Raw genomic sequence first — 72,089 nt, forward strand, 5'->3', positions numbered from 1 at the left:
TTGTAGGGTTTTAAAGGGAATTAAATAAGATAATGCCACCAAATTTACAAAGTAAGCTCACATAAACATGAGCTTTTAAAAAATCATATAGGTTGGAATCTTCTTCCTTTTAGATGATAGATGTCAAATGTTTAGACAAGATCATGGAAAGAGGAAGTGAAGAGAGACTAGGGCTGAGATAAAGCCTTAAGGAGCAGAAATCCACTCAAATTAGGTTATAAAAAGAGCAACAAATTATGAAGTGATTGTATAAGTCTCACAGAATCCAGTTGAAGAAGTACATTTGAGACTCAGGAATAGAGTTAAATTATAAAGCTTCAACTGAGAATAAACAGGTGATAACTACCAAGAAAATTTAGAAAAAAAATGAGTGATAACTTTACTGCATTTATTAAGATGTGTTATAAAGCTCAGATCAAGTGTTAGATGGATATAATAATAGACCAACAATTTAATGGACAACATATATACACACACTGTATTTGGTATTTGATAAAGATGGTCCTTTCAGATCAGTGGGAAAAGACTGGAACATTGAAAAATGATGCTGAACTACTAGGTTGATTATTTTTGGGAAAAATACATTGAGACCTACCTCATAAGTACCAATACTTCTATCAAAATGCCACCACACACAAAGATAATCTACAAACAAGGGAAAATACTTGGCATCCTAATTATGACAAAGGGTTAGGTTAATATCCTTACTATGAAATAAAAGCAAGGTGAGTATTCCATGAGTACACTTAGGACATGAATAAATCATGACAGAAGAAATACAAATGGATAAGTGATTTCAAAAAATACTCCATCTTTCTATGTAAGCAAAGAAATGCAAATCAAACTAAGATCTTTCAAACTGGTTAAGATTTTTTAAATGATTATATTTACTATTAGGTTTTCTTCTTGTAGCTCAGCTGGTAAAGAATCCACCTGCAATGCAGGAGACCCATTGGGAAGATGGAGAAGGGATGGGCTACCCACTCCAGTACTCTTGGGCTTCTCTGGTGGCTCAGCTGGTAAAGAATCTACCTGCAATGTGGGAGACCTGGGTTTGATCCCTGGGTTGGGAAGATCCCCTGGAGAAGGGAAAGGCTACCCACCCCAGTATTCTGATCTGGAGAACTGCAGGAACGGTATAGTCCATGGGCTCGCAAAGAGTCGGACATGACTGACTTTCACATTCATATTTATTCTTGGGCATGGTACAGAAGACTCTGCACACTAATATTGTTGAGAGTGAAGTGAAAATTTGAAAACAATCTAAATGCCCAGTGAGAACTCCTTAAGTACAATAAATTGAAACACTGACATGACAGCATTTTACATGACCATTTAAAGTTACATTCTCAAATAATTCAGATATGAGACAGTGTACCCTACTGCTAAGTGAGAAACAGATGCAGGAAAGGAATATGTACTGAGTTAATCTGTTTTGGTAAATCTCTATGTAATCTGTAACTGCTCTGCCACCCAAAAAGTACTTCTCTCAATTCCTATACCTTCTTGCATATGGGGTGCAGAGCCCACCATAGAAAGGATCCAAATTTGAGTCACTACTTTTACAGTTGAGGAGGCTTCAAAAAAATATGTACCATACTGTGTCTTGGTGTATATAAATATGTGGTTCTATATATACCTAAGTGTGTGTATGTAAAGTAAATACATTATAAACAGTAGTTACCTCCAGGTTTGGGGATTGTACATGGTTTCAATTGCTTTTCCTGCTTCTGTTTTGGTGAATCCAGTTTCCTTTGATAGTCAGAAAGGGCCTCAGGAAAATAATTTCCCAAGAGAGTGAGTTATGAATCTCCTTGGTTCTCTCTTGCATCTTGCTCATAAATAAGGGTTGACTCGGTGAGAGGACAAAGCCTCCACTCCTGCCAGGTATCAGGGCTCTGCCCTCATTTGAAACTTGTTTTTATTAGAGAAAACTTGAACATTGCTCACTAGTCTGGCTAGCTGGCATTTGCCATGCACTGGGCACAGCTCTCACCTGCAGAGGGATGCAGCACACCTATCACGGAGCAGTCTTCTGTTGCCTCCTGTGACACCTGATGGAGAAGGCAATGCACCCACTCCAGTGCTCTTGCCTGGAAAATCCCATGGATGGAGGAGCCTGGTGGGCTGCAGTCCGTGGGGTTGCTAAGAGGCGGACACGACTGAGCGACTTCACTTTCACTTTTCATGAATTGGAGAAGGAAATGGCAACTCAATCCAGTGTTCTTGCCTGGAGAATCCCAGGGACAGGGGAGCCTGGTGGGCTGCCGTCTATGCGGTCACACAGAGTCGGACACGACTGAAGTGACTTAGCAGCAGCAGCAGCAGCAACACCTGAGTGGGGCTTCTCCCCATCCCTACACTTACCACTCGCTGCCTGCAGAGGCCCCCAGAGGAAGGGTCAGCTTGGAGCCACTACTTCTGCAGCTGTATGAGACAGAAGTGTTCATGGCAAGGGGCTCTATGGAGGTGGGGCGGGGAGCGTAGCAGCCACCCTATGCTGCTCCGCTTTCTGCACCGCTCTCCCTGTAACTTTCAGCAGGCTGACACCCCTAGAAGCCATGTCCACACTCCTTCCAGCACCTTCTTTTGTAGCATCAACACTCCACAACAACCAACCCTGACTCTTTGGCCACCTCCACTCACTTCCCTCTCCACCAGACTGGCTCTATGATTCAGAGTCCTTCCATTATAGTCAGGTACATCCAGCAAGCTATTGACAGACCCTGTTAACTGCTAGTAACTGGTAAGGGTACAAGGTTGAGGTTCTGATATAGCAGAAAGGGCATGGAGTTCAGTGCCAGGCAACTTGGGTTAGAACCCACACTTCACCAACTCCCAACTAAATGACTTTGGGTAACTTACTGAGTTGCCACATTTGTTAAAATGGGAGTAAAACATCCTCCTTGAAGCACTATTAATAGAGGCATCTATTATACCTATACTTGACAGAGCTGTCACCAATGAGGATAATAGCCATACAGTGTCACATGGTGGCCACTCTGTGGTATGAGAAGTCACACCATGGGCACCCTTTATACCCATTACCCCAGCATCACAGAGATCCTAATGGTGGGGGAAGGCAGCCGACACTTTTTGGGGATCAGAGAAATTCAGTAGCTTGTTTTAGGTTACACAGCTAGTAATTGGTAGAGCAGGTGTATGAGCCCAGTCACTCAGGATCTTAAACAAATTACTGCCTTTACCTGCGTGTGTCCAGCTTGGGCACAGCCAACCTTAATGATTCTGGCCAAAGATTCATGCAGGTTGCTATGAAAAAAAGTCACCCCTGAAACATTAGGTGATTATATTGAGCTACAGAAGAGTTGTACCTGGAGAGTCTGGTTTCTTACAGTTCTACAGACATTCCAATGGACATCAGAGTGTGTTGTGGAGCCTTAAGTGAGCCAGCCATGATGGGATCCAGGGTGATTTGTTCCCATTACACTCTGGGTACAAACAAAGGTTCTCAAACTTTAGTAAGCACCAGAAACACCTGTTAGACCCTTACCCCCCACAACTTCTGGAGTCAGGAGGTCTGAGGTAGAGCTTGAGGATTTGCATTTGTGATTAAGTTCCCAGTTGATCCTGATGCTGCTGGTTCAAAAGCCATGCATTGAGAACCACCAGATTAAAATGTACTATAATATTCCCATCTCATCTGTGTCCTGTCCTCCCAGAATTCCAGGGAGTAATCAGCATACACAAGTGTATCACAGAACCAGCCTCCAACCCAGAAAGCTTAGCTTTATGTTGATGTCCCTGACCGTCCCCTTCCTCCCCAGCACCCTCCCAAATAACCAAGGCCCCCCAGTAATCAGGACCCTGGGAGCGAGGATGCTGGCGGGGCAGCTTCATGTCTGTTCTCTGCCCCATGTGTCTCTACACCAAGCAGGGAGCCAGACTCTACCCCTTTTGCCTCTGGAAACATTTGCCACATTAGCCAACTGGCTAAGCCTGGCTCTTCTCCAGAATCCTGAGCACCTTGACGGGACTGTGCATAGGAAGGAGGGGAGAGAGCCCTGCAGGGCAGAAATTTCTGCTCAAGGCACTTCTGGGAGACAGGGCCTCAGGGAAATGGCTTCTTGGTGCAGATAGGGAGGCTGGACACATCCCAGCCTAGGCAGAAGCCCCCTCCTCACCTCACCTCTCCTCTCCTCTCCTGCCCCACGGGCCCAGGACTAGCAGAGAAGCGCACCTTCAAGGACACAGACAGTGAGGGGAGCAGGCACAATCACAATGGACTGAAGACCCCACGGAAGTCCCTCCCCCCAGTTCTTGAGTAACTCACAGGAAGAGGAGGGGCCCTTCCATAGTGAATGAGATGGAATTCTCTAGTCACCTCAGTGGGATGGAGGGAAGAGGCAGGTTTAAAACACCACTTCTGAGCAAACCTGCCCCTCGGTACACACAGCACAGAAGACACAGCAGGTAAGTGAACACTCTATTACTAGTTAGAAGCAGAAAACCTCTGACAAATGCTGAGCCTGGTGAGCTGGAATCTCTTGGAGGAACTTGAGGACGCCTCTTGTTCAGACTGGAGCCTGAACTGACCTCCAGCCCCTGGGTGGACCCTGGCTCCCCCTGGCTTGCAGCAGCTGCCTCAGGGAAGCAGAGCACCTGAAGACACCAAGTGGAAGAGAAGGACCCAGGGGCATCCCAGTCCAGTTCTATTTTTAATTTAGTTCAAGAAAGCACAGTTCATAGCACAATGCCTGTCCTAGAAAATACATGTTATTCTTCATCTACTCTTGACTGAAAAAGGGCTTGGGATGGGAGCAGCCTGAGGCTGAGGGCTTAAGTGTGTAGCAAGACAACCCAGTGGTCTTTTAGAAAACCAGGAAAAGTTGCCCTTCTCAGGGGGGAATCAGCAGGAGTATGAGAAAAGTACTGCTTGTACTTTTGTGAGGCTACATTCCCCATATATGCCCCTGCTCATTTATTTCCACTGGGATTAATGTGATGAGCAGTTCAGTCATTCCAATTCTTCCATGAAAGTCTGATTTTGCTCCCAGAATTGTAGAAATGAATCTTGACTTTATTTCAATTGGATTTACTTAAAGGCCACACTATATGTAAGGCAAAGAAGTCATACCTGATATAATTGATATGCCAAATTAGGCTCTCTCCTGTCATGTAGCCTCTTGCATCCAATTGAGTTAAAATGTGTGCACCAGATAACAACATACAGTAGTAATTACTAGTACATGCTAGGCAATAACTGCTTGTTCAATGAATTAATGAATGCAATTTGACAAACCTGCTAAATCCCTAAAATCTACTACTACACTCCCACCCCTCTTTGAAACTTTGTCATTCATTAAGCTTAACAAAATCTTGTCTGCCCTCCCTTGCTACAAGATGTGTGTCAGAATGTCTTCTTTCCTCTGATTCTTCATTCTTTTTTTCTGCTCCAGCCAGCTGAGATCTCACTGAGGCGAAGGCTGCTGAGAGCTGGAAGGGCATTTCGTGGTGATTCACACATAGGGAGCTGGACTTCCTTCAGCCTCAGATGAAGATCCTGGAGTTTAGAGACACAAAGAACAGGCCCAAACCAATGAATGTTATAAAAACAAATCAAGGAACAAATATGAACGTGGCTGCAGTATACAGCATAACGATAGTATTCTCAAGGAAAAGCAGTGTTCCTAGAATAAAACGTATCTTATGTTCTAAAAGCACAGTTATTCTCAGCCAAAGACCTGGTATCATGGGAGAGAGGGGCTAAGAAGAATATAGGAAGGAGAAAACGAATGTTTAATCACATCAGCCCATATACCTTAAGGTGTCAACCAATCGGTAGCAGCCATCAAGTCTACCACCTGTGAATTTAAATGCCATTGGAGAAATTTTCCTTTAAAAATTAACATATTCATTAGAATCTCATCTTTCTTTGAAACAATACACATGTATACATGTATAATATGAAAGTAGGGGAAGAGATCCATATGGAGAAACATATTGTTGTGTTAAAATGGTTATGGGTCATTGGTAGGATAATGAAAATTTTTGTTTTATGGATTTTCAAATTTTCTATGATGTAAATAAAATTTTTTGATCAGAAGGGGACCTCCAGAAATTGATTTCTCTTTAGAATATGTCTCCATTCTTTTTCTACATCCCTGAATCCAGTGAGGAGCTTCTTTGGGGCAAGACTTCCCACCTCAGTTAGTATCTAGAGTTTTTGCATTCATCGCAAGCCAAACATCAGGAAAAGTTAATCCCATTCTGTACCTTAGGCAGTCCCAATCCCTCCTCCTGAGGATCCCTCTTCCTAGGGTTCAAAGGCTTTCTTACCATCTGGAGTCCTGGGCATCCGATCCTGAGACTGTTGATACATTGGGTCAACTTGGAAGTGCCCCTCGGGGTTTCCGAAGTGGGGACCTTCCCCTCGGCCTTCGACCCTCTGGTACCACGGCAGGGCTACCTCTTCCTGGGACACAACTACAGGCCACATAGCAGGTGCACACATCACCGGAGCAGGCATCTGGGGGGCCGCGCATGCTGCTGCTGTGGCGGCGGCTCCTTCGGCTTCTGAGAGTACCCTAGGTGGGGGAGGTGGTGGGTATGGGAATGGCATGGGGTATGGCGTGTGCCTGGGGCATGGCATGGGAGCTGGGGGTTGAGCAACCTGGGCCCAGGGACCCTGGGCCCCCTGCACGTACTGCACACCGCCTGCCAAAGCATACTGCGCCTCCTCCCTCTGGGCCTCCAGCCGCCTTCGCTGCGAGGTCGCGACCAGCAACTTGTTGCGCTCCTCAGCGGTCACGGGCCACGTGTCAGCCCGGAGCTGCGGGGATCGAGAGCTGACTGCTCTCTGGGCCTGCAGCAGCTGCCCGCGCAGGGCCTCGCGCTCGCTCAGCGCCTGTTGCAGGTCTTGGCGCGTGCGGCGCAACTGCATGACCACCTGCTTACGCTCCTCGCGCAGACGCTGCAGCTGCGAGGCCAGGGCCCAGGTGGCCGTCTCGCGCTCCTCCACCTGCTCCTGCAGCCGCTGGACGCGGCGGGCCTGCTGCTCTCGCTGCCTCGTGGCCACCCGCACGCTCAAGGCCAGCGCGCTCCAGGCACAGGCCCTCTTGAGGTTGAGAGGTACATGTATGTCGGCCAAGACGGACTGCAGCTCGTCCTCGATCTCATTCCAGGGCCGCGAGCGGTAGGTCATGTAGAAATCTGGGCCGCCGCCGTTACCGAGTACTTCTTGGTTGATGAATGTAACTACGTCTCTGTGGCGAAAACCGCTCCTGGGATCTTCGCCGTCCAAGGCCATGACCTCCGCGGCCTAGTCTGCGGAGATGCAGCAGCTCTGGTGAGAGATGGCCGCTAAACCGATCCGCCTCTCGGCTCCTCACTCAGTCCTCCTTCAGCCCTAGCTCAGTCCTGGCCTCTTTCGCCTCCTTCCCCTCACACCCACGAGTCCCCTAACGAAGAGTGGTGTGAGGCCTCACACCGCGTGACGCATCAAAACTGTGGGCTTCGAGTGAGGCTGCAAGGCATGGTGGGAACCCTCGTCCTCGGCATGGCGCCTCCTGTAGGACGGGAAGTGGGGCGCCTGTTCCTGGATCCACCGCCGATGCACCTGCCTTGGCACACTGCCCCCTACAGCGCGGGCTGGCTGGTGACTGCAGTGTCCCGCACAGTGAATTCGCGTTCCCAAGAGATTCTAAAGCACCTGGATACTAAAGAATTTCGAATCTGGGAGTCATTTCAGTGGGCCGGGCGCGGGGGTCGGCGGTTGGGGTGGGGTCTTTTGGTTCAGCGCCCTCTCGCTTTACGTCAGCCGTTATCTCACATTTTCTACAAGGTTTCAAGCTGTCTATACTCTTCCCTAATCCTAAAGCAGACAGCCTTGGACTTCGGCTAGTCAAAATCAAGTGGTTGAGCCATGAAGCCCCTTGGTTTTCCTTGCTGAACCCTATCTTCAAGCTCTAGATCCCAGTTCCTCCTATTCCTTTTTTTCAGGGACTTCACTACGTCTTCCCACCCCTCCCCCCACCCCCCGTATTTCCTGCATCTCAGCCGGGCTGCACCACCCCTGTGCTACTGGGTATTTTTCTCCCAGACAGTAAGCCTGTTCAGGTTCCCTATGTGCTTGGAATAATTTCCTCCCTCTAACCTGCGTCCTGGACTTTCTTTCTTCTCATTAGAATAGTCCATCCTAGGTCCACTTCGCGATGCTCCCTTTACCGTTCAACCTGCTGCACTTTGGTTTTCACCCTACAAAAACTTTAGTGAAAAATCTCTGATAAGGTCACCAATAGTCACTATCTCACTACAAAAGCAAGTGGATACTTTGATAGTTTTTATGTGATTTTTTTCAGTAGGCTTTGAGTCTTTTGACCATTCCCTCCTTGGCACTCACTCTATCCTATCTTGCTTTCTGTGACATCAAATTCTTCTGATGCTCCTCCTGTCCCTCTGGCTTATCTTTCTGTTTCTTTCAACTGTTTGTTCTTCTCTGCCCACGGCTCCAAAGTTAGTATTTTCCCAGTTTTGTCTTCAGACCCCTCCTCTTCATTCTATATGTTCTCCTTGAATGGGCTTATTCACTCCTATACTGTTATTTTATTTTCTCTGGACTTCAACCCCATCAGCTGTAAAATGGGAATATAGGTAGGATCTACCTTATAAGGTTGTGAAGATGAAAATGTTTAGAATATGTTCATTCTTATTGCATAGCAGCAGCAGCAGCAGGATAAGAAACTCACTACCATATAAGTTAATTTATGTTATGTCTATGAATTAAGTCATCTTTATACTATCATAATAGTGGTAATGGTGGGGTGATAGTTTTAACAGTCTATGCCCAGTTGCAGCCCCAGATCCTGTCTGGTTATATATATGCACATATATGTAGAGAGAGAGTTGATTTATAATATGATATTAGTTTCAGGTATATAACATAGTCCTTCAACATTTTTATAGATTATATTCCATTTATGGTTATCAAATATTGGCTATGTTCCCTGTGCTGGACAATAAATATATCCTTGTAGCTTATTTATTTTATACATAATAATTGGTACGTCTTAATCCCCTACTCCTATCTTGCCTTTCCCCCTTCCCTCTCACCACTGGTAATCACTAGTTTGTTGTCTGTATCTGTGAATCTATTTCTTTTTTTTACATTGACTATCTTGTCTTAGTTTTCAGGTTTTTTAGATATAAATGACAATATACAGTATTTTACTTTCTCTGACTGATTTTACTAAGCATACTGTCCTCCAGGTCCACCTACGTTGTTGCAGATGACAGAATTTCATTCTTTCTTCTGGCTGTGTAGTATTCCATTGTGTGTGTGTGTGTGTGTGTGTGTGTGTGTGTAGCTCAGATCTTCTTTATCAGTTTGTCTGTTGATGGACACTTAGGTTGCTTCCATATCTTGGCTATTGTAAATAATTGTAGGTAATGCTGCTATGAACATTGAGGTGCATGTCAATTTTTGAATTAGTGTTTTCATTTTCTTTGGATATATACCAAGAAATGGAATTGCTGGATCGTTTGGTAGTTCTATTTTTAGTTTTTGGAGAAACATCCATACTATTTTCCATAGTAGCTGCACCAATTTACATTCCCACTAACAATGTACCCCAGTTCCCTTTCCTCCACATTCTTATTTGTGGCCTTTTTGACAATGGCCATTCTGACAGGTGTGAGGTGGTAGCTCATGGTTTTGATTTACATTTCTCTGATGATGAGCACTGTTGAGCATCCTTTCATGTGTCTGTTTGCCACCTATATGTCATCTCTGGAGAAACTATTTAGGTCTTATGCCTATTTTTTGAATGGGTTGTTTTTTGATGTTGAGTTGTATGAGCTATTTATATATTTTGGATATTAACCCCTTATTGATCATATCATTTGCAAATATTTTCTCCCATTCAGTAGCCTGTCTTTTCATTTTGTCAATGATTTCCTTTGCTGTGCAAAAGTTTTTAAATTTAATTAGGTCCCATTTGGAGAAGGCAGTGGCACCCCACTCCAGTACTCTTGCCTGGAGAATCCCGCGGATGGAGGAGCCTGGTGGGCTGCAGTCCATGGGGTCGCTAAGAGTCGGACACGACTGAGCGACTTCCCTTTCACTTTTCACTTTAATTCTTTGGAGAAGGAAATGGCAACCCACCCCAGTGTTCTTGCCTGGAGAATCCCAGGGACGGGGGAGCCTGGTGGGCTTCCATCTATGGGGTCGCACAGAGCCGGACACGACTGAAGCGACTTAGCAGCAGCAGCAGCAGCAGGTCCCATTTGTTTACTAGCCAGATCTAGTGCCAGTCTGTTGGTAGGTAAAGCCAGGTCCTGGGATCTGTCTACAGGGCCTTGGCTGGGGGGGGAGGGAGTGGGGGGATGGGGGGGGAGTTGGGGGGGTGGGGGGGGTCCCAGAATTGGTTCCTGACACAGCTGGCAGCAAGACCCAGAGTGTCTTGAAGCTTATATTGACCTGCTTGTGGGTGGGACCAGGGCCCAGTCGATTCTAGTGCTGGTTGTGTCCTGATGGTGATTGATCTGGGTCTGTAGGCTTCAGGACTATGGTTTTCCTGGGGCTGGTGTTCACCTGTGAGGGGTGAGGCTTGTCTTGAGGCTAGAGGAGGCTTGCTGGTGGGCAGGGCCTGGGCCCATCTAGTACTAGGGCTGGAGCTGGCCTGCTGGTGTGTGACTTGGGTACATAGGTTGGGGGGCTGTGATTTTCACGGAGCTAGTGTCCGCATGCTGGAGGGAAAGTCTAGAACAGGCTTGCTGCTGGGCAGGGCCTGGGATTCTGGGGCTGGTGTCTGCCCACTGTTGGGTAGAGCTGTGTCCCACTATCTTTGGCCACAGGAACCTGATGGTCCCTGATCTATTACATGTGCACTGGTGTGTGGGGCCTGTTTCTGGGCCCTCTCATGGACAGGGCCTAGTCTAAGGGTAGCTGTGGGCTCAGAGGATCTTAAGGCAACCTGTCTGCTAGTGCATAGGGCTGTGCCCCCTCACAGTTAGTTGCTTGGCCAGAGGTATCCCAGTACTGGTGCCTATGGGCTGTTGGGCATGAGTGGGGCTGGGTCCTGAAGCTAATAAGCTAGAGGGAGGATTCCAAAATGGTGCTTGCCAGCACCAGCGTCCACATGGTAGAAAGAGCTCTCGGAAATGGCTGCCACCAGTGTCTGTGTCCCCAGGGTGAGATATAGTTGCCTCTTGTCTCTCCAGGAGATTATCCAGATCAGCAGGTAGGTCTGACCAAGGCTTCTTTCAAATTAGTGCTTCTGCCCTGGGTCCCGGAGCATATAAGATTTGGGTGCACACTTTAAGAGTGGAGTCTATTTCCTCCAGTCCTCTTTGTCTTTGGAAATTGAGCGCAGCTGGCCTTCAAAGCCAAACCTTCTAGGGAATCATCTTTCCCCATGCAGGACCCCTGGACTGGGGTGTCCAATGTTGGGCTCAGACCTCTCACTCCTTGGGGAGAACCTTTGCAGTTATAATTATTCTCCCTTTTGTGGGTCACCACTTAGGGGGATGAGACTTGACTATATTGGACTTCACCCTTCATACCCCTCTTGTTGTGATTTCTTATTTATATCTTTAGTTGTAGATTATCTTTTCTTGTAGGTTCTGGGCTTTTTCATTGATAGGTGTTCTGTTAAATCATTGTAATTTTGATGTGCCTGTGAGAGGAGATGAGCTCAGGGTCTTTCTACTCTGCCATCTTGGCCCAATTGCACAATTTTATTTTTTCTAATTTATTTTATTTTATTGTTATTTTTGGCCACACTGTGGGGCATATGGGATCTTATGTGGGATCTTAGTTCTCTGACCAGAGATCAAATCCACATCACCTGCAGTGGAAGTGCACAGTCTTAACCACGGGACCACCAGGGAATCCTCTCTATACTTTAAAATACTACTTGCATCCACCACAAGTCGAAGTATTCCCAACCTAGACATCTCTCTTAAACTTAAGATCCATACATTTTCCTTCCCTTAACTTGTAGCTATTGAACGCATATAGAGTCACTTTTTGAAAGTAAAATTGAGAGATATTATAGATTGTTTGGATGGGGGTTGTAAAGATTAAGAGGAAAAAAAGGAGACAAGGATGACCCCTAGTTTTTAAGTTTGAGCAGTTGTTTCAGAGATGTGGTTTGTGATGTCTTTTAGTGACCAGACTAGAGATATCAAGCAGGCCTTCTGGGATATACAGGTTTGGAGCGCAGGGAAGAAATCGATGGTACTTAATAACCAAGGACTTGAATGAGATCTCCTAGGAAGAGAGGAGAATAGAAAATAGAGGACTGAGTCTCAGGGCACTCCAATTTATAAATACACAGTTATAGTATAGTCAGTTATTAAAAGCACAAAAATGCTTCTGTGTTAATTCCTATTTAACCTTTCAGTTCAGTTCAGTTCAGTTGCTCAGTCATGTTTGACTCTTTGCAACAACCAGGTAATTATGATGTATGCCATTTCAACCATAGAAAAATATGAAAAACTCCCCCAGATCATTTTGTATAGCCATTATTATATAATATCTGATGACAAAAATATAGTACCAAAAAGATTACTATTGACCCATCTCATTTATAAATATAGCTGCAAAGAGATTGGACCAACATTTATATGTTACTTTTGGTTCATATCCAAGAACAATTCCTTGTTGTGAGATTCTTGTATTATATATGAAGGAGTATAATAACTCTTAAAAGTATATTAAAGATGCATATTGTAAGTTAAAGATATATATTCCACACCATAGAAAAACATGGGCAGCTCCCCAGTTCATTTTGTGAAGCTGATAAAGCTAATAGCCAATCAGAAAAATAGTGTGCAAGTTAATATTGTATAAATATACTGACCCATTTGCAAAAATCCTACATATCTGAAAATGGACAGTGTCAACATTCCTAGGACAGCAAACCCTACTTTCTTCCTTGCTAACAGAACCTCTACATTGCTTATTCAGTGGCGTATGAACCCTGGGCAGGGTCTTGTGATTGACTTAGGGGTGGACATGTAACCCTGTGCTAGTCAGTGAGATATATCAGGAAATTTGCTGGGAGTTTCAGGGAAAGATTTTCCTTTGTGATTAGATAGAGGACCAATAAAGTGAAAACCTTTTTCCACGAGCCCTCATCCTTAGGATGCCAGGATGGGGTTGTGTTGTTTGCAGCTGCAGCAGTTACTTTGAGACCAGGAGGGGAGACATGGCAGACATATGTTGTGACCATCATGTAGGGTGAGCCTCCATCCCAAATTTGGTCCAGATGTCCAGACTGATGACATCACATGCACAGTAAGAGGGTTTGAAAATGTTTATTCCATTAAGGAGCTTTCTGGGGAGAACAGCCAGACTTCCCGAGTTGGTCCAAAAATGGCTTGAGAGAGCAAAGCAAGACTGGCTGGGGATTTTAGTTGTAGTTAGAGTTGGGGCTGTGGTGACAGTTCCTGCATGCAGGTGGGGGCTTGTGGTTTGAAACTCTTGCCATCACCAAGGGAGAAAGCACTGAGGCTTTCTTCTTAGCTTTCCCAGATGAGGGGGTACAAGGGGAGAGGGAGGGTTGAGGCCTAAAAGCTGTCCGCAAACATAAAAAAGCGAAGTCAGACTCTTCATGATAATTCACCCCAATGTTTGAGTGATGACAAAAGTGTATGACACTTCATTTAACTGAAGTTGATTATGGCACTCTTTGTGGCCTGAGGGCTTCCCAGGTGGCTCAGCAGTAAAGAATCCATCTGCCAAGCAGGAGACACGGGTTTGATCCCTGGGTAGGGAAGATGCCCTGGAAAAAGAAATGGCAAACCACTCCAGTATTCCTGTCTGGGAAATCCCATGGACAGAGGAGCCAGGAGGCATGAGAGAAGGTTGCTAAAGCTTCTCTTTGTGAAAGGAGTCTAGCCAAGGGGCGCTAATGAGAGTGGCTGTTGTATTGCAATTTTGACAGAATCTAGAGCCTTTGTTGGAAGGGGCTCCATTCAAGGTGGGCTGATTTGCAAATAATTGCATAAATGGGCTAAAGGAAAAATTGTAAATAAGGAGTACGTAACCGCCAGAACCCAAAAGGCCTAAAAGATACTGGGCTTGTTTTAACACTGGAAGTTGAGAATTCGTAACTATTTCTTGACAGTGTCAGGTATGGAGGGGTCCTCCGTTTACCAAATAATTTTCAGGAATTTACAGAGGTAGTGGGGTCTTGCACTGTTTGTGAGGCAATGGCCTAGCCCCCTTTTTGAGCTCCCTATGTGATTGTGTTCATCCTGAATAAATGTGCCTAGTGAACAGCCTCGGAGAAGGCAATGGTACCCCACTCCAGTACTCTTGCCTGGGAAATCCCATGGATGGAGGAGCCTGGTAGGCTGCAGTCCATGGGGTTGCTAAGAGTCAGGCACGACTGAGCAACTTCACTTTCACTTTTCACTTTCATTCATTGGAGAAGGAAATGGCAACCTACTCTAGTATTCTTGCCTGGAGAATCCCAGGGACAGAGGAGCCTAGTGGGCTTCCATCTATGGGGTCGCACAGAGTCGGACATGACTGAAGCGACTTAGCAACAGCAGCAGCAGCAGCAGCAGTGAGTAGCCTCAGAAGAGGATGTCAGGAGTATAAAGCCATATCTGTGCCCCTGGAGAAAGCTGGATGCAGTTAAGATCATTTTGCAAAGATTGTGTGCGATGGCAAGACTGTTGATGTGCTCCATAGATAACCAGGTAAAGTGTATCATGTACCTTAGGAGGTGAAGGCAAACTACAGTTGAGAGACTTTTGAAATAGAGACTGAACAGAATGTATTAGTCAAATCTGTTACAGAAAAATATCTACCATTTGCTTGGACAGAGTCAGTAGTTTCAAGAATTTTGAGTACGGAAACCTTAATGGGCGGGACCACAGCACTGAGGCTACAAAAATCTACTGTGGGGCATCATTCATTCTTTTTTCACTTGAAAGTTTTTAATAGTTAATACTAAAAGTTAAACATTTTTCTTTATTCACTTAAGACTTATATAACATATTTTTTTCCCTTGGTGGATAATTGCTTTACAGTATTGTGTTGGTCTCTGCCATACACTGACGTGAACCAGTCTTAATTATTGTTGTTGTTCAGTCGCTAAGTCATGTCTAACTCTTTGCAATCTCTTGGACTGCAGCATTCCAGGCTTCCCTGTCCTTCACTATCACCCGGAGTTTGCTCAAACTCATGTCCATTGAGTCGGTGATGCCATCCAACCATCTTATCCTCTGTCATTCCCTTCTTCTCCTGCCTTCAATCTTTCCCAGCATCAGGGTCTTTTCCAATGAATCAGTTCTTCTCATTATGTGGCCAAAGTATTGGAGTTTCAGCTTCAGCATCAGTCCTTCCAATGAATATTCAGGGTTGATTTCCTTTAGGATTAAATAGTTTGATCTCCTTGCTGTCCAAGGAACTCTCAAGAGTCTTCTCCATCACCATAGTTCAAAAGCATCAATTCTTTGGCGCTCAGTCTTCTTTATGATTCAACTCTCACATCCGTACATGACTACTGGAAAACCATAGCTTTTTGACTATATGGACCTTTGTCAGCAAAGTGATGTCTCTGCTTTTGAATATGCTGTCTAGGTTTGTCATAGCTTCTCTTCCATGGAACAAGCATCTTTTAATTTCGTGGCTGCAGTCACCATCTGCAGTGGTTTTGGAGCCCAAGAAAATAAAGTCTGTCACTGCTATCACTTTTTCCCCTTCTATTTGCCATGAAGTGATGTGACTGGATGCCATGATCTTAGGTTTTTGAATGTTGAGTTTTAAGCCAGCTTTTTCACTCTCCTCTTTCACCCTCATCAACAGGCTCTTTAGTTCCTCTTTGCTTTCTTCCATTAGAGTGGTATCATCTGCATATCTGAGGTTATTGATATTTCTTCCTTGTGCTTCATCCAGCCCAGCATTCGCATGATGTACTCTGCATATAGGTTAAATAAGCAGGGTGACAATATACAGCCTTGACGTACTCCTTTCCCTATTTGGAACCAGTCCGTTGTTCCATGTCCCGTTCTGTTGCTTCTTGACCTGAATACAGGTGTCTCAGGAGGCAGGTAAGGTGGTTTGGCATTCCCATCTCTTTAAAAATTTTCTACAGTTTGTTGTGATCCACACAGTCAAAGGCTTTAGCATAGTAAATAAAACAGATGTTTTTCTGGAACCCTCTTGCTTTTTCTATGATCCAACAAATGTCGGCAATGTGATCTCTGGTTCCTTGCCTTTTCTATATCTACCTTATACATCTGGAAGTTCTTAGTTCATGTACTGTTGAAGCCTAGCTTGAAGGATTTTGAACATTACCTTGCTAGCATGTGAAATGAGAGCAATTGTACAGTGGTTTGAACATTCTTTGGCATTGCCTTTCTTTGGAATTGAAATGAAAACTGACCTTTTCCAGTCCTGTAGTCACTGTTGAGTTTTCCAAATTTGCTGATATATTGAGTGCAGCACTTTAACAGCATCTTCTTTTAGGATTTGAAATAGCTCAGCTGGAAGGAATTCCATTACCTTCACTAGCTTTGTTCATAGTAATGCTTCCTAAGGCCCACATGAGTTCACACTTCAGGATGTCTGGCTCTAAGTGAGTGACTGCACCGTCGTGGATATCTGGGTCATTAAGATCTTTTTTGTATAGTTCTTCTTTGTATTCTTGCCACCTCTTTTTAATCTGTTCTGCTTCTGTTAGGACCTTGCTGTTTGTGTCCTTTATTGTGTCCATCTTTGCATAAAATGTTCCCTTGGTATCTCCAGTTTTCCTAAAGAGATCTCTAATCTTACCCATTCTATGTTTTTTGCTATTTCTTTGCATTGTTCACTTAAGAAGGCTTTCTTATTTCTCCTTGCTGTTCTTTGGAACTCTGCATTCAGCTGTGTATATCTTTCCCTTTTTCCTTTGCCTTTCGCTTCTCTTCTTTTATAATTATATAATTTTATAATTATAATTATGACTGATTCACATTGATGTATGATTTTATATATATGGCTTCTCTGGGTAAGGAAGAGCCCCTGGAGAAGGAAGTGACAACCCATTCCAGTATTCTTGCCTGGGAAATCCCATGGACAGAGGAACCTGGTGGGCTACAGTTCATGGGGTCGCAGAGTCAAACACAACTTAGCAACTCAACAACAGCATTAGTCACAGCTTAGGCTGGAATCAAGACAGATGATTCATTCTAAGACACACAGATAGGTCTGGGCCAAGACACACAACCCAGGGTCATTCACTTTAAAGAGGGCTCTGATCCCATACTTCTAAATGCCAATTAATTATTAAAACTTCTGACTTAGTTAAATCTATAACACAGCTCTGTAGGACTCAGCCAATGTAACACAAAGGAGCACAACTCAAAGGGCAAGCTAGCCAGCAGGCATCAGAGTCAGTTAGCAAGCTAGAGCAAGAGAAGACACACCCCTGGTGGTGGTGATCATTGTCTCAGCATTCTGCTCACAGTACTGACTGTGGACACCCTACAGAGACAGCATGGACCCCCACCCCAAATTTGGTTTTGATGTCAACACTGAAATTGCTTACATAATGAGGCTTTCTGGGGCAACCAGGGCAGGCATCTCAAACTGATCTGAAATGATATGAGAGAGGAAGGAAAGAAAGACTGGCTTGGGGTTTTTTCTTTCTTTTCTTTTCTTAATACTGGAGTGGGTTGCCATTTCCTTCTCCAGGGGACCTTCATGACCCAGGGATCAAACCAGCATCTCCTGCGTTGGCCAGCAGATTCTTTACCACTAGTGCCACCTGGGAAGCCCTGGCTGGGGATTTTTATGGTTGTCTGGGGAGAGGTGGGCTGGAGTGAAGGTTTTTGTCCATGAGTTGGGGCCCAGGGGTTTGAATCTATGGCTGGTGCCAAACAAAGGAGAACCCAGGCTTTCTTACCAACTTACCAAGATGCGAGGCACAAAGGGAAGAGGGAGGGTGAAGCTTAAAAGCTGTCAGCAGTCAAACATTGAAAAAGGGATTTGACTTTATTAGAGCACACTTCTAATGGCAGTATGGAAAAGTGAGAGCGCTGGGTCCTTGATGAGTTTATTCAGCCTCTCAAAGGCCTTGGAAACACCTGCTCCAGACTTCCACTGTTGCTGAATAATTCAGTGTCTTTATGGTTAACAGGCTATTTTTAATTAGGCTTTCTGTTAGTTGCAGTTAATTCTGAACTGATTTAGTGTTGAAAATATTGTATAATCCATTATTATCATTTTAGATATATTCAAGGAATACAAAGGTGGTTCAGTATAAATAAACCTGTACTCGTAATTCGTAACAAAGTGAATTAAAGAAAAACATCATGGGTCATATTAGTAATATACTTTAATTGCTTTCATAAAATCCAGTAACTATCCCTAATAAAAACACAAGGTAAAAGAGGAATAGAAAGACCTACCTAAAGGCTCCTTACTAAAAACAAACAACAAATATCATTCTGAAGAATGAAACACTAAAAACATTTCCAAGATAACCAAGAATTACACAGGAATGCTATTATAATTATTCTTCCACATATTCTTATTCTAATCAATGCAATAAAGGAATAAAATGATTTAGTACAATAAATATTGAAAAAAATCATAACTTTTTCTGGTGTGAGTGTATACCCAGAAAATCCAAGAGACACTAATAAATACTAATACGATTGATGACATCATCAAGGTTTCTGGATAAATATTTATTCACTCATTTGTTTATTTATTTTAAAATATCTATTTATTTATTTGGCTGTGCCAGGTCTTATTTGCAGCATGCAGGATCTTTACTTGTGACATGCCAATTCTTTAGTTGTACCATGTGACCTCTTAGCTGTGGCATGTGGGATCTATTTCCCCTACCAGGGATCAAACCTGGGCCCCCTGCACTGGGAGCACAGAGTCTTAGCCACTGGACCACCAGAGAAGTCCCCAAAGTAAATATTTAAAAGTTAAATTTTCTTTGTATTAGGAACAAATGAGGATAACTAGAAAGGGAGAAAATACTTCATTCACTGAAATGACTTAAATTATAAAATACTTCATAGTAGATTGGTAATGGGTTAATTTGTTCAGGTTCAGCTACATTTCCCAGAATTCCTTTTCCTTTATGTTCCCAGCTAGGGTGGGACACAGGAGAGATTATTGTGCGGGACTTGGAGGACTGAAGGGAAACAGTAGCCATTTTGTAGCTTGAACACATTGTTTTTTTTTCTGCTGACTGACTTCAGTGGCGCAAGACAGCAACTGGGTTTGAAACTGTCCGACCTTCCCCTCAATTCTCCTTTCACTTTTCTGAGTCCTGGGTCAGGTGTGAGAGTTTAGTTTTGTGACAGTGTCTTGGCCTCTACAAGATACACATTCCATTAAGGTCAGAGGAAACAAGAACTGACGTGACACAAGTTTCAGTTCATCCTTGGGAATGCTAGCTCCTGCTCGTGAGGTCCACTTTGTTTCTGTTCTTTCCCGTACTTCATATCTACCTCCATCTTGCCTTCCTGACTATCTGCACTGTGGACTTCAAGTTCCAGCATCAGATGTGAAGATAGGAGCCTTACAGAGACTTCTTAACTAGTTCTCATAATTGTGTAAGGTAAAATCTCTATAACGAATGCCTTAAAAACACACATACACTCACATGCACACTCACATGTGTGCACATGTACACATACACGCAGAGTAGTCCTACTACTTTAATGGAAGCCTGACTGAAATACTTTGAAATAAAATTTAACAAAAAAGGAGATAGATTTTTGCTACCGGCCAAGATGGTACAGTAGAGACTGGATTTACTCTCTTATTACAAAAAGATTACTACATTTTTACAAATGGACACCAGATATGAAATAACAGTTTTCAAGTCACTGGACCTTAAGTAATGAAGGACAGTGATTCCTCAGAAATGGGAAACAAATGAGGTGATCCCTATGTTTGCTCAGCATACTGTCTGGAAAGAGTTTCCAGGACATACTATGAGGAGAGAGAATCAGGTAGAAGCAGAAAAACTCCATGAGTTGAGGAGAGGGAGTGAAGAATCTGGGGGACACTAAGGCAGCCAGTATTTGCAAGACAGAGTAAGACTGCTGCTGCTGCTGCTGCTGCTGCTAAGTCATTTCAGTCATGTCCTATTCTGTGCAACCCCATAGACGGCAGCCCACCAGGCTCCCCCCTCCCTGGGATTCTCCAGGCAAGAACACTGGAGTGGGTTGCCATGTCTTTATCCAATGCATGAAAGTGAAGTCGCTCAGTCGTGTCCAACTCTTAGCAACTGCATGGACTGCAGCCCACCAGGCTCCTCCATCCATGGGATTTTCCAGGCAAGAGCAAGACTATATACATATATATATGTATATAACTTCAGAGACCTTCAGAGAGTCCTCTCAAGTATTGATGTGCTCACATGTGAAAAAACTACTCAAAGCTAAGGAATTAATCACAAAAAAGGATTAGAACACAAATAGACATGGAAATAGTGCCTGTTCCCTTAGCCAGACTGGTAGTAATCTCACAATTCATGCAACATTGGGTAGAATACTGAGGTTGTGGCCTAGGTGGTGGAGGATATTTAGACTCAAACTGAACACTGCTCTCAACCCACCTAAAATATCATAAAAGCAAGCTCCTAAAGGATTTAACTGTTTCCATGTAATGACTTAAGTGTCTCTGAGGAAAAAGCTTCAATAATTGTAGGATTACAGAGACAACTAGTACTCACCAAGTTAAAATTCTCAGTGTTGGTTATCTAATAAAAAATGGCTAGGCATGCAAAGAAGCAGGAAAACTTAAGTCATAATGAGATGAAAAAAAAAATTCAACCCATCAAAAGCAGCCCCAAAACAACTGAGATGTTGGAATTAGCAGACAAGGGCATTAAAACAGTTGTTATAGCTACTAAAATTGTTATCACTATAACTCTGTATGTTCAAAAGTCGTGAAGACATGTATAATATAAAAAGAAATAAAATCTGTGAAATTGAGAACTATGCAATTTGAAATAAAAATATACTGAATGGGACTAACAGTAAATTAGACATTGAAGAAGAAAAAAATAGTAAACTTGAAAATATAGCAATGGAAACTATCCAAAATGACACACTCAGAAGAAAAAGCATCCAAAAAAATGAACAAAGCATCACTGAGCTATGGTAAAACTGTATTTGTGTAATTGGAGTTCTCAAAGGGAGTACAGAAAATGGTGAAAAACTTTCCAAAAGTTCATGAAAGCTATGAACCCACAGATCCAAGAAGCTCAAAGAACCTCAAGCACACAAAATATTAAAGAACACTACACCAAGGCATATATGATTAAATTTGTTCATGAGTGAGAGAGAAAATCTTTTTTTTTTTCATCCCACTTTGCAGCTCGCAGGAAGGATCTTAGTTCCCTGACCATGGTTTCAACCGGAGTGTTGTCACAACAGTGAAAGTACTGAGCTGTAACCACTGGACCACTAGGGAATTCCCTGAGAAAATCTTAAAAGCAACCAGAACAAGGCATGTTACATAAAAGGATGATAGTAAATTTCATATCAGAAATCATGTAAGATGACAGAGGAGCAAAACCTTTAAAGTCTTGAAATTAAAAAATGATTGTCAACCTAGAATTTTGCCCAGTGAAAATATTGTTAAAAAACAATTTTTACTCAGTAAAAATTAAAGATCTTATTGGCTTTATTCAGTGATCCATGAATCGGAGAGCATCCCATCTAGTAGAAAGGCATTTCCAGGAACTGTACAAAATGAAAGATTTTTATAGGCAAAAGGGAACAAGAGCAAGGAAATTATGCTAGAAGATTCACTGTGGCAAGGTCACTCCTTTAGGGGATAGCAGGGGTCTATCAGAGAAATTGCCTTACTAGTAGTGATCAGGTAATTCCTGACTGATTGGTTTCAGATTCCATTTTTGGGAAAGCTGAAACTGTAGTTAAGTTTTGTTTGGTGATGTGAGACTTAGCATAAGTGACTCCATTTGTGACCCGTTGTCTTATTTTTAACAATATCAAGAAAGAAAGTGAAATACTTATTCAGATATACAAAACTGAAATAAGGCATTATTAGCTGACTCATACTGTAAGTGTTAAAGGGATTTCTTCAGGCAGAAGGAAAATGATAAGATGGAAATGTAGATTTCTACAAAGGAATAAAGAACACTAGAAATTATTACAATGAGATATACATATATATGATTTTTTCTTATTATTTAAATCCTTAAGATAAAATTGACTTAAAATAATATTAACAATCTAGTGTAGATAAAGCAACCCTAAAATAACAATAGAGAGCAAATGCTGATAAAACCAACAAAGGCAAGAGGAGAAAAAGAATACACGGGGCACATACGCCACTGAAGTTGTGCCCCAGTTAAGTCAGAGGTTCTCAAGAGAGTGGACTTAAAACCAAGGCCCAATTAGAACTTGCCTGCAAGAAACACACTTTAAATATAAAAACGCAAATAATTTAAAAGTAAAAGAATGGATTTAGCAATGATTTCTTGGATTTGCCACCAAAAAATGCAGGCATCAAATTTTTAAACATATATAAATTGCACTATGTCAAAATTTAAAACATCTTTGCATTAAAGGGCACAATCTTTGCATTAAAGGACACATTAAAAACACAGATTGAAAAGGAATCCTCATGGAAAGGGAGAAATATTTATAAATCTGATAAGGGGTTAGTATGCAGAATATATAATGAACTTCTACAACTGAATGATTTAGAAAACCTGATTTAAAATACGGGCAAAGGTAACAAGATGGTGGACTAGGAAGTTACAGACCCTCCTTTCCCCACAGAGACACTGAGTTACACTGAGTTAACAGTAATACACAGACCAGAATACCTCTGTGAAAACTCTAGAGACCAGCGGAGAAGCTACAGCAACTAGGCCCTTATAAAACCAAGAGGGATTCCAGTGAAAGAGTAGGAAAATTCATGCATTTTGGTTACTCGTTCATGTCACTCCCTCTGTGTAGCATAGTACAGAGTAACCTGGAGGAAAACCTCCAAACCAGAGCACCTCCCCCCAGAAGGAATAAAAAAGGAACATATGTCCAACATTCTGACTTGTTTGGGACTGCCAGAGGGACTAGTGTCTGTCTTGTCTCATTCAGAACACTGATGGGACCAGCACCACGCTTTGGAAGCCACTGAGAGCAGGTTTGGGCTTCTCAGGTGGAGCTAGTGGTAAAGAACCTGCCTGCAAATGCAGGAGACATAAAAGATGTGGGTTTGATCCCTGGACTGGGAAGATTCCCTGGAGGTGGCATGGCAACCCACCTAAGTATTCTTGTGCAGAGAATCACATAGACAGGGGAGCCTGGAGGCCAAAGTCCATAGGGTCGCAAAGAGTCAGACAGGAATGCATGAAAATAGATTTGAAAGTCACTGAGAATAAAGACAGAGAAGTCAATGGCACCCCACTCCAGTACTCTTGCTTGGCAAATCCCATGGACGGAGGAACCTGGTGGGCTGCAGTCCATGGGGTCGCTAAGAGTTGGACACGACTGAGCGACTTCACTTTCACGTTTCACTTTCATGCACTGGAGAATTAAATGGCAACCCACTCCAGTGTTCTTGCCTGGAGAATCCAAGGGACGGGAGAGCCTGGTGGGCTGCCGTCTCGGGTCGCATAGAGTCGGACACGACTGAAGTGACAGCAGCAGGAGTATAGAATTAAGAGCATGTTAGGACTGTAGTTCTGCAAGCAGACACCAGGGAGAGCAAGAGATCGGAAAAGGTTTGAGAGGTTTCAGAACTTTGAGCAGCGAAGCTTGGAGAACGTCTTCCCTTGCAAGAAGCTAGCGCTTAAAAATTGGGAGAAGTGGTTGTTTTTCAAATGCCCAAAGCCCAGCAAAAAATTACAAGAAACAGAGAAACATGGCCCAATCAACGGAACAAAATAAAACTCTAGGCATCAACCCTAATGAAACACAGATCTATGAGCTGCCTCACACTCATTAGCATGGCTACTATCACAAAACATAAAATAACATGATGATAAGGGCGTGGAGAAATTGGAACCTTTGTGTACTGTTGAAGGGGCTGTAAAATGGTGCAACTGCTATGGAAAATTATACGGATGTTCCTTTAAAAATTAAAAGTAGAACTACCATATGATCCAACAGTCCCACTTCTGGGTGTGCACCCCAAAGAATTGAAAGCAGAGTCTTGATATTTGTTCACCCATGTTCATAGGAGCATTATCCATAATGGCCAAAAGGTAGAAACAGCCCAAATATTCATCAACATATGAATGGGTTAACAAAACGTGGAATATGCATACAATGGAATATTCAGTTCAGTTCAGTCGCTCAGTCATGTCCGACTCTTTGCGACCCCGTGAATCACAGCATGCCAGGCCTCCCTGTCCATCACCAACTCCTGGAGTTCACTCAGACTTACATCCATCGAGTCGGTGATGCCATCCAGCCATCTCATCCTCTGTCATCCCCTTCTCCTCCTGCCCCTAATCCCTCCCAGCATCAGAGTGTCTTTTGCAATGAGTCAACTCTTCGCATGAGCTGGCCAAAGTACTGGAGTTTCAGCTTTAGCATCATTCCTTTCAAAGAACACCCAGGGCTGATCTCCTTCAGAATGGACTGGTTGGATCTCTTTGCAGTCCAAGACACTCTCAAGAGTCTTCTCCAACACCACAGTTCAAAAGCATCAATTCTTTGGCACTCAGCCTTCTTCACACTTCAACTCTCACATCCATACATGACCACTGGAAAAACCATAGCCTTGACTAGACGGAGCTTTGTTGGCAAAGTAATGTCTCTGCTTTTGAATATGCTATCTAGGTTGGTCATAACTTTCCTTCCAAGGAGTAAGCGTCTTTTAATTTCATGGCTGCAGTCACCATCTGCAGTGATTTTGGAGCCCCCCAAAAATAAAGTCTGACACTGTTTCCCCATCTATTATTATTCAGCCTTAAAAGGGAGGAAATTCTGTCATATGTTACAACATGGATGAACCTTGAGGACACTATGCTAGGTGAAATAAGCCGGCCACATGAAGACAAATACTGTATAATTCCACTTATATGAGGTATCTAAATTCATAGAGACAAAGTAGAATGTTTGTTAACCAGAGGCTGGGAGGAAGGGGAAAAGAAGAGTTGCTGTTTAATGGGTACAAAGTTTCAGATTTGTAAGATTAAAAAGTTTTGGAGATCTGTTTCACAAAAATGTGAATTCACTGAACAGTACTGGACTCTACACTTAAAAATAGTTAAGATGGCAAATTTTATGTTGTGTATATATTTTTTTTGGCCACAAAAAGTATCCTAAAGGAATAATCAGAACTGCGCAAAGGGATTTTAGCACAAGAATGTTCATTGATATTTATAATTTTTAATATCAAGGAAAAATAAGTAACAACCTTAATGCACAATTTGGAATTGATTAAATAAATTTTGATGCATCCATACTCTGGATAGTACATAATGCTATTTAGCTATTAAAAGTCATGTTAAGAACAAAAAAATGATACATGTTAAAGCAAACTAATAGTTATAACAATGAAGTGTGGTGTTTATAACATACATAGAAGAAAAATGTATGATAAATAGCACAAAGATGAAATGGAAGTTAATTGCTGTAAAGTTCCTATACTATACATGAATTGGTATAATATGACTTGAAGGTAGAGAGTGATAAATTAAGGATTTCTACAATGAAACCCTAAAGCAATGTCTAAAAACACACACACAAGAAATAAATGAAGCAATAATAGCTAATAAGTCAATAAAGTAGAATCATTTTAAAAACAATTAATTCCAATGGAAGACAGAAAAACAAGAAAGGGAGAACAATAAACAGATGGGACCAACAGAAAACAAATGGCAAGATAGTAGATTTAAATACAACCAAATTAATAATCACATAGTATATAAATGGTCTAAACAACTCAAATGGTAGAGGTTGTCAGTATAAAATATATGATAACTACATAATTAAATATATAATAATTTTTTTCTTATTACTGAAATCTCTTTAAAAATAGTTTACTGTTTAAATAAAATAATAACAATGTGTTGAGCAGCTTATGATATATGAATCAGTAAAATGTATGATAACAATAGCAGAAAAACCCACAGGGGAGAAGCTAAACATATGGTTCTGTGGTAAGGTTCATATACAATATGTAAAGTGGTATGATATAACTTAAAGGTAGATAATGATGTTAAAGATATATACTCTAAACCAGTGGTTCTCAATCAGGGGTGATTTTGACCCCTGGAAGACATTTTGGAATGTCTGGAGACATTTTTGGTTTCCGCAACTGAAGAGGGTACTACTGATGTACACTGGGTAGAGGCCAGCGATGCTGCCAAACATTCCAAATGCACAGGATGGTCCCTGAAATGAAGAATTACGTGGACCAAAAATTCAACAATTTTGAGATTGAGAAAACCTGCTATAAACTCTAAAGCAACCATTGAAATAGAATCTTTCTTGCAGAAATTGACAGGCAGGTCAAAAAATTTACATGGAAATTAAAGGTATGCAGAAAAGCTAAAAAAAAAAAAATTTTTTTAAAGAAGAACAAAGTTGGAAGACTCACACTTCCTGAGTTCACAACTTGCTCCAAAGATTTTGGCAAATCTTGTATTTGATAAAGGTGTATAAATAATCCTAACAAATGGAGAGTAGAAAGACAACCAAACTAAAAATGAGCACAGGATCTAAATAGACACCTCTCCAAAGAAAATATACAAATGGCCAATGAGCAGAAGAAAAAAAATGCTCTCTGTCCTTAGTCATCAGGGAAATGCAAAATACAAATCAAAACCACGATAAGGGGACTTCTCTGGTGGTTCAGTGGCTAAGACTTCGAGCTCCTAATGCAGGGGGCCTGGGTTCGATTCCTGGAGAGGAAACTAGATCCCACATTCTGCAACTAAGACCCAGAGCAGCTGAAGAAATATATATTTTAAAAAAACATGATAAGATGCCACTGCACTCCCAGTGGGATGGCTATAATAAGAAAAAAATAATAAAAGTGTTGGCAAGGATATAAAGAAGTTGGAACCCTCATACTTTGCTGGTGGGACTGTAAAATGGTGCAACTGCTTTGGAAAACAGTCTGACAGTTCCTCAAAAAGTTAAACATAAAATTACCATATGACCCAGAAATTTCTCTTCCTCTATATATAGATGGATAAATGGATAGATAGATAGATAGATAAGTGATATGTGGATAGATATTCTCATCCCTATTAAAAGACGCTCTCCATTCCCCTTCCTTCCAGCCCTTGGCAACCACAGATGTATTGTATCTTTATGGATTTGCCTATTCTGGATACATCATATAAATGGAATCAAGCATGTGACCTTTTGTTTGGCTCTTTTAGCATAATGTTTTGAGATTCATCCATGCTGTGGCATGGATCAGTATTTCATTCCTTTTATGCCTGAATAATATTCCACTGTATAGATACGTTATATTTTGTTTATCCATTCATTAGTTGGTGGACATTGGGGTTATTTCCATTATATATTATTCCAACAATATTATGTAGTTTTCAGTGTGTAAGTCTTACACTTGTTTTGTTAATCTGTTCCTAAATATTTTATTCTTTTTTATTCTATTATAAATGGAATTGTTATGTCAATTTCATTTTTAAATTGTTCACCACTAGTGCAGAGAAAGACAATCAATTTTTTTGTGCTGATATTTTATCTCACAATCCTAGTGAACTTATTCTCTAGCTGTCATAGTCTTTTAATAGATTCCTTGGATTTTCTATATACAAGATGATGTCATCAGTCAGAGGATTGGAGGGGAGGGAAAGGATGTTACCCTCATCCTGCATGTTACTTGTGAACAAATTTGTTCTGATGCAAGTCAAATACTTTTATGATTCAAGTTATTAATAACTATTTTATGAAGATTGTATCAGTCTATTCTGAGAAGAAAACGTTTTATGGAAGCCAGACTTTGAATGCAGATTTAAATTATGGAATTCTCTTTGGTAAAGACAAAGTAGAATAAATCAAGACGGTTTCTTTCTCTTTCCACCTTGTTTTTTTTCCAAGCCAAAGGTGTTGACAAAATGCCAGAGTAGAGTGAAAGGACTGTCTTTGGAGACCTTAATGTTAAAATTTTGAAAAGATTTTAGTTTGAAAGTACAAGAACAACCATAAGTAGATGTAGGATTTGACAGGACACTGACAAAATGCAGTGGACAGCTATTCTATCTTCCACTCGTTCACCTTTCTTTGGTAAAATCACTTCAGTTTTCCTCAGGAGGATCACCTCTCCCTGACTTTCATTCCAGGCAAGCTGAGTGGTATTGACATCATCCCAAGCTCCAGGGCTGGGCATGTGACTCAAACCTGGCCAACTAAAGAAGTTTCTCCTTGTGGCCACAGAGGTAGGTTCAGGGATGGACACAGAATCCAATTCAAGCCAATGAGAGACTCAGAATTTTTATTTGAACTATCAGGGAAGAGAACCGACCTTTTCAAAGGGAAAGTGAAAGTGATAAGTTGCTCAGTTGTGCCAGACTCTTTGCGACCCCATGGACTGTATAGCCCGCCAAGCTCCTCTGTCCATGGGATTCCCCAGGCAAAAATACTGGAGTGGGTAGCCATGCCCTTCTCCAGGGGATCTTCCCCACCCAGGGATCGAACTTGGGTCTCCCAAATTGTGGGCAGATTCTTCACCGTTTGAGCCACCAGGGAAGCCTTTCGAAGGAAAATTAGCCTTTGAGAACATAGGCCTGATAGTGCTGGCAGCCATTGTACATATCTTGATTTGTGGAGCCTGGAAATGAAGCCAACGTGATGGAAAGCAGTATAGAGAGATGGAGAAAGACTGGTTCTTAATGACATAGAGTTCCAAGACTTGGCTATGCCTCAAACCAAAGTAACCAGAACCTGGACTTTTTAGTTATATGATTCAGTAAATTTCTTTTTATCCTCAAGTCTATTTGAGATCGTTTTTATTCATTTGTTTTGTGACTTACAAGCAAAAGAGTTTTAAATGACATACTAAAGGATACCAGATTAGGAAAGTATGAAGGAGGAAATTGGAAAAGGGAATGAATATTAAAGAACAGAGAAAAGAGTTTCTATCATGGGAAAGCCTACTGCCTCTGACCCCAAAGCTGTGGAGCAGAGTATGCATGAAGACAAAATGCCCTGGTCACTGGAGTCGGTTCAGTAGATGGTTCTAGCACTCTACCAGACTCCCAGGAGTCTGTGCTCAGAATCTCAAAATCTTGGTGTCTGCACTAGATGTTTTGTGTTTGACGCTCCAAAAGTAGTCCCCCCTCCCCTTTCCACCCTGCCTTCTTCCTTGGGAGACTGACCTGTATGGACCACACCAGAGGGCTTACTTGCCCTCTGATTTTGGTTGGGTTTGGGCAATGAGAATTACCAGCAGGAGATCAGAAGGAGGGAGGAAGATCAAGTCAAGGTATTTATTCTCCTGTTTCCCTACCTACTAGGTCACCTTGAGATAGCTTAGTTCTCCAGCAAGGTCACCACTTCTCTCAAGGTGGTCAGCTGTACCCTACTCAGTCCTTCTGGGTTTTGGAAACCACTTCCTAACCCCATCCCTTAGGGCCTAGGGAAGGTTAAGAGTTTAGCTTGAACTAGCCTGGGTTATTGTGCTATTCTTTATGGTTCCCTACATTGACACATTTATAATTAATCTCTTTGTAAATAAATCCTCTACCAATTATTCTATTTTGTCAACATGCTGTCTATTTCTTATTGGAATCCTAACTGATGCTACAGCTAATCAGGGGCCTGCAGAGAAGTATATCTTGAATACAGGGCTGTCAGATTGAGAGCCTACCACATCCTTCTTAAAGCTTTTCGATCCCTCTATCAGCTTTTCTTCTTTCCTAGCCTACAACTAAAGAACTGTGTGAAGTAGGCAGGGCTGTTCTGCATTTCAACTCCATTTTCCTTGCCCTTTGCCTCCATCTATCCTAGCCCCCCTCAAACCCCTCAGTACATACACAGACACCCAAAATTATTTTCTACCTGGATAAAATCACACTGTAAATCACACTTCTGCATGATTTGGTTAAACTGCTTTATCATGTTTGAAGTTAGTAAGGAAACAGGACTCTAACACAGAACCTAGATGGGGGAAATACATTGGGATCATAGACCGCCCCCCAGTCAAACCATATCTGCCTAGTAGACCTTAGCCCAGGGCAGCTTGCAAAGAAAGAAGGGGTTCCTACTGCAGCCTAGCCTCTGACTCAAACAAGGGAATGGAGATATTTCTGTCTTTAGCTGCAATCACCACTAGAGATTTGCTCTGGGAGACAGTCTGTGGTCAGATGTGCCCTGAAGTCACTTAACTTGCAGTTTCTCTTTGAATTTCTGTTCCTTTTCCCTGCCTCAAAGTTTCTCGTCGCGTTCTTCTCCTGTGCAAACAAACAGAATAATTTATACCAGAAACTCAACCTTGATGAAGAAAGGCAGTTTACTCTGACAAAATAGTCTTCCAAGAAACTGGAGCATGAATGTTGCAAAAGGAAAAACGCTTAGAAATGGAACAACTTTTAGTTTCATTCTCCTGTGGCCGAATCCCAAGAGTCAGGAAAAAAAGGTGGGAAGGGGAAGAAAAAACAGTTTTAAACTAATAGGCTGTCAGTTGTCAAGTTTTCCACCCACATGTCTGCCCAATATTCCTGTGGGGAAATCAGTGGTACAGTTTAGAAAGAGGAAATCATACACTCCTTTTTTATTTTAATTTATTGCTGTCAACATCTCCCCAAGACAATATTAATGTTTTCTACATGAAGATTCCCAGCAAACAAATGCCTAAGAAAGGTAACGTTAGAATAATAATTTCAAGGGCTAAGAAGTAAAAAATCCTAAGTCTAGCATGGACAAAAATCATGAAGGCATTTGGAAGTAGTATTTCTCATTGACAATCAATTAAAACCAAGCGCAGTGCAACAGATGGTGTACAAATCAAATCCTGATACAGCACCATTTAGGGGACTATTTAAATTAGTCCACTGGAAGTTTCTTCAATTGTTAGAATCCAGTTGTAATAAATATAATATCCAGTTCTGTATAATAAAGCTATTTTTAAATGTCCTGGCTGACATCCCCAAGTATCCTCCTTCTATTCAATATTGCTTTCAAACTGTGGAAATGATGGATTCCGTTGAATGAGAAATACTGTATGACAAAAGATTCATAATTCCTTGTCTGTTTAATAGTCAACGTATTTAACAGGATAATGTATTATGTATAATATATAGCACCAGTTGAATTCCTGTGAAATGTTAACTATTCTAACTCAAATTTGACATATGTTTTAAAATGTCTGGGATATCTATCATTCATTGATTTTTTAAAAGATGGTACTTCCTGGTAAGCAGCAGCTCAGAGTAGAAAGAGCACTGGACCTGGAGTCAGATGCAATGCTGGTTGTTTGCACTAAACGCTCTCTAAGTTCCTTTCCAGATCTACTGTTCTATTATCTGTTACTACTAAATCTTGAGACTTTGATCATTTGAGCTCATTGTTAGGTTTTCAAGTTGTTATCTTCAAGTTGGTTTCTTTTTAAAGGTTAGTTTTGAAAGTCGAATTTGGTAAGGAAAGGAGTTGAGGGGAGACAGTTTCGTTGTTTTTTGTGTTTTCCACAGGTCTGCTGTTGCATGTCTTTGAATCACTTGTTAATAGCAGTCAGCCCCCCTTTACTGTCACTAAGAGTTGGAAAGGTGTGTGGGAAGGAGATTCCAAAGAGCAGCAGCAGTCCTTTCTGCCATAAGCCAAGAGAGAAGCAGTACCTGAGAGACCAGATTGTTGTGATATGTTTACATAAGTGGCTCAAATTCCCATGATTAAATACCGTGGACTTTCTTAAGAGAGTTCACTTAAGCAAATGTTGCTTTTGTTCTCAGATTTCCTTCTTCGCCAACCCACTTATATTTACAGCTCCACATCAGTGTCTGACAAGTAGAAATCACAAGCCTAAAATGTCCAGAATTGATCTCAACATCTTCCTCTCCATTCCTGCTTCACTCATGTATTCCCAGTCTTAATCGACAGTATCACCATCCCAGGGGTTCTTGCCAAGCTCAGAACCTTAGTGTCATTCTTGATTCCTTCTCCCTCACTGCCCATTCCCCAGTCTTGTCCCTCTGCAATGCACCCTTCACAATGTGGCTGCCAAAGTGCTCTTTCTGAAAAGTAAGTATGATCACAAAGCTTCCCTGCATAAAATGGTTTTGTTTGTTGTTGTTTAGTCACTCAGTCGTGTCTGACTCTTTGTGACCCCATGGACTGTAGCCCGCCAGGCTCCTCTGTCCATGGAATTTTTCAGGCAAGAATACTGGAGTGGGTTGCCATTTCCTTCTCCAGGGGATCTTCCCCACCCAGGGATTGAACCCGTGTCTCCTACGTGTCTTCTGCTTAGCAGGTGGATTCTTTACTACTGAGCCACCTGGGAAGCCCATAACATGCTTTAATGACTCCTTTTCTCCTACTGGACGAAACTCGAAGGCCTCTTTCAGTACCTGTATGCCTTTCTAGCCCAGTCCACTGCCCCTCCCTGCCGTTGCTCTGAGCCCTTTACATTCAAGTTACATGAGCTGCTCACAGTTACCCAAACACAGTTGCATGTGAAACTTCCTCTGCTACTTTCTCAGCTTGAGTTATTTTTCCTCGTGTTCCCATAGCATTCCCACATACGAATATTAAAACTCTTGTCACACTATATTGTAGTTACTTCTTTACTTGTTTGTTTTCACTACCAAACTGTCAGTTCCCTGTTTTGGGAGAAGGTAAACATTGTAGAGGAGATTCCGACTCTGGATATTTCCAGGTGGCCTTTAAGCTTGCTTTGGACCCTGAGACACTATACTCTTCTCTGACACTCTCTTTTTCTCCTGGTCCCAGCCCTCCCCCTAGTAGAGACAAGCAGCGGAATGGTCATATGGCCAAAGATAAGACAAAGCAGCCTGGCTGATCCACAACCTGGATAAACATCTGCCTCGTACCATTTTTTTTAAGAAAATGAAAAGCTGGCTAATGGGACTTGAATATAGGGTGGCCTGGCAGGAGATTTCTGTCTTACCATGTATCAGTCAGGAGACCCTGACTTCAATCCCCAAAGGTGTAGCAGAGGGTGTGAGGGTGGTCAACACATCCATCCCTGAGGTCTCAAAAGAACATCACACTACTGTCAGACAAATAGCCCAAGAAGAATTCGGTGGTGGAGATCATCCTTGCCTTTTCCTTTGCCTGAAGCTGAGACAACCTTTCTGCAGGAACATTTGCCTTTGGATGACTACACCATAAAGCAAGGAATCTAATAACAGTCACATCCATGTGGTAGGTGTTCTCCCCAGTTGCACTGGGCCTCACCTCCCCAAAGAAGTCATAGGGAAGGTCTATGTTCTGCTCTATCCCAGAACAGCATCCAGTTATCAGTGACTTCTGTTCCAGTTGGAGATAACCCAGTTGGTGAAGCAGTATTTAGTTGCCCAGGAAAGCCTATTTCACAAGCAGCCTTGGATACAGACTCCCTGGGCATGATGGCCCTAGGTGTATTCTGGATTGGTCTGCTTGGTGATTCTCAGGGCAGGACCTTGCCAGGCAGGTTAACAAAAAGGGTTAGTTATCAGCCTGGTTGGGAGGAATCTCACCTCTAAAAACAACACATTTTTAGAAAATATGATGAATTTATAATCATTACAGAAATTGTCCTTCATGGCTACTGTGAATTTTATCAGATACTATGTTTACACTACGATGAGACTTCTAGCAGCAAGTATGGGTTTTGGTTTTAAGTGGGGGAAAAGGAAACAAATATAATCTATTTGTCATCAGGAGAGACTACCTTTAAAAATCAAATAGTTCCCACAATGCCATTTTGTACATATGTCAAAGGCAAGGAAAAATGGTCTACTGTCTCAGGTGTCCATCTGGCTGTGTCCTGATTGAAGAAGAGAATTCAGGTGCTACCAGGGTAACATGAAATAAAACAGAAACAGAACTGGTGGGAGTGGCCCCCCGAAGTTCTTAGGTTTCTATGTTTAGAGTAAAGATTACCCTACCCACAAAACGATCATTGATGACGTCATTTATGATGCCTTTGCCCTTCAGTTGGCACTGCACAGGCACCGCTTGGTTCTTCACTACATCTGTAAAGTGCATTGCCACCAGCGGGGAGGTGTAGTTAACCTGTAGGTGGAAGAACAATGAATTCTAAGTGGGAGGAGGGGCGGGGTTGTGGGGAAGGATAGCAGGATGGATGTGATTGGATGCTCAGTGCAGGATGGAATAACCTCCACAAAGGGAACTGTGTAAATCCCATGATGCCAAGTCACAGGTGGCTGAAGCAACTGAGATGCTCTCTCTGCCCTGGGACTTGGGGGAAATTACACGTTTCTCTCATAAGTCAATGTCAGTTGTCTGACTGTCCTCTGGGGAGAAGCAGTTCTAACTCAGCATGATATGGTTTTCTGGGTATCAGACCATGAATCAAACCAGAACTAGTATTTATTAAGTCTCCATGCTGGTGTTGAAGCCTTCACTGCCCCAAGACGCCAAGCAGGAGAAAAAGGAACCTGATTATTTGGGCATCATTGAGTGCAATGGTTAAGTGATTAGTCTGCTCCTGGCTCTGCCACTAATTGGCTGTATGACCTTGGGCAAGTCACTTCCTCTCTCTGAACCCTCATTTTTCTATCTGTAAACTGAAGGAGTGAGGCCACACCATGTTTGAGATTCCTTCAGATTTGGCAAGGAGTGGTTGGGATAGAAACTGGTGGAGTGAACTCCGGGTCTGGGCCAGCAGCTGTTCACCCCATTGTTATTACTACCTGCTGCTCCCTGATTCTCATTGATCCCAGTCAGCCCTGCCTCTGAGCCCTTTCTGACAGCAAAGACTAAAGGGGAGTACGGACTTACATGAGTCAGTTTGCCATAGTAAGGGTAGTAGCGGAGGTCAAAAGAAGCCGACTCTGGGTAGTAATTGATGGATCGGATGTCGTTTTCATCACCTCTCTGTAAGTAGAAGCAAGTATGTATCAGGTGGTGGGTCCCTGAGTTGGAGCCTGAGCTAAAGGGGCCTGAGGCCCAGGTAGAAACACTGTGTGTCCATCTCAGGAAGATCAGGAAAGCAGAGTGAGGCATAGCTCAGGCCAGACTTATTGCCAGAGGAGTGTTTCCAGGGAGAGACTGGGCTTTGGCTTTGCAGTTCAAAGAATTCTGAATAGAAGGCCCAGACATGGAAGGCTGAAGGTTCTCACTGTAGCTCTGTGCTGGCTCCTAGGAGACTCAGGCGGAAGGGCTCCGAGGGGCTCTAAAGGGCTTGCAGTACCTCGTGTTGCTCTGGCAAGAGGGCCTACCATGCCAGTCCCTCTGCAAAGAATCATACTGGACCTGGCACCCAGCCTTGGACTCTGGAGCCGAGGCAGGTGTAAATTAGAACATGCTCTGTAAATCCCACTCTACAACACCATGCACGTGGTGTGCTCGATTCTGATGGAGGTCAAACCAGGTGCACAGGGACACAGCCTGGACGTGGCTCACCTAAACGCGTGTCTCTGACCACATTCTCTGAGGGGCTTCATTACAGGGGGTGGGGTCAGGAGGATAAGCAAAGGGGGAATGACTAAATAAACAAGTCCACCCTCATTTAACTTCTGTGTAGAGTACATCATGTGAAATTCTGGGCTGGATAAAGCACAAGCTGGAATCAAGGTTGCCGGGAGAAATATCAATAACCTCAGATATTCAGATGACACCACCCATATGGCAGAAAGCGAACAAGAACTAAAGAGCCTCTTGATGAAAGTGAAAGAGGCGAGTGAACAAGTTGTCTTAAAACTCAACATTCAGAAAACTAAGATCATGGCATCCGGTCTCATCACTTCATGGTAAATAGATGGGGAAACAATGGAAATAGTGAGAGACTTTATTTTCTTAGGCTCCGAAATCACTGCAGATGGTGACTGCAGCCATGAAATTAAAAGATGCTTGCTCCTTGGAAGAAAACCTATGACCGACCTAGATAGCATATTAAAAAGCAGAGACATTACTTTGCCAACAAAGGTCCGTCTGGTCAAAGCTATGGTTTTTCTAGTAGTCATGTACAGATGTTGAGAGTTGGACCATGAAGAAAGCTGAGCACCGAAGAACTGATGCTTTTGAATTGTGGTGTTAGGAGACTCTTGAGAGTCCCTTGGACTGCAAGGAGATCCAACCAGTCCATCCTAAAGGAAATCAGTCCTGAATATTCATTGGAAGGATTGATGCTGAAGCTGAAACTCCAATACTTTGGCCAACTGATGTGAAGAACTGACTCTGGAAATGACCCTGATGCTGGGAAAGATTGAAAGCAGGAGAAGGGGACGACAGAGGATGAGATGGTTGGATGGCATCACCAACTTGATGGACATGAGTTTGAGTAAGCTCCAGGAGTTGGTGATGGACAGGGAGGCCTGGCATGTTTCACATGGGGTCACAGAGAGTCAGACACGACTGAGCAAGTGAACTGAACTGACCCTCATCATAGTATGTCAGGCAGGGCTTTCTGCCCATGCATTAGGTTTGCCCTAGATAGCTGAGGTCTGGAGGTAAGAGACAAATAGTGAATCACTACTAGCAAATCACTCACTCGGGTCGTGTGATTACTTCTATCAATATACTATAATGGCTTATTATAAACTGAACTCTCCTTAATTTATTCTAGTAATTACTTCATCCTGCTTGACTTCCACAAGTGGGTGTGGATTTGACCAGTATTGATTATTATAGAATGTATAATGACTCAATTTTTTTTAAAAAGACAGTTCTCAGCAAGGTTCGATGTAAGCTGAAAAATGAATGACTTCCACTAGGGAACTCTCAGTTCATTTCAGTCATCAGTCATGTCTGATTCTTTGTGACCCCATGGACTGCAGCACACCAGGCTTCCCTGTCCATCACCAACTCCCAGAGCTTGCTCAAACTCATAGCCATCAAGTTGGTGATACCATCCAACCATCTCATCCTCTGTTGTCCGCTTCTCCTCCCACCTTCAATCTTTCCCAGCATCAGGGTCTTTTCCAGTGAGTCAGTTCTTCCTATCAGGTGGCCAAAGTATTAGAGTTTCAGCTTCAGCATCATTCCTTCCAATGAATATTCAGGACTGATTTCCCTTAGGATTGACTGGTTCAATCTCCTTAGGGAACTCTATGCTATGCTATGCTATGCTAAGTCACTTCAGTCGTGTCCGACTCTGTGTGACCCCATGGACTACAGCCCACCAGGCTCCTCCGTCCATGGGATTTTCCAGGCAAGAGTACTGGAGTGGGGTGCCATTGCCTTCTCCGAGGGAACTCTAAGCAGGACTCAATCTAATTACTATGCTAGTTTAAGACTGAGTTCATCTTCATGGTTTATTTATGTATTCTAAAAAGTAATGAAATTTATTTTTGGTGAATGGTGTGTGGAATCAATTCCACCGTTTGTAGTCACACCTCTCATGTGTGTATGTTTATACATGTTCACATATATGTGAACAGAATGAATGTCCTTCCTACCTTGGTCACTGGGCAAGCACGGCCTGATCTTTCAAAGCTCATCTTCAGTGTCATCACCTCCCATGTGGAACTAACCTTTCCTTCCTTTATGTCTCCACTGCATCTGTATTACTTGACTGCCTTGATTTCAGAGACAGATTCATATTTATCTTGGCACTCCCAGCACCCAGCAGAGTACCTGGTATTTAATAAGTGATTCATACATTCTTGTTGAATGTGAACTGCTGCTGCTAAGTCGCTTCAGTTGTGTCCGACTCTGTGCGACCCCATAGATGGCAGCCCACCAGGCTCCCCCGTCCCTGGGATTCTCCAGGCAAGAACACTGGAGTGGGCTGCCATTTCCTTCTCCAACGCATGAAAGTGAGAAGTGAAAGTGAAGTCGCTCAGTCGTGTCCGACTCTTAGCGACCCCATGGACTGCAGCCTACCAGGCTCCTCAGTCCATGGGATTTTCCAGGCAAGAGTACTGGAGTGGGGTGTCGTTGCCTTCTCCATGAACGTGAACTACTGCTGAATAAATGCCACCTTTTGTTGCTTTCTGATCTGCCACCATCAAGACTGCAGTTTTGAGTGGCATTTCTGCTACTGAGAATGGGATTCCCTGGTTTCACTTATTTGTAAGACAGCTGCCCAGGACTGGGGGTACAGTGGCTGTTAGCAAACAGGAGGCAGCTACTGCCAGTTTAAGAAGCAAACCCAAGATCTAGGGCTTTTTCCTACAAGGGAGCTAATTGGCCCAGATGAGATAGGAGTTAATGGCCCCTTGAAGGACAGTTAGTTAGCATATTAATGGAGTTCTGTTTATGCTTCCTTTGTAGTCATTTGTTATTGCAACACCCAGTGCCACTGGTCATTGCTGCAAAAAGTGAAATTCAGTTTTAAAACCAGGGACTAATGACTCTAATGAAAGCCGCTTGTTTAGTTCAAAGAAACAAGTAATTAGAGCTAAAAGCAAAAGTGTAAACAGAATCCCAATTAATGACTTGGCACATTGTTGTTCCCAGCTGTGGCCCTTAGCTGAGGTTCAGTCCTTGGCTTTCACAGGTATAAATCAGCACACACACACACACACACACACACACACACACGAATACACATGAATGGAATGCTTTCTGGAAACAGGGAGGACTGAAGGTATAAATGGAGGCGTAGTTATGAAAAGATTAACCCTTTCCCTGACCCTTAGCCAACCGTCCATGGTAAAGCCCTTGGAAGAGATGACCCATCTTTTTGCACGAAACAGGTGTGCTAACAGTACTTATTCAAAAGGGCACTTTACCTGAACTTTGCAGGAAACCTTCACAGGGTCTCCACGCTCAGGACGAAAGCCAACAATCTAGCAAAAGAAAAAAAATTAACAGGTTTGACAGTAAAAAAGTAGGGCTTTTCTAAATCCCCCTAGAGTCATCACTTCTTTAGGCACAACCTTGATCTATTTGTCCTCTCAGAAATGTTACAGAAAGTAGAAGATGCAAAATATCTTCAAAGCTACACAGCTCAGCTTACTCCTTGTTTTATTTGTGGCTGATATTCATACAATGGTAACCGCAGCAAGATTATCTTGAAGGTGTAAAGAATGTACTGGTGTCAAGAGGAGAGCATGCCTAATAAGGCTCTGCCACCCCAAGGCATGGCAGGAGAGGAGGAAAATGCATTTCTTGTAATATAAGAATTGCCCCCCACACCACCTTCATGTCAGTCTCCTGTGCCAAACAGCTCAAGATCTCATTCCTGATACAGGCATCCAAGGGCAGGTTCAGGGGTGCTGGAGAAGAATCCAAATAGAAAGTGTTCAGGGAGAAAAGGAATTATTACTTGGTAGGTTTATCCAGTTGTTTGTATTACTGATGCTCTTGGTAAAAATGGCCAAGCTTAACAGTGTATAAAGACAGAACCCAAGAGACATGGAGTGGCCAGGGCCTTCCTACCCAACTCATCCACTTTTCATCGCCAGAGTATCATGGGCCAATATACCCGGTTCATCTTTAGAAGGATGCAAGGCTGTCCAGTAGAGTAGCCAAAAGTTGGGTCTTCCAGGCCAGAGCAGTTCTTCAGGAAGGAGCGCTTAAATTGGCAGGCCTTCTTGTCTTCATCCTCATCACCGTCTTGGATGAAGTACTGGCCTGGGGGACAGTCTACATTCATTTCCTCTTGAAGACTGTCATTGTAACCTAAAGCATGTGGGGGTGGCAAAGGGTCATGTTAGGTGCTGCAGAGAGGGCCAGGTTTTCAGTGGTTCTCCCTGGTTTCCTTTCCCCAGCTTACTTGTGCTCCTTTGAAAGCCCACTCAGTCTGTCTTAGACCCTGTGACCTGGCATCAGGGGCCCCAGGCCCTTCAACAACATCTCTCCCAAGAAGCCTTCTGGGCGAGTCCCCCTAGCCCACTTGGATTGCCTGTCCCCTTGCTTCTCATTCTCTTGGAACTTCTTCCATATCGGTCTCTGGATTGTATTATGTTTGTCGCTTTATAACTCTTCTCTATTTTCCATTATTTCTTTTCTGACATGGTAAATTGTAAACGTGGAGGGCTGCCTCTTCTATTAATACCTCTGGGAGAGGAAGAGGCACATAGTAGGCAGATTTTGGAAGAAGGACTGAGTCATATCAAGGCATGGGATATACATAGAGGCAGAACACAGGGGTTATATCTCTTTAAGTTCAGTCTAGGAAACCTCTCTTTGAGGTTGATCAGAGGCATCCAATGCAAAAACATGAAAACTGTATGTTGTGGAACAGGAGGAAGCAGGAGGAAGAAGAGGAGGAAATAAACCAGCTCATTCTTTATGGAGGGAAGTTAGCACTGAAAAATAGAAACTTAGGTTGAAAGACAGGAAACAATGACAAACGTAGGGTCTCCACTGAGAGGTTGAGGGGTGAGGTCTTGTCTTCTGAGACCCGAGGCACTCAGAGTTAGTGTCCCTTTCCCTTGCATGGAATTTAGCATGTGCCCAAGGTACACATGGCTTTCCTGATAGCTCAGTTGGTAAAGAATCTGCCTGCAATGCAGGAGACCTGGGTTTGATCCCTGGGTTAGGAAGATCCCCTGGAGAAGGGAAAGGCTACCCATTCCAGTATTCTGGCCTGGAGGATTCCACAGACTGGGGTCCATGGGGTCGCAAAGAGTCTGACACGACTTAGCAACTTTCACTTTCAAGGTACAGGTATCAGGGAGAGGGCTGAAAAGGTCCATCTGTGAGCTGACTGGGCTACTAGATGCCATAGAACTGGGCTTTAGAAATGACTACATTATTCCCAGTTTGGTTCTCAATGATGAAATCCAATTAGTCCTATTAGATCCAGCCTCCATGCATTTATGTTCCAAGTAGCTCAGTTTTCAGAGGAGATTGTGCCACCAGAGGTAAAACTCCAAAGGTACTGCTGGGCCCTTATCTAGACGGACTGTGACTTGGGCTTGATATTAGAAGCAACTGGGAATTTTAAATCTATTCTAGTAAATTTTAAATCTTAGTTATGGCTAAGCTTTTATTTTTCCTTTGACAAATCTACATTCAATTCAAGGTTTTGTTTTAATCTCTCTCTTTTTTTAATCTTTTTTTGAAGAATAAGAACTATGTTCAAATAACTTTCTAAATAGAAACTCTAATCACGTGTTCGTTGTTTCTCTTGAGCGTGTTCCTTTAAAAATACTGTGACATGGGCATGACCCCTTATTGCAAAATCTCTGTCCTCACAGGAATGAAATTGATACTCTGATGTCTATTTCAGAGATGTGTTCCTTTTAAACAGGGCATATTATCTACACTTAGGAACTAAAAAAATCCAATGCTTTTCCTAATGTTCCCCACCTCTGTCATCAGGTCAGAATTGATATTTCTGCATCTTCTCTCTTCTCAGAGGAATTTCCTCAGCAGAGATTCTGATAGTACATTTGCAATAGCTCACAAGCATTTTGAAAGAAGAGAAGATATTGTGCTGGCTATGATGCCCAAAACATTTTGGGGAGTCAAAAATGGGACTCCATGGATTCAAAAAGAACCATGCTCCTCTCATTTTACAGGTGAGGATTCTGAATCTCAGACTTAATCAAAATGACACTGATACAAAGCTGAATTTCTAATTCCTGGTCATATGGCAGCAGCAAAGAATTGTGAAAAGCAGCACTTCTTAAGCTTTAAAGGGTGTAAAGACCACCTACAGACCCTCATTCAGCAGGTCTGGGTAGGGCCTGAGATTCTCCCTTTCCAGCAAACTCCAAGTGATACTGATGTTGCTGGTCCCTGAATCACACTTTGAGTAGCAAGGGTGTCAAGAACAGAAACAAGGGTTTAAATTGAAATACTGGTTCAGCTACTGGAAGACTTTGATCAGATTTCTTCCCCTTTCTGAGCCTCAATTCCCCCATTTGTAAAATGAGGACAATAGACTCTGCGATGCAAGGTTAAAGTTCAGTGACAACATTTATGCATTTAAACAAGGCTTCCTATCACGTAAGAGAATCCTCTTCGTTCACTGCCTGTTCTGTAGGCCACCCCCATCACTTGGCTTCAGCCAGGCCAGGACAACCAAACCCGTCTGACGGGCTTTTCCTCCACAAATAATAGGTGTAGTTAACCCATGGATTTACTTTGATAGCTGGAGAAATACAGAGACTGTGGGCTCTATGTTTAACCTTAACCAAGCTGCTGCCTCAGTTTTCACTTGCCCCTGAGAACATTATCTGATAATACTATAGAGATAGGCATCTTGAAAACACTGGCTATCAAAATGTTGGAGTGACTGCCACCCAGAGGTTTGTCCTCCAACTCCCTTTTGGATTGCTATTTAAATAAAGAGACTTAAATAAAGGCTTTTTAAGATGGATCATCCTTTAAGATGGCTCATCTCCAAGAAATGAATTCTCTCACCTTGAGAAAACACAAGAGGTAAGAGTCTTCCAGTTCTGGAGAACACTCTCCTTTTCTCATCACCACCTGCCCCCCCCCCCCCGAATTATCTTTTATAATTGATCATTATTGAGCCATCTGGATATGTCCAGGACATAACTAGGTGCTCTAGGGTATTCCAGAAGAGAAAGCAAGTTCTGTGTTCTAATGAATTTATCACCTTACTGGCTTATATGCTTTCATATAAACATGTAACTTACCATCTTTGGCTTTATATGCTTTAAGGCAACATACAATCACAAACCACAGTAGTTTTGATTGTATCTACAGGTGCTGAGGGGGATGCAAGGTAACGAAAAATCAGAATGGGCAGTGTTAGTTAAGACTGGGATTTCAGAGCCAAGTGATTTTTGAGTTCCCACCCCTCACCTTTCCAAAGATATTCTCACCATTCAGAGGCACTTACCCTGGAGAAAGCCATTTAGACTAATCACATAATGCTGCCAAGTGTCAGGTTCAGAAACGTTGAAGTTGAAGTTAAGGCTATGGGCGAAGGGTCTGATCATAACTCCTGGCAATGAAAACAAGTCTTGGATATATTAACCCATTCTTGGGATAATTTTTGTATCAATTCCCATGAAACCATTCCCCCCAACCCCACCCCAGGCAATCAAAATGAAAAGGACCATAATCTGCCAAGTACCATTTTACTTTTACTCCTAATAATTGAATCCCTAAGTCATTACCAGGAAAAGCCAAAGTTAATTGAGGCTGAACATGCCGTGCAAGCAGATTTCTGTCCAGGGTGTTCGGACAGCTCAGGGTATTTGGGCACTCACCAGGAGGCTTCACCCTCTCAGTGAAGGTTGGCATGTAAGGACTGATGGTCAGAAATAGCGTGTACATGCAAAGGGTGATCACAGCAGCCAGGGAGGCATAGAAGAAGAAGTAAATGACTAAGATCAGGCCTGCAGAAAAATCAGAGATGAGGGTGGTCAGTGCTGGCCAATAAGCCCTGTGTCTGCATTTGAACTCACGAATCAGAACCAGCGCAAACACGTGACATGGCTTTTTTTGTAATTCCCCAGATTCAGTATGTCCTTGCTTATTCAGATTTCACCGATTTGAAATTGGTGAGAATTGCGTCAGAGGTCTGATTGCAGTTTTACCTTTACAGCATCTCCGATGGAAGGGCTTGCTGAGCAAATGATGACCATGAACTAGATTATAGGGGAACAGAGTTTAAAGTACTGCAGAGGGCAAATTGCTTGGGAGTCCTCTGGGCTATGGTCAATGTCCTATGTACAAATCATTCTCTGCTATTCATTAAAGCAGGTGTCCTAAAGAGTTCTAGCCACCTGGTTCCAGTGATTATATATATTTGCAAGTGATGAAAACAGCATTTCTTTTCACATAGCCCATAATTCAAACTTTTGCTTCATTTCCATTGGACTTGCCTCTAATGAAGGCAAAGCAAGGTTTCACTTTATGTACTTCAAATCTTATTCATGTTTGGCAAAAGTTTAAGTGACTCTGATTTCAAAAAGAACACTAACACAGGATGGGGAATGAAGGAGGGGGCAACTGTACTTATTGATACCTGCCACCTGTGAGCTCTAACTGTGCACTTGGGCAAGTTATAGAACCTTTGGGCACCCCCCAATTCCTAGCAGATAAAATGGTGATAAGTTTAGCACTTCCCTCATATTCTGATCTGTGTCCCTAACAATATTTGAAATTCAGCCTTTCCTTCCATCCTGTGCTGATGCTACCATTTCCTAGCTGTTGGATGTTAGACATGCTATTTACCTCTCTGGGCCTCAATTTCCTCATCTGTAAAATGAGGATAATAATAGTACTGACTTCTTAACATTGAATGATGCATATAAATAGCATAGCACAGAGGCTGGCAGACACTCAGTGCTCTATATATGACAGTCTTCATCACTGTTAATATTATTATTGCCATGGTTTCCAGAGGCACAGTTGTGTGAATTCTCCCTCTGTGGGCTGGATCAGGACCAGGTTTGTCCCGGGATTAGGCAGCACAGAATGAGTGAGTAAGCATGCCCCTCTTTGGGGCCGTCTCAGAAAATAGCATCTAACTCTTCTCACAGCAGTAACATGATGTCAGAACTATGGATTTGAACCATATCATGAGCTGGAAACCAGAACAAACTACCTAACTCTGCTGTACCCCAAACCAAATCCAAATGTCAATTTTTAAATTGAACCATGAACCGAATAAAATTAACAGCCCCCAAAAGGAGTCGGGAAAAGGAGAAACAAATTCCTTAGGAATTTAACTGGAGGTGAACCTTTATGTTTTCTAAGATGCACTAAAGTGGGACTGGAATACAAACACCTCACTTCAGTTGGAGTCCCCAGAGAAGAAACAGCAGCACCTTGTGTGCCTGTGATACTTGGCTGCTGCCCACTGGCTGGCCTGATGGGTTGTGCCCTCTGCCTCCTCCTCCATTCTCCATTGCTCTACCCCTGTCCTCATCCTGGCAACCCATCCACAGCTGGAACCATCCTGGGGGACCAGAAGGCTCAGTTTCATGGATGAAAGGAAAGCAATAGAAGACAGGTACATTCCTTGGGAGACATCTTCCTTCTTGCCGGGGATGTGTGGCTGGGAAGCTGTAGATGGGAGAATGGCACAAACAATGTGTCCCCTCAGCTTTGCCCAAGAGTCTGTGCCCTGGAGCCTGTGATAGGCTGTCTCAGCTACACTGTACCACCCCCACCCCCGGCAAAACCAAGCACTGTACCCACCTGAACCCATTGATCCCTCCAACCTTTTCTGCTCCAAATATCCAAATTTTACTTGGGCTGCTCCTCTAGGTAATCCAGGGTTCACCCCTGAATGCCCCACCCAAGCTTGGATAGACGATTATATCTTGAATAGACAAGATACCCTCAATCCCAACTCTTCAGTCCTTCCACTAAAACACCCCATCAGGTCCTGAGTCCTTTACCCATCAGGGCCTTGCTCACTGCTAAAGTTCATGAAGACAGTGTGGTGTTCTGGCAAGAGAAGGAACTCCAGTGTTCATCCAACCTGGGTTTGAGTCCCAGTCCTGCCACTTATTAACTGTGACTTTAGGTAAGTTACTTACCCTCTCTAAGCCTCAGTTTCTGCATCTGTAAAATGGGGACAATAATATTACTACCTCATAGACTCTGGTCAGTACCCAATAAAATAACATATAGCTCCTATGAATAGAGGTTGCCCAGCTATAAGAGGAAAAGCCCAGAATATAATAACAGGCTGGGTGAATATGTCTGTCATGTTGATGTCCAGGCTGGACAGGGTTAGTAAGTGCTTAATTGGCACCTAGTTCTCAAGCAAGAGGACAGCAAGGCATGTGGTGATCTGGGCATTAACATCACTATTTGCCCTTTGCCCAGGGTTAGCCTTCTGAGACCCACTTCCCAGAGGCCTGGATATGCAGTGTCCCCACTGGCACATCTCCCCTGGACACTCGAACCTTCCTCCCTTGTCCCCACGTATTGGCTTATGGATTCTTCTCCGCAGGCACAATTTGGATCAGCTCATCTGGTTAAATTCCAATGGCTGTTTAAGGGTTAACGCGGGGCTTCCTCTCCCAGAACCACACTTGGATTTCACAAGGCCTGTTTTTTCAGTCCTCTTTAGGCAAGCCAGAGACAGCTGTGCCCGCTTTGGAGCCCCAGTGAGTGTCCTGCATTTGTCTGCAGCTTCCAGAATGTTGGAATGTTCCTTGAAAGGTACATTTGTTCCAGTCGAGAGTTGAGAGTTTGAGGGATGGGCAGGGGTGGGGTTGGGAACTGAAGAGGGGTGAAGGGAGGTGGGTGTTGTTCAGAGCCCCACACCTGCTATTCCCAATTCCAGGAAGCGGGGCTGGCCGTTTCACCCTGACTGAGCTGAATTAGAAACATCAGCTACAAAGGAGAGAATTCTCAGTTAAAGGGGCCTTTAGAAGGCACGAACGTCGACTTCAGCAATGTAGACTCTTGGCACTGGGGGACTCTTATTTCATCCATAGACTTAGCTGTTTTTTCTTCCATGGGGTAACTGAGTTCAGACCAGCAGCTGCTCTTTTCCTGGGATGTGCAGAGAGTGTGGCGAGTGTGAATTTTACCATAAGCTAAATCTCCTGAGAAGCATCAGCATTAAGAGTTCAAGAGGTGAGTAGGAGGGACCCTGGGAGAGGAGTGCTGGGGAAGCTGTGAAGTGACAGTGGTGGCTGCAGATGGACCGCAGTTGTGCCATGGATCAAGAAAAACAGGAGCTTGGGCTTAAATCACTAGAAATGATCCCTTTAACCTATTTCTCTCTAAACACCCTGGAGCCGTAGAGCACCCACAACCTGGGGCCAGCGGCAGCCCTGGCTATCCTTCTCTGACGTTACGGGGTGAACTGATGAGACTCTACAAACCCTTGGTCAGGTTAGTAGGGACCTGAGTCTCGTATCCTAGGAATAGTCTTCTGCGTAATACTTTCGGTTTTACCATGTTCATATCTTACCAGAGTCTCAGGCTGCTCCTGTGAGACGGAAAGGGAGATACTGCTTCCCTTGTTTATCAGGTGAGGAAACTGAGGCTCAGAGAGGATAAATGATGAGCCCAAAGTTACAGAGAGAAAATGACAGGGCTGGGGCTTCCATAAAACCTGTGCTTTTTCAACTCATTCTTACTGTCTTTCTGCATTACAAAATGCTGTTGAGCCCAGTGGATTTCAGCTACACAATCGTCTGTTCACCCACTTGGAGTTTGTTCTGATGAGATCTGCCCATTATTTCCCTAGGCGTTGATCCGGTTACGTGAAGAGCTAAGAGAAGTTTGCAGACAAGCCCATCCAACGTGTGGTAAAGGAGTCCTGGACGCCAAGCCGAAAGCAAAGGACACCCGACTGGGGCATTGGGACCACTGGGACTTACTCCAACTCTGACCTGTTCGGGCCAGAGATGTCCTTTTCTCCGGATCCCACAGGTATTCATTGACAATCTGCAGTTTCCGCCACCAGGCACTGTCTGTTTCCTGACTGTGACTATCTTCCTCCTCCTTCTCCTCCTCTTCTTTCTCCTCCTCTTCTTCCTCCTCCTCCTCCAAATCAGGTACCACCATCACCCTAGCCTCCTCTTCTGCTTCTTCCTCTTCATCCGCTAAGTAGTTCTGGTTCACTTCATCCTGATCATCCTGAAACAGTGACAACACACAACCCCTTTTTTTGGAAAAGAAAATTTCCCATGGCACATCCCACCAGCCAAAATAAATGAAAAACAACTCAATATTTGGAGATGCTTCAGATGTCCACTTACCCAGAAACATACCTGTTGTTACAAGAGGCAGATTTCTTTCTCTCTTGCAGGAAATATTATTTCTATGACCCATTTTGACCCAATATTCTTTCCATAGAGGTGCAAGTGTTATTCTCAGCTGCAGGCATTTCGGTTGTTCCCCTAGGACTGTTCATGTCATTACTCTGTCCTGGGGCCATGGCTTCCTGTTAACTTTGGCCTGTCAGGGCAGACTGAGCTCAACACTGGAGGATGGAAGAGTTTTAGACACTTGTGTCTGTGATGGCACATTCTCAGTCCAAGGCAGCTTTGTCCTAACACTCTGGATGCTTTCAGCTGCTCACCCTCACCATCCTAAGTTGTGGCTAAAAATAGCTTGGAATAGACATCAGGAGGAAAAGCCAGCTGCTGTACCCCTCCTCAAAACTTAGACTGTCTTCCCCACAGAAACAAGAGATTGGGGGTGCAGTTCTTTGCTGCTTCTCTGACTACTGCCCACGCTGGAACCTCTGCCTGCCAGAAGCAAGTTGGACGGGCCACCTGAGTGCTGGGATGGCAACTGATATTTCCTTCGTCTTCCCCACCCCCAAGCCCGTACCCTTGGCAGAAATCTGGGCACGTAGGAAATGCTCAGCACATATTTGTTGATTGACTGATTGCAGCCATTACTTGAGATGTGAAACTGTAATCTTCTCCAAGTGGTTCTAAGAAAATTAAACAAAAAAGAGAAAAACCCAGACTTCACCAAATGGTATTTCAAATGCCTCCCAGCCACAGGCTGGCGAGTTGGATCTCTGCTCTTTGTGGGTCTGCCAAGGCTCATTGCAGCAGCAGAAAATGAGGCCACCCTCCCTTCTCTGTGCTGTCCAAATCTGAAGAGCGGCAGGGCCTGTGCACCTGTTGGGGGGATGTATCCAGTGATAGAGGCCAGGGGCTCCGTGCCGCCCTCTCCCTGCCTGATTCCTCAAAGGCCATTTAGAGGACACTCGGCTGAAAGGGCTGACGTGGGGGGCGGGGCGGGCCAGAGAGCTAGATTGTTCAGGATCCGTAAAAGTGATACAGAACGACAAGGCTCTACTCTCAGCATTCAGTCTGCCCAGTGCTGTCTAGCTCTTGATTACAAGCTCTCTTGAATTGCTCTCTAATTTCTTCAAAGGTACAGTCTTATGTCACATGTGTATCAGACCTGACAGGGGCCTTGAAGAGTCACTTGTCCACGTGCGGCCCAGAGAGGCAACAGGATGTAGCCAGAATCACGCAGCTAGTTCAACGATAGAGCAGACAGTCTCTGAACCCATGTCTCGCAATATCCCTGACAATGATGTTTCTCTCCTACCACTTTGAGCGCAAAAGCTGAGAGGTGGTTGAGCAGATTGACAGAGCACAGCAATATGTTAGATTCTGTGTTCCCAAGAGGCTGAAGGTGCTCACAACTGGAGATTTCTAACTCTGACAAGGACTCATGGGATAAGGCTTAGGAAAATAACCCCCCATCACTCAATGTTGAATGGATTAATACATGTTCTTGAATCTCTTTCACTTGTGTGTGAACATAGGTACCTATTTGACCTCCAGAATTACATTCTGAGCACCTGGGGTGGGGGTGGGTGGGACGGGGCCGTATTTTCTAACTCCTTGATGACCCTCCACAGCATGGAGCCTGCAGCTAGGTAACCAGTGGGCACCGAACAAACATCAGTGATAACTGCCTGACTGAAAACTCCTGAACCATGCCCTCGCCTAGGCACTCATCCGGACTGTAGTGGGTAGTCAGTCATCCTGGCCTCCAGAGAATCTGATCTAACTGAAAATCTCAGAGAATTTGAAGTATAACATTTCAAGGTGAAGGAGTTTCTATTCCCTTTATATTTTCGGGAAAATCTCCTTTCCTCTCCTAGTCGCCTGTTTTGCCTGCCCTCCACCCCTGCTCCACAGAGGAGGCAGCTGGCTTTGGCCTCTGCCTGATCTTATTTGTAGATATGAGCTCTCACGATAATCCCATTAAAGATGGCTTGTCATTAAAGCTTTACCCTCCCGGGAAGAATTAACCTTCTCAGAGCTAATTTCCCCACAGCTCTCACACTGCCTGGGCTTCAGGAACTGCAAATATCTTTCCCCCTTGCCCCAGCTTCCATGTATAGGAGAACCTCACACTGTACAAGAGGGGCGCTTTGGGGGCAGCTCAGTGTTTCATGGAACCCAGTAGGGAACACTTTTGTAATGAGAGGGCCTGTTTTTGTCTGTTTCCTAAAGTGGCACTGACCTCCTGTGATAGTGTGTGTGAGTGTGCAGAGATGGAAGAGTGAGTGTGTGCTGGGGCCGTGGTGTTGCCCTAAAAGGAAAGAGTCTGAAGGGCAGAACATGGCTCCATTTTGAGCACTCTAAATATATAAACATATAAACAAATACATAAACAAACAGTATGACCTGGAAGATAAATTTGTGCCCTGCATTGAGTGACACCCTGTAAACATTCGAATGGTTGATTAATTTTGAAAGAGACATTAGCACACAGTTATTCACTGCATCAAATCCTCTCTTTGTAAACGTGATCAAGTGTTCCCAATAAAGCAAGATCCCCTGATGCATTTAAAATCCAAAACGAGGGGCAGATAATTAAACTTGTACACAACACTTTAGCAGCATTATAGAGAAAAGAATCCAAATAAGGAATGACTTTGTATGCCCTACAGACTATGACTGCTCTGAGAACTGGAAGGGACTTTGGGGAACGTCAAAAGAGAGATTCTACAAACCATGGCTAGAAAGTTATGAGAAGCCCTCCACAGGTTGGTATGGGGTTAGATTTGTGTCTTCCTCTGCAGGCTGTTGAGAGTCTCCAGTTAGCTCCTTGATTGGGGAGTGGCCATTCCCCAAGAAAAATGGATTAAGCTTTGTTTCTTCCTGAGGCTCTCCACAGCCCTCTCTGGAGGAGATTTCAGAATATACTTCTCAGCAAAAAAAAAAAAAAAAAAACACTGCATGTGGCATATACTCATGATTTCTAGCAAAGTAAATGCAAGGAAACTTTGGGTTCAAAGAAAATTTTAATGCACCCTGGAGATAAATGGTGACATTGCAGGTGGGGTGTGTGAGTGTTGGGCAGGGTGGGGTGGCAGGCAGGAAGGCCATGGGTGCTGGAGGGTTAGGGAGTTGCATGCTGCAAATATGAAAGAGCATAGGATGAGAAGTGAGGAAACCTGCATTCTCACTTCAGCTTCTCCAGTAAATGGCCAGGACCTCCCGTGCCCTGAGCCACAGCAGTCTCCTTACGTGATGAGGGATTCTAGAGAAACGATGTCTAGGACTGCTCCAAGCTTCTACCTAGTATTCCAGGATTTTAGCTATAGCTTGGAATTTCAGCTTTAGAAAAAGAGTAGCTGGGTTCCTCAGAAGCTCCCACCCAAAGGGACTGAGACAACTGGGTAGGCAAATGCCTTTCCTTTCCTCTTTCCCTTCCCTTCTCTCTTGGCTCCATTTCTTGCTATTGGAATGAAACCTCTACTCCCAGACTCCAAAAGGTCTGTTCAAATCCTAGACTCCCACGAAAACATTGTAGAAGACGCCTTCATTCTCTGGCATCTCCCCTGTCCCTTATCTTTGTTGCACAGGAGAAGGGCTTCCTCCTTCAGTCTAGCCACTCAGGGTGCAGTGGGGTCCCGGGAGTCACTGCTCACGCTTGAAACCCTGGGCTTCCTTAAACTTCACTGTTTCTGCCCATCCTAAAGAGAAGCAGCCGTGAGTCATGACCTACACACCCCCCACCCACCCCATTCTAAAGGGACAGCAAAAATATTCTGCTTCCCGGGACTCACAAGTCTGTAGCGATAACCGTAAGGCAAGGCCGGAGCCCTTCTGGACCGGAGCTGCCTTCTCATGGCTGTGCAGTGGGCAGAGGTGCGGCAGAGGCAGGCGAGTGGGGGAGAGCTCCGGAGCTGCTGCTGGTACAGGAGACACTGGTTGCTGGGGCTACTTGGCGCCTAGTAAAAGTGAACCCTCCTGGCATGAGCCCTTCCCCAAAATAATCTAACATGCCCCTCTCTCATTGGTTGGCCCCTTCTCTGAATCAAAGGAAAGCCCTTATGGAAAAGCAAGCTCATCATTACAGGGAGGGGGAGATATTCTGGGTCACAAGGATGAGTGACTCGCCCCCCCCGCAGCTTCACGTCTTCCCACTCCCTGCCCTTCTCTAGCGCCTGAGCTACTATGGGCCCAATGGCAGTCTTCAGTTGTGTCCTTCTCAGTTGAGAGCTGGATATCAGTGCATGCAGGGGGTGGGGCCTGGGTGGGAGTTGGGGGTGAGGGGAGTTGGCCAAGAATAACTTTCTTTTTTCATAAGGCTGATCTCATGCAAAAGGATCTAAGGTGTCAGGAAAGACCTCCCCTGCCCCACACTAAGCCACATATAATATTCCTTATTTGTGTCAATCCACCAGCCCCTTAAATATGGATTATTCATTTTAGAGGCCAGGCTCCTGCTTGGCTCCTCCCGCCCACCAAAGAGGGCCTTGGATATAAAGAAACCTTTTTTCTCTCCCACATGTCAGAATGGCCCCATCAGCACTGCCCCTTACACACACACCCCTTGGAATCCTGGCCAAATTTCTGTAGTGGTTGAGATCTATATTTATCCCTTAGCATCAGGGCAGGGAACAAGCCAGAACTTTGCAGTGTCGGTTTTCCAGACATATATAACTCCTGAAGCCAATGTGGGATCCACCAAAACAAAAATTAGTAGAAACAGCCAAGAACATTATATAGCAGTTTTGGTCTGTTTGGTTCACCCCACTGGAGCCTGGGTAGCTAAAAGGCCTGGGAGGAATATATGATCCTTCACAAATCCCCTCCCCCTCCCATCACACCCAGGTGACTGAGAATGTTGCAGGCATTGAGATTCTGGGCATATTGATAACCAGGAAAATCAGCCCAACCACTTAGAAAGATCGATTTATTCATAATGCCAAACCTAGGCTGTTCTGATGAACACAGCTTCAGTAGTGGCTAATTTAAAATAAAGACTCCATTTACTAGAACGTTACTACTCAGGATTCTTCTTTAACAGTCTCCTCTGATACCCTCGTTTGACGAGAAAGAGAGCACTGACAAAGAAAAGAGAAACTCATTCCTCATTTGGGATTTCAATGAAACCAAATTTTTTCCAGGGGTTACCCTGGTCTCAGTAGACATTGAGCTTTACCTCTTATGCTTTCTCCACTTGAACTTTGTGTGTGATTCCTGATGTTAAGTATATGAGAAACTTGAAGCTCTTGGAAGCCTTAAAAACTAAACAAAGGATAGATACATTGGTCTTGTCTTACTAAGGCAGAAAAAAAGTATACAGTTATGTTCAGTTCAGTTCAGTCGCTCAGTCGTGTCCAACTCTTTGCGACCCCATGAATCACAGCACGCCAGGACCAACTCCCAGAGTTCACTCAGACTCACATCCAACGAGTCAGTGATGCCATTCAGCCATCTCATCCTCTGTCGTCCCCTTCTCCTCCTGCCCCCAATCCCTCCCAGCATCAGAGTCTTTTCCAATGAGTCAACTCTTCGCATGAGGTGGCCAAAGTACTGGAGTTTCAGCTTTAGCATCATTCCTTCCAAAGAAATCCCAGGGCTGATCTCCTTCAGAATGGACTGGTTGGATCTCCTTGCAGTCCAAGGGACTCTCAAGAGTCTTCTCCAACACCACAGCTCAAAAGCATCAATTCTTCGGCACTCAGCTTTCTTCACAGTCCAACTCTCACATCCATACATGACCACTGGAAAAACCATAGCCTTGACTAGACGGACCTTTGTTGGCAAAGTAATGTCTCTGCTTTTGAATATGCTATCTAGGTTGGTCATAACTTTTCTTCCAAGGGGTAAACGTCTTTTAATTTCATGGCTGCAGTCACCATCTGCAGTGATTTTGGAGCCCCCCAAAATAAAGTCTGACACTGTTTCCACTGTTTCCCCATCTATTTCCCATGAAGTGATGGGACCGGATGCCATGATCTTCGTTTTCTGAATGTTGAGTTTTAAGCCAACTTTTTCACTCTCCTCTTTCATCTTCATCAAGAGGCTTTTTAGTTCCTCTTCACTTTCTGCCATAAGGGTGGTGTCATCTGCATATCTGAGGTTACTGATATTTCTCCCGGCAATCTTGATTCCAGCTTGTGTTTCTTCCGGTCCAGCGTTTCTCATGATGCACTCTGCATATAAGTTAAATAAGCAGGGTAACAATATACAGCCTTGAAGTACTCCTTTTGTTAGCAAAATTTAAAAAATCAGGAGTAGGGAGTACCATTATTCACGGTAGCCAAGGTACAGAAAGAGCCTGAGTGCCTTGTCAACAGATGAATGGACAAGGAAGGTGTGGTGTATATACATATATATGATGGAATATTGCTCAGCCGTGATAAAGAAGGAAATTCTGCCATTAATAACAACATGGATGGACCTTGAGGGCATTGTGCCAAGTGAAATAAGTCAGACTTAGAAAGACAAATACTGTATGATCTCACTTATATGTGGAATCAAAAAATGCCAAATTCATAGAAATAGACAGTAGAATGATAGTTACCTGAGGCTAGGGAGACATGGAGGAACTGGGGACATGTTGGTCAAAGGGTATAAACTTCTAGTTTTGAAATGAATAAGCTCTGGAAATCTAATGTGTGACATGGTAATTGTGGTTAATAGTACTGTGTTATATACTTGAAAGCTGCCAAGAGAGTAGATTTTTCGTGTTCTCATCATAAAAAAGAAATAGTAATTATGTGATGTGCTAGAGGTATTAGCTCACCCTATGGTGGTAATCATTTTGCAATATATATGTGTATCATGGGTAAAATCACATTGTACACCTTAAACTTACATAATGTTGTATGTCAGTTATATCTGAATAAAGCTGAGAGGAAAAAAACCCACAGTAGGAGACAAAAGGGGGTTTGGATTAATGTGAACTCAGGTAACAAAATGTTCCATTCTCCAGAATCTCTCATTCCCTAGCATTCTGGGTGATTTGGGGTTTGCCATATACTTAAGATATTTGCAATGTACTTAGCCCAGGCTGCCTTCTGGAATGCCAGCTGTTGGGTGGAGTACAATAACAAAATCCCATAGGATCTCAAAGACAGAAATCTGTCTGAGCTCACACTCAGAAGACTAAAGGAGAAACCATTCCTGCCAATTTTGGAAAAAAAGCAATCTGCTTAACAGGACAGCAGAGGAGCCAGAAGTGACCAATGGAGCTGCAAATGAAGCAGTGGCTACAGAGGCGAGAGAGGAGGGAGAAAGGAGAGGCTTTGAATTTGATACCGAGTTCAGAGGCGAATGATTCAACTCAGTCCTTGTGCACAGATGTTAGCAGCTGCTTCTGTAAGCCCCTTTTCCTGCTTGCCTGCCTCAGTCAAACCACATGGCTGCTGACGGGGAACAGAAACAATCTTAGGACCTGGTCGTCCTGTTCCCAGGAAGGAAGAGAAGGTAGCACTTTTGAGAGATTGTTTCCTTTTGCCACGAGAGAGGCTAGTTTATGGCATCTGTTCTTGTGAGCTATTTACACAGTTGGGTGTGGTTGGGGAGTGGGATGTGTCCCTGCCTGGAGTTTGGCTAAGTCCTCGGGGAGACTCTAGAAGGTCATATGCAGTGGCATTATGAGTACTGCCTAGAACCCCAGTCTCTCCCAGTGACCTTGAGGACTCTGAAGTCACGGGTGAGGGAACTCCAAGCTGGCCGAGGAGCTGAGGCTGCCATGAATGCTGCCCAGCATAGGGTGTCAACTTCAAAATTCGTGGAGGAGGGGGAACTCATTCGAGACTGCAAAGATCAGGGAAGGCTTCCCAGAATAGGCGGGGTTTGGGCTGGACCTTGAAGGGCAGTCCTTCAAGCTGGAATGGCTACTGCTCGACTTTGATGATGCCAGTATGGTCCCAGGTGCCCAAAGTTCCCCCTCCCGAACAACTAACCTCTGAGTAGTGGCCAGCAGGCGTGGCCAGCGGGCTCACTGGCTAAGGCCAAAGGGTTTCTTTGACCTGAATGGTCCAGATAATGGCCCCGGATCCTTATTTCGCTGGGTTCCAGGAAGAACCCTTAGCGCATCACATTCCTGAGCAGTTTCCATCTGTCGAGTACAGTTATACAGTGAGAGATGCTTTCATTTCGAGGGACTGAGGGCCCTAAGTTGGTGACTGTATCAGCCTAGACCCCTGGGGGAAAAATGAAGGCTTGGGAAATAGTGAGGTCCTTGTGGAGTTTCAAGCCTATTTCCAGTGGCTAAAAGGCACTAATGAGCATAATGCAGGCAAGAGACGTTGGTTCAAACAAACAACTAATTGGAATTAAGAGAAGAAGTGTGCAGAGGCCCCTAATGAATGGATATGCTAATTGGTCTTCTTTGCTAGCCCCTTGGGCTTTGGCTGTGACATAGACTAGCCTATTAGACGCCTGCTCTGTAATAGCTGCTGAATGCTGGGGCCCTTTATTGCCATGGTAACATTGATGTCGAGAGTCTAGCTGAGCCCCGGATCTCTTAATTTACTACTCAGGCGGCTACAATTCTTTGGGTTTTATTATTCTTCGTGCCCCGGGTGCCAGAGTGGCAGTGAATCATGCTTATTCATCCTCTGCACCGCCCACGGTGTCTTTGAATAAGTCAGGGTGTCTCTTACTGTGGGTGATGAGCAGATTATTAAGTTCGAGCCTATTTCTGCCTTAGCTGCACTAGTGCCTCTCAGAAACCAATGTACCTCTCTAACCACTTGCTTCCTTGCTGTGTCACATGGCTTTTGGCAAGCTGAGTGATGGCACTGCAGTGGGCTCACAGCGGCCCAGCCTCCCAGGAGCTCTGTGCTTGCTTGCCAGGTGGGGTGGGGTGGGGGTGGGGGGAGCAGAGCAATACAGGTGGGACAGCAGCAGCTGGGAGAGTGATTCTTGCAGACCCATGCCATCCAAAGGGGGCAGTCAGAGGGGGAGGACGGTCACTGCAGAGAAAATCCTGTCTGGGCACTGTGGTGCTGGAGGTTTCAACCTCTCTAGGGTTGGGGGACAAGCCTGTATAGAAAAGGAGATCCCTTATTCTGAGTGACTCCAGAGGAAGGGAGCAGCCCCCTAAAGCCAGGAGTTACTAGGAGGATGGATTTCGCTTTATTTTATAAGAGATCATTGTGGGAAAAAAACGCTGGTCACAGGCACCAGCTGCCTCTGAAACTTTTGCCTAACTTTATCTGCATTGTTGTTGTTTAGTCCCTCAGTCGCGTCTGACTCTGTAGCCCTCCAGGCTCCTCTGCCCATGGGATTCTCCAGGCAAGAATAACGGAGTGAGTTGCCTTTTCCTTCTCCAGGGGATCTTCCTGACCCAGGAATTGAACCCAGTTCTCCTGCCTTGCAGGCAGGCAGATTCTTTACCTCTCAGCCACCACAGAAGTCCCAACTTGTCACTGGAGCTGCCCAAACTTTGGTCTCTGAGTAAGAGTTGTTCTGAGCATTGCGGCCAGGGGGTGAAGAACAGAAGGGAAGGTTTGCTAGATGACCTCTTAGGACTCCTCCAACTATGGAATCTTTTGTGTCTATATATGACGTTGTTTAATTTGTCAGGACATATGCTAAACTTGGATGATACTTTATATGTATGTGTGCTTGCTTTAACAGCACATGTGCTAAAATTGGGATGATATTCTATATGTGTTTGTCTGTGTCTATCTCCAGCCAGAGATGAAATCTTGCAACAGGTGCAGAAATATTTTCCTGACACCCCTGTCACTAAGAAACGGGAAACCTGAAGCTAAAGATAAATCATTCAAATAACCCCCCTCCCCAATTACAAATGCCTCTTACTAGCAGGAGAGAGTCTTGGTTTCTGTGGTTTTGTTTTCTTTTTTTCATTTCACTGCAGCACTTGACTGGGCATCCTCATGGGAGAATTGGAAGACTAGAGAAAACTGTGGGCTACACAAATTTGGAGCACCTTTACAAGGTTTTTTTTAATTGTTGTTGTTCCTGTTTATTGGGAATGGAGGGTGTAGGGTGAGAGCGAGAGTTTTTCTTGACCTAACTAGAATCTAAGAGGTAGCATTTTCCCGTGACAGGCTGGACAGAGCACTGTAAACCTAAAGGCAGTCAATCAAGTGTGCAAAGCACAGAAAGGGGCTGTTAAGCAACACCGGTCTTTTCCACCAAAGCCTGCAAGTCTGTTGATTATCAAGCAGCAGCCTTTCCCCACGCAAAGGACAATGATATTAATCCAACCTGAACCCACTCTGGATTCAGCAAGCACCAGTCAGAAATCACAGGGGCTCTCAGCTGCCTCTTAAATCAAAATCAAATTCATAAGCAAGAGCTTAAGTTCCCTCCATCAACATCCCTGTTCGGTTACTCACTTGCTGCAAGACCACAGGAATGCCAGTTGATCTCGCTGTTCTCCATCTTGAAAGATAGTAAGTCCAATGTCCCTGCTTCCTCATGCTTAGGGATGCTGTGGGCCTAGAACTCTTCAGAGGAAAATGGAAAGAGAATTCTGAAGTCGGTGGGATTCTTGCTCATTAGGGAATAGAACTGAGTGTTTAAAAGCATATGCTTTTTAATTGGTACTGGATTTGAATCCAGTTCCCACTTTTTTTCCCTACTATGTTTTAATTTATTAATTGAAGGATAATTGCTTTACAAAACAGTTCCCACTTTTAATAGCTGTGTAACCTTGGGGAAGTTGCCTCACTTCTCTGAGCCTCATTTTTCTCATCTGTAAAGTCCCTCATTGGCATAGGATCAAATGATGTAATTTACATACAGTGCTCGGCTTAGTTCACCCCACTATTATTATTATTTATAATGATAAATATCAAACAAACAAAAATACATTGTCCATTTTCAAGCACTCTTCCTCACAAGGCCAGTGACCTGAGTAAGGGGAGCAAGCTCCCTTGGGTTGTAGGCAGTGCCCCCATCTGGTTTACCAATGTCTCTCAAGCTAGGGATTTGGAGCCAGGCAAGAGGGAGAGGGTCTTTGGAGGTGGAGGTAAAAGGTGAAGGCTGACATGCTAAGCCTGAGGTATTTTGGAGGCAGAGCAGGCCTTGGAGGACCCTCATTCACATCAATCACACCATGGAAAACAGTGGTTCAAACTTCAGTGAACTCAAGAATCACCATAAGAGCTCGTGAAATATGCTTATTCCCGATTACTCCTCAGATTACTTATTAATTGCAAAGGAAACATGTACCTTTTCAAAGAAGAATTCTAGAAGACACCACCTTAAATAAGGGATCAAATTTAGCATCACCAATAACAGGGCAACGGCATATGAACCTCCCGATGTGACATGCTGGGAAGTAAACAACATTAGTCCTGTAGTATTCTTGCCAGAGATGTTTAATACGAATCTAATCATGAGGAAACAATCAGACAAATCCAGACAGTAAACAAGGCAGCCAACTTGGACTCTTTAAAAATATCAGTATCATTAAGGAAAAAAGCCAAATGTACAGTTCTAGAATCTAGATTAGCAGGAGCAGAAAAGACAGTAAAACAAACTCCATGATTCTTGACTGAATTACAAATAGCTAGGATGTTTGGGAGATAATTTGAGAAATTTTGATATGAGTCAATATTGAATAATGCTATTTTGTCAATGTTACATTTCTTGGATGTGATAATGGTATTATTATTTTGCAAGGGAATGAGAGAATGCTCTTGTTCATAAGAGATACATGCTGAAATTAGATGCAATTTTAGGTGCAAAACTTTAGATGCAAAGTGGCATGATACTTGCAATTAAATTTCAAATGTTGTAGCCAAATACATACAAATACATACATGTTTTTATGTGTGGATATGTGTTTATATAGAGACAGCATATGTGCAAATCTAAAATGTTACTGTCCTGGTTAATTTCCAGGAAGGATATGCTGTTATTCATCATAGTTTACTTTCAGATTTTTCCAAATAAAAAGTTGGGGACAAAACATAAACCGTTCCCTACAATTCCATCCTTCCCAGATATGCCTTCTCATATCCCCAACATCCCTTGAACCCAAGTTCTTAGATGCCTAGTATCCTCTACCCCATAACACCAGGAGATAGCTGCAGTTAAGGAGACATGAAATCAGGGAAAGCATCATGAAGGCAGCTACACCTGAGCTTGGCCTCCAGGATTGGAGCAGGATTTTGCTAAACAGAGATAGCAGGAGAAGAACTTTCCAGAAGGAGATGATTACTTGAATGAAGCTTGAAGAATATAGAACAGAGGTCCTCAACTTTAGTGGACACAGAGTTATATGAGGAGATTTTACCTATGCAGACTCTCTGATCCCAACTCCAAAACTCTCATTCTGTAAGATTGAAATAGAGCCCATAAATTTGCAGTTTTAAAACACTAAAATGGGTCTCCTGCAGGGGTCTGAGAACCATGATTTGGGAAAGACTGGCACGGGCAGCTGCCTATTCCACACGCACACACAGAACTGGCCCTATCTCTCTTGTGTTCAGTCGAATCTCTCATAGGTGGATTGTCACCAAGGCTGATGTAAACCTTCAGGGGAAGTGCTCTTTATTAGACCTGTCAGTCATGGTGCCTGCCGTGTCCACTATTGTACTCACTGCCTCCTGGTCAGGAAAGCAAATCCAGCTAGTTGTGGCCTCTGGTGACCTTGACTGTAGCAGGATTGGGCCCCCACAATTTGGTGACAGATAAGCATGTATGTGCATGCTAAGTGGCTTCAGTCATGTCCAACTCTTTGAGACTCTGTGGACTGTAGCCCGCTGGGCCCTTCTGTTCATGGGATTCTCCAGACAAGAATACTAGAATGGGTAGCCATGATCTCCTCCAGGGGATCTTTCTGACCCAGGGATCGAACTCACATCTCTTATGTCTCCTGCATTGGCAGGCAGGTTCTTTATTATTAGTGCCACCTGGGTAGCCAGGCACTGCTGCTGCTGCTGCTAAGTCGCTTCAGTCATGTCTGACTCTGTGCGACCCCATAGACGGCAGCCCACCAGGGTCCGCTGTCCCTGGGATTCTCCAGGCAAGAACACTGGAGTGGGGTGCCATTGCCTTCTCCGAGCCAGGCACAGTTCTGTTCAATAGGATTGACAGTAACAAGCTAAAGCAGTCAGACCAGCAACCTGTGGCACTGTTCCTATAGACTACAGAGGGAGGATTTCCCAGTCCCTGGCAAGAGAAGACTAGAACAGACTTCCAGAGGGAATCAGGGATGTTGTATAATAACATGATGCTGATGACTAAGCCACTTTGGAATCTAGTGGTTCTCTATGCTGTATGTGTCTTAATTATAATCTTTTCTCAAGGTCTCCTAAGTAGACCTCTGTTATCTAAGATAAAAGAAGTAAATTAATGTGCCTTCTCTGAGGTTTCCAGTTCTTGGAGAATTGCTAATGCCCATGCTAGCAAGAAGGAAACTGTCTCTATGGCACGTTGCTGTTCACCTGAGGAGCCTGCAGGACTGAAATAAACAAATTGTTTCCTTGTCTCTGGCCTCTTTCAACAGATCTACAACTCAAGAGAAACCCTGAGCCCACGTGCTGGAGACTCTCCTTATCTTACAGATGCCTGCATCCCAAATGCCTCCCTTTCTTGTCCCCAGTTGTCCGTGCTTGGTTCTGGATGGTGGCAACTCCAAGTTGTGTAGCCCTTTTCTGAACTGTTTGCTTCCCACCAACCCTGGCTCCAACCCAAGCAAAGCCCAGCTTGGTAAATCCACGCCCAGAAGTCAAGGAAGTGAACCAGTCCTCCTCTGTTCAGATAGAGCAACAGCTGCTAGAGGGGGTCAGGCAGGGGATAGCTGAAGGCTGTGGGGAGGTTTTGTCTACTACTCTGCCAGGGGGCCATTTGGCCAGAAGACCAGTTATCTGGCTGGACTCTTAGGCCCAAAGACACCTATATGTCAATTTTGCATGCAGAGAATTCATGCAAAAGAAGAATTCATGGTCCAGTCAGACTTTAGGACACCCAGTCCCCAGCTCTGTGCAGTGCACCAATCCTTACAACACCCTTCTACCCTGTCTCTGTGGAAGGAAGCATGACATGTCTAGGCATGGCCCTTTCTTCTGGTAGGATGACAGAAGCTGTCAAAAGGAAGAATCCTCATCCTACCCTTCATCCTACTCTTCTACCTCCTGGAAACTAGGACACCAGCCTCTGAACTCACTAGAATATGCAAGGTATGGAAAGGGATGGTAGCCCCAGATCTGCTATGAGTGCACAGCAGAATGTTGAACTGCTTAGTCACTTAAACTTTTTGGACCTATTTCCTCAAAGGGCTCTTGTGAGGATGGCATATGATCATTCTGGTGCAAAATCTAGACAAATCATTAGGTCTTCTGGTGGACCATTCCTCTGGGGACATGATCAGGGGAATGACCTCACTGCTCCCCAGCCTCTGAATTCCCCTCTCCCCAACCCTGTGCTGGCAGCTGTAGCTCTAACTTTAGTGAATACAGAGAATGATGGCCTGACATGCGAACACTGTTGAAGATCAAAAGAGTTTGTAGATAATAAGAGCAAAAGACCTATATGAACAAAAGGGATATTTGGGACTCCTGAGATTAGGAATGTCTACTGAAAGCACTTTAATACAATTATTTCAGGGGTTCAAGACATATGGAAAATGGGATCTTGGGGTGCCACCATTGTATGCCCTCTGAACTACTACCTAGATGGCCCAGCAAGGATATAGGAGCCCCGGGGCCTTGTGATGTAAAGTTTGGCAAGTATCCTCCAAAGCCCTGAACCTAGCTGGTTATTTATTTAAATTTATTAAAATGTGAATGTTGATTTACTTTCTTTTTAAAAAGTTATTTATTCATTTTTGGCTGTGCTGGGTCTTTGTTGCTGGGAGGGCTTTCTCTAGTTGTAATGCATGAGCTTCTCATCACGGTGGCTTCTCTTGTTGCAGACCACAGGCCCTAGGGTTTGTGGGCTTTAGTAGTTACAGCACTCGGGCTCAATAGCTGTGGCTTGCAGGCTCAGTTGCTCTGAGGCATGTGGGATCTTTCTGGACCAGGGATCGAACCCATGTCCCCTGCATCGCAAGGTTTCTTAACCGCTGGGCCACGAGGGAAGCCCTGGTTGGTTATTATGAAGCATCTAAGTTGTTCCACTTGTTGTGTCCTCGGGGCAGTTTTGTTCATTGAGATGAATACGCCTGACAAAAGCCCGACTGTCATAAGAACAATAACCGTGGGCAAATAGTATGATTAAGAAGATGGGATGATAGATGAAGGACTTCCATTCACCTTGGAGACAGAGGGAAAGACAAGTATAATCAGATACTTTAAACCTCTTTGCTTCACCGAACAATCCAACCATCCAATTTGAAAAGTAAAGTCAGACTTAACACACAAAGGTATGGGGGAGGGGAGGGCAGGGAGAAATGACATCATATGATGTAGCAACCAGCCCATGTATAGCTCAGGAAGCAGCAGCATTCTGGGAAAAGAGTGTGGGTTCTGGAGTCAAATAGGTATGGGTACCATTCCCATTTTTGATGCTTCACCCATGTGACCATCAGGACCTGTGATGGTTCCGAGATTTTATCTTACTTGCAAACTACCAACTTAACCTGCCACATCTTTTCATGAATGCTGGCAGAAGATATGAGACTCCTGGGTCAGCCAGAGTAGAGGCCAGAGTATAAGCATTTTCTTGTGTCAGTTCCCTTTGCCCTCCAAGTCTCAGAGGAGCCTCTCAAAAAGGGCCGGGTGACGCTTGCACATGCTGTGGGTTGTTACAGGAGAGCAACAGTGACCTTAATGAGTCTGAATCTTCTAGGGTGAGCAGTAGATCTGCCTTTCCACTGGCCCAGAGGGAGACACTGGATCTTCCAAAGCTGTTTACTGTACAAATATCCTGAAAAAATAGTCCGGTACAGGGTCAGTCACTGTCTGTTCATAGGATGTGCAGAAACAGGAGAGATCCATGAGCAATTGTCTCACAATAACGATCATCAACAACTTATTGAACGTCTTTGAATCTCTTTTTTTCATCTATAAAATGTAAAACTGTCATATTGCCTATCTCGAGGAGTCATGAAGATTAAATGAGTTCATACATGTTAAAGCACCAGATACCTAGAAGATGCTCAACAAATGTTAGTGTCCTTTTACTCATGATCACTTTCTCACCACTGTTACTAGAAGGCCCTACTATTCTACACCTCCTGTTTCCTTCCTGCAGTCATTTCATGGCTCCCAACAAAGACTTCAGTTCATTTCTCCCCACCTTTTCTCACTCATTTGCTAGTTTCCATCTACATCCTGTCAGGATTTAAGTCCCACTTAACTGATTAATTATGTACCAGATATTTATAGGACACTGACTACGTGTCAGATGCTGTGTTGGGTGCTGGTGATAAAACAGAGAATGAGAAAGACATGGTCAATAGCCTCATGGAGTATTCCCTTTTGTTGGGGAGATGGACATTAAACAAATAAATTAGAAATGATAGGTCACCAGGAAGCATGGCATATGGGAGAGAGGATTATCCCCATTTTTCTCATTTGACCTGCCCTGACTGCAGCCATGAATTTAAAAGACGCTTACTCCTTGGAAGAAAAGTTATGACCAACCTAGATAGCATATTCAAAAGCAGAGACATTACTTTGCCAACAAAGGTCTGTCTAGTCAAGGCTATGGTTTTTCCTGTGGTCATGTATGGATGTGAGAGTTGGACTGTGAAGAAAGCTGAGCACCGAAGAATTGATGCTTTTGAACTGTGGTGTTGGAGAAGACTCTTGAGAGTCCCTTGGACTGCAAGGAGATCCAACCAGTCCATTCTGAAGGAGATCAGCCCTGGGTGTTCTTTGGAGGGAATGATGCTGAAGCTGAAACTCCAGTACTTTGGCCACCTCATGTGAAGAGTTGACTCATTGGAAAAGACTCTGATGCCGGGAGGGATTGGGGGCAGGAGGAGAAGGGGACGTCAGAGGATGAGATGGCTGGATGGCATCACTGACTCGATGGACGTGAGTCTGAGTGAACTCCGGGAGTTGGTGATGGACAGGGAGGCCTGGCGTGCTGCGATCCATGGGGTCGCGAAGAGTCGGACACGACTGAGCGACTGAACTGAGCTGAACTGAACTGACTCACTGAGAGAGCCTGTCCACATAGGATCCTATCTCTCACCACTTTTCCTTGATGGACTCAACCTCACTCCTGGGCCCTAAGTAGGTGAAAGGTCAATCTAAACTTGTGGACCAACTAGGATGTAGAACGGTGTCCAAGGAGTGGAGTCCTATTACTTTCCAAGACAGGCAGCAGCACTGGTGATAGAAAAGAGAGTCAGAGAAATAAGGCTTCTGTAATGTGCTGAGGACTTGAACACATCCCAGTTGACATTAGCAGACAGTCTTTTTATAAAACTTTTTCTTTTGTATTGGGGTATAGCATGGCGTGCTGCGATTCATGGGGTCGCAAAGAGTCGGACACGACTGAGCGACTGATCTGATCTGATAGCCAATTAACAACATTGTGATAGTTTCAGGTACACACCAGACCAGCTCAGCCACATATATATACATGTATCCACTCTGCCCCAAACTCCCCTCCCATCCAGGCTGCTGCTAAGTCGCTTCAGTCGTGTCCGACTCTGTGCAACCCCATAGACGGCAGCCCACCAGGCTCCCCCGTCCCTGGGATTCTCCAGGCAGGAACACTGGAGTGGGCTGCCATTTCCTTCTCCAATGCATGAAAGTGAAAAGTGAAGGTGAAGTTGCTCAGTCGTGTCCGACTCTTAGCGACCCCATGGACTGCAGCCCACCAGGCTCCTCCATCCCTGGGATTCTCCAAGCAAGACCCACCCAGGCTAGCAGATGTTATTTAAGAGAAAGCACAGCTGCCAAAGCTTTTGCTTTGTTGTTGTTGTTGGCTGCACTGCAAGGTGTGTGGGATCTTGTTTCCCCAATTAGGGATACAACCCAGGCCCGGCAGTGAAAGCGCGGAGTCCTAACCACTGGACCACCAGGGAATTCCCCAAAGGTGTTTTTGAAAGCAAATCTGTTGGCCTTCACTTTTAAGGAATCTACATAGTGCCCTCATTTTCCACAATTAATTAGCAACACAGCCCTCCCTCCCCTTCTTCAAATGTCAGCCTCACCTCTGGCATATAAAGATATGATCATGCACGCCAAACCAGTGAGATATTTTCTCTTCTTTCTCCTAGCTGAATATTGTTTCTCTCCAATAGGACTGTAAGAACCTTGAAGGCAAGGCCTGTACCTTCTCTTGTAATGCATGGCCGCTGCTTCCCTTCCCAGCAAAGCCTGCATCTGTTCAGTGACACAATCTGTTCTCAAAAAAAAAAAAAAAATCGAGCTAAAAAAAGGAATGATGCTGTGGAATGGTATGGTGTTTACAAGCATATTCGAGGTTATTTTATTTATAAAAATTCCCAGACTTCTCTGGTTAGTCACTCTTATGGTATCAACAAAAACATTTTTCCCCTGAGTATTTTGTTAGCCCAAACAGATTGGTCTCCCTAGTTTCACAGATAGAAAGTCAGGTGTTGATTTGAACCAATCCCATGCTAGTACAGTACTGCTAGGAATAGAAGCAAGGAAACATTATCCCTAACTCTCTCTTTAATCATTAGCTCGGCCTCTTTCTTAGGCTAATCCCCTTGATCAGGAGTCAAGGACCTTTCCAAGCAGTTTGCCAAGACTTCTCTCACTGTTCCTCCCCAGGGCAAGGGGCAAGAAGTGATTAACCTCAGGGGAGGGCATGAGGGGGAAGATGGTTACCTCTCAGCTATTGTAACTTGGAGGTCAAGGGGAGAAGCCAACTCTCTGCAGAGAATGAGATTGGAATGAACTTTCAAATGCTTGTTCTGAGGAGGCCCTCATAAGATGGGAAGAAGCTGCCAAGTCACCTCAGTCGTGTCTGACTCTGTGCGACCCCACAGACGGCAGCCCATCAGGCTCCCCTGTCCCTGGGGCTCTCCAGGCAAGAACACTGGAGTGGGCTGCCATTTCCTTCTCCAATGCATGAAAGTGAAAAGTGAAAGTGAAGTCGCTTAGTCGTGTCCGACTCTCAGCGACCCCATGGACTGCAGCCCACCAGGCTCCTCCGTGCATGGGATTTTCCAGGCAAGAGTACTGGAGTAGGGTGCCATTGCCTTCTCCCATGGGAAGAAGAAGCCATGACAGTTGCAAAGATGAGCCCATGCACTAAATCTGACTGTTTACTTATCAAGAGTGAACCTAGAGATCTTGGAAAGTCAATGATTCCTTACTTTGTTCTACAGAGAAAGATGGTGTAATAGGGGAAAGCGTAGAATTTTCACTTTGATGGCCCACAATGCTTAATTAAGTCTAAAGTTAATATATTGACATACCTTCTAAAGCATGTGAGAAACGTAGAGCACTATAACTGTATCACTTCTCCCCAGACATGTCTTCCTTTCAAAAGCTGTGAAATATTATATGCATACAGATTTTAAAATAGACTTTGCTTTTTAGAGCATTTTTAGGTTGATAGCAAAAATGAACAGAGTACAGACAGTTTCCATATACCCCTTGCCCCCAACAGCCTCCCCCACTATCAACATCCCATACCAGAGTGATACTTTTGTTACAATCAATGAGCCTCCACTGACACATCACCATTAGCCAAAGTCCTTCGTTTACACTGGGGTTCCCTCTTGGTGTTGTACATACTATGCATTTTGACAAGTGTATAATGGCATGTATCCACCACTATAGTATCATACTGCCTTAAAAGTCCTCTGTCCTCCATCTATTCATCCATCCCCCTCCACTAACTCTTAGTGACCACTGACCTTTTCACTGTTTCCATAATTTTACCTTTTCCAGAATGTTATATAATTGGAATTGTACAGTAGGTAGCCTTTTTAGATTGGCTTCGCTCACTAAAGTATATACATTTAAGTTCCGCCACATCTTTTCATGCCTTGATAGCTCATTTCTTGGTAGTACCAGTTACATACAAATTTGATACATAAAATATTATTGTGCAGTGTAATGAAAAAAATGTAAAAAGCTAATGCCATAGGAAAACCACTACCCAGGTCAAGAAATAAAAGATTGACAACACTCAAGAAATAACCATCCTGCCATGTGGACTTCCAAAAGTCTGGACTCTGAGAAATATAAATAACATGAAAAGAAACATCGGGAGGTTTTAAGTTAAATGAATCTAGAGAGACAAAGCAACAAAATGCAATATGTAAACTTTGGTTGTTGGTTCCCGACCTCCACCACCCCAAAAAAAGACCCATAAAAGACATTTTTGGAGGTATTTAAATATGGACTATTTATTAGATGATATGTAGAATTATGTTCATGTATTCAAGAATGTAATTGTATTGTGGTTATATAGGACAATGTCCTTATTTAGTGGAGATGCATACTGAAGTAATTAGGGATTTTTCCTGATGTCTGAAACTTATTTGGTATGGCTCAGCAATGGCACCCCACTCCAGTACTCTTGCCTGGAAAATCCCATGGATGGAGGAGCCTGGAAGGCTGCAGTCCATGGGGTAGCTGAGGGTCGGACACGACTGAGCGACTTCCCTTTCACTTTTCACTTTCATGCATTGGAGAAGGAAATGGCAACCCACTTCAGTGTTCTTGCCTGGAGAACCCCAGGGACGGGGAAGCCTGGGCTGCCGTCTATGGGGTCGCACAGACTCGGACAGTGAAGTGACTTAGCAGCAGCAAAAACTATACATGGATATATATGGAAGTTCCACTCTGGTAGGACAATGTGAAGAGCTCTGTGGACCAGCTCTCCAGTGAAACTGGTGAAAATTATGAAAAAAACTCTCTGGAAATGATCCTAAGGACATACAGAAAATGAAGAAACATCTACTTAAGAAAGAGTCTACTAAAATTTGATTAGAACATGGGGAGTATGTGGTATTGGAACCAAGACCCATTCTCTTCCTCCCCCTTTCCTAGCTCTGCAAGAAGGAAACTCCTCTCCTGATTGGTGCAAGCAAGAACACAGGGCTCCAGTTTTTCCTAGCTCCCAGTTGGAAGGTTGCCTTCTTAGGAGGTGCAGGATGTGAGCTTTTCTCATCTTGCCCTTAGCTACCCATTGGTGAGGTAAGATCCAGTGAGCGTGCCCAGGAAGCACAGGCTTCATTCTTTTACCCAGCACCCACCTGTGGGATGCAGGCTCTACCTTGGGCATGGCCCCACTGAGAATACTGGGGCCCCATTACTTTTCTTCTGGCTTGTAAGGTGGTGGTTCTGGGCTGAGAGAAGTGAGCCTAGAAAACTTGGAGCAATAGCCCTCCACTCCACTGAATACCAAGCTCCTAGAAGCAGGAGAGAGGAAGGAACAGAAAAATTATTTGAACAAATAACGGCTAAAAACTTCACAAATTTATTTAAAAATATTTGTCTACACATCCAAGAGGGGCTTCCCAGATGGTGCTAGTGGTAAAGAACCTTCCTGTCAATGCAAGAGATGTAAAAGACGCAGGTTCGATCCCTGGGTAGGGAAGATCCCCTGGAGGAGGGCATGGCAACCCACTCCAGTATTCTTGCCTGGAAAATCTCATGGACAGGGGAGCCTGGCGGGCTACAGTCCATAAAGCTACAAAGAGTTGGACATGACTGAAGCGACTTAGCACAGCACAGCACACATCCAAGAAGCTCCACAAATTCTAAGAATATACAAAACAAGACAAAAACAGGAAATGCAAGGAAATACAAAACAAGGAATTTAGAAAGAACACTTAAAACTCATTATTACCAAGAGAAATAACCCAATTGAAAATTGGGCAAAGGATTTGAATAAACATTTCTGCAAAGAAGAAATGTACATAGTCCGTAAGCACATAAAGAGGATGCTTGACATCATGATTGGTCAGAGAAATGCAAATTGAAAGGGCAATGAGATGCCATTCACACCCACTAAGATGACTATAATAAAAGGTCAGATAACACAAGTGTTGTCAAAGATTTGATAAAATTATGACCCTCATACCCTCCCGATGGGAATGTAAAATGGTGCAGCCACTTCAGAAAGCAGTCTGGCAGTTCGTCTAATTGTTAAACATAGAGTTATCACATGACCCAGCAACTCAACTCCTAGGTACATAACCAAGAGAAATGAACATACATATTCTCACAAAAACTTGTACACAACTGTTTATAACAGCATTATTCATAATAGGTAAAAGAAAGAAATGACCCAAATGCCTATCAACTGGTAAATGGATAAACAAAATGTGACATATCTATACAATAAAATATTATTTGGCCATAAATAGGAATGAACTGGGCTTCCCTAGTGGCTCAGACAGTAAAGAATCCACCTGCAATGCAGGAGACCTGGGTTCGATCCCTGGATTGGGAAGATCCCCTGGAGAAGAGAATGGCAACCTACTCCGATATTCTTGCCTGGAGAATCCCATGCACAGAGGAGCCTGGTGGGCTACAGTCCATGGGATTGCAGGGTCAGACACCATTGAACAACTAAGCACAGCACAGCACAGGAATAAAATGCTGTTATAGATTGAATTATTCACCACCCCCCCCAAATTTATATGTTGAAACCCTAACCCCCATTGTGACTGAATTTGGACATAGAGCCTTTAAGGAGATGCTGAAGGTTAAATGAGGTGCTAAGGATAGGGTCTTCATCCCATAGCACTGGCATCCTTGTGAGAAGAGGAAGAGACACCAGCGACCTCTCTTTGCAAGTCAGAGTGGAAAGAGTAGAAAGGCCACGTGAGAACACAGAATGTAGCCACCTGCAACCCAAGGAGGAGTCTCACCAGACACCAACCCTGATAGCACCTTGATCTTGGACTTCCAGTCTCCAGAACTGTGAGAAAATAAATTTGTTGTTTAAACCGCCCACGTTGTAGTATTCTGTTATGACATACCAAGCAGACTTAACACAAGTACTGACACATGCTACAACATGAATGAACTTTTAATTGAAACTTTCTACATGAAAGGTTTTAAACTTTTTTAAACTTTCTACATGAAAGAAGCCAATCACAAAAAAAGCACATGATTCCATTTATATGAAAGGCCTGTGATAGGCAAATTTACAGAGACAGAAAGTATATGCTTGCTTGCTGAGAGGAGGTGGGGGGATGGAGAATTGATGGCTAAAGTATGAAGTGTACATCTGGGGTGATGGAAATGTTCTAAAATTGAATATGCTGATGGTTGCATATATCTCTGATTATACTAAAGACCATTGAATTGTACACTTAAAGTGGGTGAATTATATGAGATATGAATTACATTTCAATAAAGTTGTTAAAAATATAAGTATACATGGAGAGATATAAAGCAAAATGCTAAAATGTTAGCAATTGCTACATCTAATTAGAGGGTAGGTGAGTATTAATTGTATTATTATTTCAACTTTGCCTCTATCTGCAAAATTTTCCATAATAAAAAATTGGGAAAAAATAGAAACAGCCCTCCCATGTACTCTTTCCTGATCACTCCCATTTTTCTGCTTCTAAGAAATAACCAATATCCTGACTTTTGTTAACCATGTCCTTGCTTTTCTTTATAGTTCTACTGCTTATGTATAAGTTCCTAGATGATGTAGATTAGGTTTTCCTGTTTTTCTACTTCATACAGTAAGTAATGTTTGTCATATAGTATGTAATATTTGTTCTTGGCTTGTTTCCATCAACAGCGTGTTTGTAAGGTACATTCATATTGTTGCATGTAGCTGTAGCTCATTAATTTTCACTGCTGAATGTTTTCCATTGTTTGGAAATATCACAGTTTTTTATCTTTTCTACTGCTGGTCAACATCTTGGGTTATTCGAGTGTAAGGGCTGTTAAAAGAGTGCTGCGAAGAACTTTCTTGTACATGTCTTTTGATGAACATATTTACAAACTTCTCTTGGGTATATACATAGAAGTGGCATTGCTGGGCCACAGAAAATGCATTAGCTTTAAATCCACTAGATAATGCCAAACTTTTTTGAAATGGTTAAATCAAATTACATCTCCACTAGCAGTGTGTCAGAATTCCTGTTGTTCCACATCCCTGCCAATGGTTGGTATTGTAAAGATTAAAAAACAACATCAGCCATTTCTGTAGATGTGGTGGTATCTCATAATGGTTTTATTTTGCATTTCTCTAATGAAGTTAAGGCAGAGAAAGCAATGGCACCCTACTCCAGTACTCTTGCCTGGAAAATCCCATGGATGGAGGAGCCTGGTGGGCTGCAGTCCATGGGGTCGCTAGGAGTCGTACACGACAGCGACTTCACTTACACTTTTCACTTTCATGCACTGGAGAAGGAAATGGCAACCCACTCCAGTGTTCTTGCCTGGAGAATCCCGGGGACGGGGGAGCCTGGTGGGCTGCCGTCTATGGGGTCGCACAGAGTCGGACACGACTGAAGCCACTTAGCAGCAGCAGCAGTAGCAATGAAGTTAAGGACATTTTCATATATTTATTGGCCATTTGGTTTTCTACTTTTATGAAGCAACTGTTTATTACTTTTTACCCATTTAAAAATTTTTTCTTATCATATTCCAGCAGCTTGGTATATGT

At 43.7% G+C, this 72,089-nt stretch overlaps 1 protein-coding gene across 10 annotated transcripts; it reads right to left on the reverse strand.

The window, feature by feature from the left end:
- Positions 1-4,663: 4,663 nt before the first annotated feature.
- ATP1B4 (ATPase Na+/K+ transporting family member beta 4) lies at positions 4,664-51,769 on the reverse strand. Of its 10 annotated transcripts, XM_027534104.1 has the most exons (10): positions 51,407-51,749; positions 47,625-50,751; positions 47,232-47,490; positions 43,146-43,274; positions 42,773-42,877; positions 39,437-39,633; positions 38,742-38,798; positions 34,846-34,941; positions 33,990-34,116; positions 5,388-5,521 (listed from the first exon to the last, which is right to left on the reverse strand). In XM_027534104.1, the coding sequence occupies exons 3-10, from the start codon at positions 47,416-47,418 to the stop codon at positions 5,478-5,480; spliced, it is 942 nt and encodes a 313-aa protein (XP_027389905.1). In that variant the 5' UTR covers positions 47,419-47,490; positions 47,625-50,751; positions 51,407-51,749; the 3' UTR covers positions 5,388-5,477. The 10 variants fall into 10 exon arrangements, with proteins under 10 accessions (XP_027389907.1, XP_027389908.1, XP_027389901.1 ...); XM_027534100.1 differs by lacking the exon at positions 47,625-50,751 and having other exon boundaries at positions 5,159-5,521; positions 47,244-47,490; positions 51,407-51,742; XM_027534097.1 differs by lacking the exon at positions 47,625-50,751 and having other exon boundaries at positions 51,407-51,745.
- Between the last annotated feature and the right edge of the window lie 20,320 nt (positions 51,770-72,089).

This window comes from Bos indicus x Bos taurus, chromosome X (assembly GCF_003369695.1).
Source record: "Bos indicus x Bos taurus breed Angus x Brahman F1 hybrid chromosome X, Bos_hybrid_MaternalHap_v2.0, whole genome shotgun sequence".
NCBI lineage: Eukaryota > Metazoa > Chordata > Mammalia > Artiodactyla > Bovidae > Bos > Bos indicus x Bos taurus.

Coding starts and splice junctions, on each gene's coding strand:
- ATP1B4 (XM_027534097.1), bottom strand. CDS start 51,469: ATGAGAAGGCAGCTCCGGTCCAGAAGGGCTCCGGCCTTGCCTTACGGT. Junction 39,634..42,772: donor TCTAAATGGCTTTCTCCAGG/GTAAGTGCCTCT, acceptor CACATGCTTTAG/GTTACAATGACAGTCTTCAA. Junction 38,799..39,436: donor TCCTTCTAAAGATGAACCGG/GTATATTGGCCC, acceptor TTCTTTTGCTAG/ATTGTTGGCTTTCGTCCTGA.